This window comes from Arvicola amphibius, chromosome 4 (assembly GCF_903992535.2).
Source record: "Arvicola amphibius chromosome 4, mArvAmp1.2, whole genome shotgun sequence".
NCBI classification, from domain to species: Eukaryota; Metazoa; Chordata; class Mammalia; order Rodentia; family Cricetidae; genus Arvicola; species Arvicola amphibius.
In genome coordinates, this window is record NC_052050.1 from 19,855,620 (window position 1) to 19,912,179 (window position 56,560).

At 47.8% G+C, this 56,560-nt stretch overlaps 1 protein-coding gene and 4 non-coding genes across 6 annotated transcripts; 2 read left to right on the forward strand and 3 right to left on the reverse strand.

Moving 5' to 3' along the window:
* Positions 1–30,883: 30,883 nt before the first annotated feature.
* On the reverse strand, positions 30,884–49,049 carry Arl4d (ADP ribosylation factor like GTPase 4D). 2 transcript variants are annotated; one of them, XM_038325319.2, is made up of 2 exons: positions 48,902–49,049; positions 30,884–32,150 (listed from the first exon to the last, which is right to left on the reverse strand). In XM_038325319.2, exon 2 carries the CDS (start codon positions 32,046–32,048, stop codon positions 31,443–31,445), a length of 606 nt encoding a protein of 201 aa, XP_038181247.1. In that variant the 5' UTR covers positions 32,049–32,150; positions 48,902–49,049; the 3' UTR covers positions 30,884–31,442. The 2 variants fall into 2 exon arrangements, with proteins under 2 accessions (XP_038181247.1, XP_038181246.1); XM_038325318.2 differs by lacking the exon at positions 48,902–49,049 and adding an exon at positions 32,906–36,829.
* Positions 38,779–38,969, reverse strand: LOC119813898. Its single transcript, XR_005285331.1, has one exon. It is a non-coding gene; the product is annotated as a U2 spliceosomal RNA (small nuclear RNA).
* LOC119813904 lies at positions 44,305–44,495 on the forward strand. The gene has a single exon (XR_005285337.1). It is a non-coding gene; the product is annotated as a U2 spliceosomal RNA (small nuclear RNA).
* A 1,457-nt stretch (positions 49,050–50,506) lies between the features above and the next one.
* On the forward strand, positions 50,507–50,697 carry LOC119813900. The gene has a single exon (XR_005285333.1). It is a non-coding gene; the product is annotated as a U2 spliceosomal RNA (small nuclear RNA).
* Positions 50,698–54,566: 3,869 nt separating this feature from the next.
* LOC119813899 lies at positions 54,567–54,757 on the reverse strand. Its single transcript, XR_005285332.1, has one exon. It is a non-coding gene; the product is annotated as a U2 spliceosomal RNA (small nuclear RNA).
* Between the last annotated feature and the right edge of the window lie 1,803 nt (positions 54,758–56,560).

Sequence of the window (56,560 nt, forward strand, 5' to 3'; positions counted from 1 at the left end):
TGTGCATACGTGGATATATACCATGGTGGTGAGAGAGGAAGGGCACCTGTGCCACAGAGCTCAGAAGAGAACTCCGTGGAACTGGTTCTTTCTTTCCACCTTTACATGAGTCCTATAGCTGGGCTTCCCCTACCTTTACCTACTGAGCCACTGCTTCAGGTCAAGATCACTTTTTAAGCCTATCAAATGAATGAAGCTGGGGCATTGGTTCCATGGGTTAAGTGTTTGCAGAGCCTCAGTATCCTGGGATGCCCATACTGAGCAAGTGTGACAGCCTGCCTATCATCCCAGCACTCCAGAAGAAGGAACGAGGGAACCACGGGCCAATTTAGCTAGCTAGAATACACAAATCAGCAAGCTCTAGGTCAGTGATAGATACTGCCTCTGTACATAAAGTGGAGGGCTGGAGAGACGGCTCAGGGGTTAAGGACACTGACTGCTCTCTCACCAGGGTTCAATTCCTAGCACCTATATAGTGGCTCACAACTGTCTGTGACTCCAGTTCTAGGGAATCTAATGCCCAGATGAACATACACACGTATGTAAAGTATTCATATAAATAAACTTAATATATGTTACAAGGAGAGAGGGCCTGCTTTTTGTCCCGGCCGCCCAGCTAGCTTACACCCAAAATTGTATTAATTAAATCACTGCCTGGCCCATTATCTCTAGCCTCTTATTGGCTAACTCTCACATCTTGATTTAACCCATTTTTATTAATCTGTATATCACCATGAGGTTGTGGATTACCAAGAAAGATTCTGCATGTCTGATTCTGGCAGCTCCATGGCGGTTTTGACTCTTGCTTTCTTCCTCCCAGAATTCAGTTCCATCTTCTTCGCCTACCTAAGTTTTGCCCTATCAACTAGGCCAAGGCAGTTTCTTTATTCATTATCCAATGAAAGCAACACAGGAACAAAGAACCTCCTACACCATTTCCCCTTTTCTGTTTAAACAAAAAGGAAGGCTTTAACTTTAACATAGTAAAATTACATATAACAAAACAGGTATCAAGCAAGAATTACAGTTACAATATTTATATCTACTTTATCTTTTATCATAACTAAGGAAAACTATAACTATAACTCTCTATTCTTCAGCTCCATTAAAGACTCCAGAAGGATATAATATTACCTATTAAACAGGAAGTATATTGTAAGCAACTTCCAAAACTCTAGAATTGACAAAGACATCTCGCTGCTTGTACAGTCACCCAAAGTTCTTCTATACTTCCTGTCAAGTTATCCTTGGCTACACAGTGAATTTGAGGCCAGCCTGCACTTCATGAGACTCTGTCTCAAAATACATACCTACAAAGAAAACTAAATGGTTATGACCTCCTTATTGTTGAGGCAGGCTTTTACTACACAGCCCAAACCGGCCTCAAAGCCTTGATCCTCAGTATTCCAGGTGCTAGGGCTGCAGGTGTGCGCACAGCCATGCTCCACCGGCGATGGCATTTTCTGAAACTCTGGTTTATCTCAACAAGCAGTCGAGGTTAAGACCCACTGAACTGAAGGAATTCAGGGGTGATAGATAAGAGGGTAGACCAGAAAGGCCGTGGAGAGTTCCAGCAGGAGCTGGGATCTGAGCCACGTCTTGGAGAATAAGCAGAGAGCAAGAAAGGAATTCGAGCGAGGAAAACAGCAGCATATGCACACACTCGGCCTGGCCAAAGACTCATCAAATGAGAAACGTGCTGGAAGTGGTCCCTAACACCAAATAAGGGGTTCTCGTAGACTCGAGTCACAGGGGAATCTGAGATTTGCAGGGAGATAAGAGAAGACAAATAAATGCTTATAGAAATGTTGGTGCGAAGGCCAGGTCACGCAGATTAGTAAACATTTTCTAAACAGGCATGGTGTGGTACATGCCTGTAATCTCAGCACTTGGGAAGAGAAGGCAGGAAGGTCAGTTTAAGGTCATTCTTGCCACCAAGCCTGAGGACTCGAGTTGGATCCCTATGCCCACATGATGGAAGGAGAGAACCAATTCCCACCAGCTGTCTTAACTTCTTACCTATGTTTGTAGCCATGTGCACGCCTTTAATCCCAGCACTTGGGAGGCAGGAGCAAGTGGGTCTCTGAGTTTGAAGCCAGCCTAGGCTACAGAGCGAGTTCCAGGATAGTTAGAGCTATACAGAGAAACCCTGTCTCAAAAAAAATAAAAACAAGAGCATTATGGGATGTTTAAGCAAACTGTGTAAAGTTTTACCTCACTTGCCTAAGGCACCTGATTGGTTTAATAAAGAGTTGAACGGCCAATAGCTAGGCAGGAGAGGATAGGGGGGACTTCTGGGCAGAGCTAGAACTCTGGGAACAAGAGAGACAGGATTAAGCCAGCCAGACACAGAGGGAGTCAGATGTACTGTATGGAGGAGCGGTAAGGAGCCCTGCATCCCTCCCCATGACCAAGTATTACCACTTGGGTAATATAGATTATAGGGCAGAATATAGATTAATAGAAACGACATTAATTTAAGTTATAAGAGCTAGTTGGTAGTAAGAATAAACTAAGGCCAAGATTTCATAATTACTAATAAGTCTCCATGTCATTATCTGGGGGCTGGGAGTCCAAAGAAAGTCCAACAAGATTCACTACACAAAGCAAAAAGCCACCTTTGTGTGCTGGCACAAGTTTACATACACACACATACACAGATACATGCACAGTAAATAAATCAAAACATTTTAGTATTATTTTATGTGTATGTGTTTTTCCTGTATGTCTATGTATCATGTGTATGTCTGGTGCCCTTGGAGATCAGAAGAGAGCATCAGATCCCCTGGAACTGAAGTTACAGACAATTAGAAACTGCCGTGTTGGTCTTTGCTCTTAAGTACTGAGCCATCTCTCTACTCCAACAAATATAATATTGTATTTACATATATATATAACATATATATATAACATATTCAGGGGACCATGAGATGCTCAGAGAGTGAACTGCTTGCTTCAAAAAGCTAAAGACATGAGTTCAACCTCCAGAGCACCCAAGCATGGAGAGAGAACCAACCCAATAAAGTTTTCCTCTGACCATACACCCACACATACAATCATACGTACACACAGTAATGATAAACACAAGTAAGAGGTGTTGGAGAGGTGGCTCATCAGTCAAAAGCATTGCTGTTCTTGCAGAGAACCCAGGTTTGGTTCCCAGCACCTACATGGCAGCTCACAACTGCCTATAACTCTAGTTCCTGGGATCTGACACCGTCTTCTGACCCTCGCAGACACCAGGCACACACGTGGTACATTTATGCACATATAATAAAACATTCATACACATAAAATATTTTTAAGTTAAAAAAACTCTTAAAAAGGAGATTGAAAGATTTTTCTAAAGTGGTAACAGTTGGTCATGGGGAGGGATGCAGGGTAATTCCCATGTGGTACTGCTGGGAGTGTAAGTGGGTCGTGGGTCATGCTTAACCGGAGTAGTTTTGGAAACACTGAAGATGCTTCTATGTCCAAAGAGACACAAGCTTGGGCCACAGGACCCAACTTGGTGAGTTGAGCTAAACCTGAGTTCAGCTCCATCCTGCTCTGCCCACATGGAGCCCATGTGCAGAGAACACCCCTCCTGAGGGTGTGAAGAGGCCAGGCTAGAGGTCAGGTTTGCAGAGTAACTGAGTTGCAGACTATCAGCCTCAGCTACAGGTCACCATGGTGATCTGAATGAGCCCTCTCCCTATATTCAGGCTCTTAAATCCTTGGTCCCCAGTTGGTAAGGCTATTAGGAGGTATGGCTTTGCTGGAGGAAGTGTGTCACTGGGGGGTGGGCTTTGAGGTTTCAAAAGCCTCCTGACATCCTTAGTTCTCCCCCACCCCCCAAGATATGAGCTCTCAGCTATTCCTGCTGCCCTGCCTGCTTGCTGTCATACTTCCTGGGTGTGGTGGTGATAAGCTTTTACAGTTCTGGAACCGGAATCCCAAAACAAGCTCGCCCTTCAGTAAGCTGCCTTGGTCCGGTGTTTTACCATACTCGAAGCACGTCATTAAATGTGGAGTCTTTTAGGGACCGTACCAGCATGGAGCACTTTACCACAGAGCTACGTGAAGTTGCTCGGAAGTACTCAAGAAAACAGTTCTGAAAGAGCAGAGACCCAGGACAGAGTCCATCAGTAGAAATGCCATCAACCACCCTTGTAGTGGCCACCCGTTCTGCTGTCATTCAAGACCCTGCTTTTGTACAGTGTGAAGGTTCACACCTGTCTGGTTCACACCTTCTAGTCCTCTAGAGGCTGAGGTGGGGGACGGGAGGGGGGACACAACGACGACGACGACGACTCTCAGGTGTGGTAGTGCATGCCTGTTATCCCATCACTTGAAAGATGGATACATGGGGCTGGAGAGATGGCTCAGAGGTTAAGAGCATTGCCTGCTCTTCCAAAGGTACTGAGTTCGATTCCCAGCAACCACATGGTGGCTCACAACCATCTCTAATGGGGTCTGGTGCCCTCTTCTGGCCTGCAGGCATACACACAGACAGAATATTGTATACATAATAAATAAATAAATATTTATTAAAAAAAAAAAGAAAAATGGATACAGAAGGGTCATCCCTGGTCACATGATGAGTTTGATGCCAGCCTGGGGTACAGGAACACAGTCTCAAAACAACCAAACCTACCCTACCCCGCAAAAGACACCAAGAGACAGCTCAGTAGTTAAAATTCATCCTTCTTGTTCAGAGAACAGAGTTCAGTTCCCAGAACCCTTACTAGACAGCTCATAACCACCTGGATCTACAGCTCCGGGGGGATCCAAAACCTCCAGCCAGCAGAGATCTGCCTGCCTCTGCTTCCCAAGTGCTGGGGTTAAACATATGCACCATTATGCCCTGCCCAAAATAAATCTTTTTTTAAAGTGGGGTGGGGAGATCCAAAACAATCCAAAGAGCACTGCTTTTATTGGATGGTCCCCAGAGCCATGGATGAATCAGAACTGGTCTTTTCCTGTCTTGGTAACTACTATTCCTTTGGCCAGAAATTGATCTGTGTTAGTCACTTTCTGCCACCAAGAAAATCAATTTAAAAGGGGAAATATTTATTACGTATTACGGCTCAGAAGTTTCGATCGGTGGTCAGCTATTCTACTGTCTTTAGGCCTATGACGAAACAGAAACATCATAGCACCATGGTGAAAGGGTATGGCAGAGGACAATACCTCATGGAACCAGAATGGGGCAGAGAGGGGGGGGGGGCAGTCTTTAGTCCTAGTAATCAGGAGGCAGACGCAGGTTTGGAAGTTTGAGGACAGCCAGAGCAGCAGAGTGAGACCCTGTCTCCAAAATAAAAGTGGTGGTGGTGGAGGCGGGGAGGAATGAGTTTCATGTAGCCAAGGTTGGCCCTCAACTCAATCTATAGCCAAGATCAATCTTAAACTCTTGGTTCTCACACCTTCTGAGTGTGGTGATTACAGGCATATGCCACCACATGTGGTTTAAAAACAAAAGTTGCCTTGGTCCGAGGTTGGTAGTTTTTGGCCATAGCAGTGAGGTTTTTTTTTTTTTTTTTTTTTTTTTTTGCTGTTGTTTTGTTTTGTTTTGAGACAGGGTCTCTCTATTTTATATCTCTGGCTAGCCTGGAACTCACTATGTACATCAGGCTAGCCTTGAACTCAGAGATCCACTTGCCTCTGCCTCCTAAGTGTTGGGATTTCAGGCATTACCACCCCTCACAGGAATACACGGGATTTTGTTTTAGGCTCTAGACATTCAGGTGAAGGTGTCTGTGAAGCTACAGGACAAGGAGTCAAATTAAACACTTACTCTCGAGAGATAACAGGGCAGAGCTAGGAGCTGAAGTCACTGGAGACATCAAAATTTCCCCAAGCCTGTCAGGAATGCTGCCAGATGTTGGTAGTAGAAATGCTAACTTTATAGCATCCTAAAACTGAGACCTGACAGTTCAGTCTAGGATCCTCTGCTCATGGTCTTAACTGTATCAAAGTTCTGGGGCAGCATTCATGAGGTAGCTTCTGTTGGATAACTCTCTGGCTCTCAGAGGGTCCCTGTAGCTTCAACAGTACATCCTTAGATCTTTTTCAAAGTATGAAAAGCAGCTTCTCCTTACATATTTTTGCCTGAAATCCCCCTGGCTTACATGTTCACCATGGTCAAGCACTAGGCTAGCTGTCCACCTTCAAATAAAACCTAGACAGAGATAAATGGTTACCATGACTGCTTGCACCAATTGTTACTCAGTTACTGGCACCAAGGAGAGACTGCCTTCCCTGAGCAGGAAGAGAAAATGAGCCTGGCATGGTGGCACAAGTCCTTAAACCCAGCACTCAGGAGGCAGAAACAGATGGATCTCTGAGTTTGAGGTGTACAGAGCAAGTTCCAAGCGACCAGAGCTACACATAGTGAGACACACTGTGAGTCTCACAAAAATCAAAAATCGAAAGAAAAAGGAGAAGGAGTGTTGAATTGGCAGCCACCTGCGTGTGCTGCTTCCTGAGAGGACGTGGGAAAGGAAAGGAGCGGCACAGGGAGAGATAAGGACAGGGAAAGAAAGGACAGAATCGCAGACGCACTCCAGAAAGGGGCCAAGCAAAGAACTTCCGGACTGGAGAAATAGACATCACAGCTTCAAATCTTACAGGAATACCTACAAAGAGAGAGAGAGAGAGAGAGAGAGAGAGAGAGAGAGAGAGAGAGAGAGAGAGAGAGAGAGAGAGAGAGAGAGAGAGAGAAATAATGCAACCAGGAAGGGGTCAGCTAGTAAAAGTCATTTCCATTCTGCCTTCCTCTAGGAAGGGATTTTAGTTGCTCATCTGGTGGCAAAATAAAAATATACAGAAACAAATCTCACAAGGACTTCAGACAGCTGAGGTCAATCCTGGAGAATAGTAGCTTGGCAAATGTTAGCAAGTACGTGAAAACATTTAAGCCGGGTGAGCAGGGTGAGTAGGAGGTGTAGGGGTGTGTGTGTGTGTGTGTGTGTGTGTGTGTGTGTGTGCGTGTGCGTGTGTGCGTGTGCGTGTGCATGTGTGTGCATGTGTGCATGTATGTGTGTGTTTATGTGTGTGTACGTGTATGTGTATGTGTTTATATGTGTGTTTGTGTGTGTGTGTGTGAGAGAGAGAGAAGAGGACATAAAGAGAGAAGCTGAGCACAGAGCCTTCCAGAATCAAACTATAGCTAGAATGAAGCTAAATTGGAAGTGTCCTCTTCTGAATATTCATTGGGAAGTTTCTTGCCAGCCAGAGAGGGAGCCATGAGACAGAAGAGCCCCTCCCACCGGGCTCCATGATTAATTTTCAACTCCCTTGGGGTTTGATATAAAAAAAGAGACTAACCACCCTCTCTCACCATCTGGACAATTATGGTCTCCCATCAGCTGGCACAAAATAAGGGGTTTGTGACACTTTGGTGGTAGCCCTGCCCCCATCACATCTGGGCCTTAATCTCTTGAATTAGCCAAATCAAGGCAAGTTTGGAAGTGTATTGTGAGCTGAGTGATGGAATAAATAGCCCACCGCCAGGCTGCACTCCAAGTCTCCACACCTCCGCCAAAGCGGCCAGACGGGCTCTACACATGACTGGTAGGGAGACAGAAGGGTGGCCACATACAGTAAGGCTACAGCAAGATATCTGTCTGCTGTCTACCCTGGGCCCATGGGAGCAAAGGGATAGCTCAGGTTGCACTGAGGGAGGCTGGACACGGGGAGGAACAATACCAGGACTCTGAAATGTTAGGGCCACTCTGTGTCCCTCCTTCCTGGGCACTGACTGCACAGGTCTGGAACCCTCTGGAACTCTGCTCTATGGATTGTGCATAGCTTGAGGACAAGGACCAGATGTGGCTTTCCAACATCCTTCCAGGTTCAGTACTCAAAAAAAGTCACAAGCAAGGACTTGGGGAATGTTAGCCACGGGAGTGAAGGAAGGAAGGAATGAGAGACAGCGGAGTGCCAAGAACACGTTCCAGCTGGGCTGGGGTGGCGCACGCCTTTAATCCCAGCACTTGGGAGGCAGAGACAGGCGGATCTCTGAGTTCGAGGCCAGCCTGGTCTACGGAGTTAGTTCCAGGACAGCCAGGGCTACACAGAGAAACTCTGTCTCAGAATAAATAAATAGAGGGCTGGAGAGATGGCTTAGTGGTTAAGGGCATTGCCTGCTCTTCCAAAGGTCCTGAGTTCAATTCCCAGCAACCACATGGTGGCTCACAACCATCTGTTATGAGGTCTTGTCAGAAAGAATATTGTATACATAATAAATTAATAAATATTTAAAAAAAGAATAAATAAATAGATAAAAATCTCATTGTATGTAAATAGGCATTTTGCCTACATGAATATCTGTGCGCCACATGCCTGGAACCTGGTGTCTGATGCCTGTGGAGGCCAGAAGAGGGTATCCAGATAACCTGGAACTGGAGTTACAGCTGGTTATGAGCTACCTGTGGATGTCGGGAATGGAACCTCAGTCCTTTGGAAGAACAGTCAGTGTTCTTCACCATTGAGCCATCTTTCCAGCCCCCTATGGTAGTTCTCCAGGAACATCATATGCTCACCCTGGGCAGACACTGAGTTGCTTCAGACAGAAGATTAGATCTTTCCTGGCCTCTTTCGGTGTGTTTGCTTTTTCCAGATAGGGTTTCCCTATGCCCCTTGGCTGACCTGCAACTCACTATGTAGACCAGGTTGACCTCAAACTCACAGAGAGGTCTGCCTGCCTCTACTGCGATAAAAGGTGTGCACTGTTCACCAACCCCATCCCTGAAATACTGTCTAAGAAGCAGAGCTCATGAGGTGTCCAGGGCCTGCTGAGACAGACTGGTAAGAAAGTCGTTCTGAGTCTCTTGCCTTCCCCACGAGCCCAGGGCCAGTTTCTGGGCTAGCACGTGGAAGGGAGAGGATTGGTCCGTGGCATGCTCTCTATGGGTACCTGGAAGTGGGTACCACAGTGACTCAGCCCCATCCGTGGTGGCTAGGGTCTCCCAGAGACACAGCTTGGCACAGCAAGTCGTGTTTTCCTTTGAGCTTCATCTTGATGAGCAGAGAATCCCTGTAGGCAGGTGGTGACTAAGGCTGGTGTGTCACGAATACGGCTGGCCTCCTCTGTGCACCAGGGTCCCCGGAGAAACCAAGCGAATGTGTCCCTTCCTTCCTGCACCTGCAGATGAGGACCGGGGGCTGAAGAAGCCAGGACTTTCCTGCACAGGACCAGATGGCTGCTCACCCACATGTAGAGTCATGTGCCCAGCCAGGCTCCTGCCACAGAAAGGATATGTCAGTCACTGCTTGAAGCCAGGTAATACCAGTACTCAGAACGCTGATGCAGGGGGATAGCCTAACTAATTAACACTAACCCGCCTTCCCCATCTCTGCTCACCAAGGCTCCAGAGGATTCAGCCCCCAGAGTGTATCCCAGCTACCCCTCCCGACGTGACTCTAAAATAGCTCAATTTTCTTTCTCCCTCAAAAGGTTCCCCATAGCAGCGCTGCCACCCACATCTTGGCTCCCCCGCACCCCATTTCTGCCTCCCTGTAGACAGCCCACTGCTGCCTCCCCTCCCACTCAGCCCGCTGCTCTCAGAGCTCTGAACACCCAAAAAGGAAAAAGGATTTGTGCTGAGGGAAGACGGAGCCGGGGAGGAAGGGAAGGGCTGCGTGCCAGTTGACACTCCGCAGGATAAGCTGCCTGCGTCTATGCCAAGGGTGTGGCTCATGTGAATTCTGGGAGACGGAGGAAAAGGAGAGAAAAAAAGTGTTCCGGTTTGCATAGCACATCCCAAGTCCTATCATTAACATTATTGAATAGGCTTTCGCTAAAGGGAGAATAGGCCAAAGGACAATAAAGAACTCAGACTAGATAGTCATTTAAGGAACATGTAACCCAGCACCCTATGTGCCAGGCACCGCACAAAGTAAAGATTGCAGGCAAGAGGAAACCGGCATGCTTGCCCTGGAACTCTCACATTTGGGTGGGAGAGACGCAAGCAGAAGTGTAATGGGACACAGAGATGAGCACTGGATACAGCGGGAGCATAAGGACGGAGTCGGGGCAGAGAGCTGGTCAGACAGGCCTGCTTGGGAGGAACTAAGCTGGTGAGGATGGGGAAGCCATTCCTAGGCTGTAACAGCATCTGAGCAGAGGCCTGGGGCTGAGATGTCAGACCACAAGGACCAGGATGGGTTTGGAAGAACTCAGGATGTTTTTATGTTCATTTTTTTAGAATTTTCAATGTATTTTATTAGTTGGGGTTTTTTGTTTTGTTTGTTTCCAGAGTTTCACCATGCAGCCCTCACTTGGAACTCCTCATGCTGACAAGGCTGGCCTCACACTCACCTAGACTTGCCTGCCTTTGCCTCCACAGTGCTGGGGTCACAGGGAGGTGTCACTACCCACAGGAGTGGTTTGGTTTTGTTTTGTTAGGCAAAGTCTTGCTACATAGCCCAGACTGGTCTGGAATTTGGGATAATTTCCCTGCCTCATTTTCTCAAGTGCTGAGATACAAGTGTGTATCGCCACACTGGCCCACTGTTTTTTGGGTGTTTTTTTTTTTAATTTTTAATTAAAATGTACTTATGTTGGGCAGTTGTGGCAAACAACTTTAATTCCAGAGGCAGGCAGAAATCTCTGCATTTGAGGCCAGTCTGGTCTATAGAAGTGAAATCCAGGACAGGTTCCAAAGCTACACAGAAAAATCCTATCTTGAAAAAAAAAATCAATTAATTGATCAATTAATTAAAACGTAATTACATCATTTTGCCCCTTTCCTCTTCTCCCTCCAACCCCTCTTATGTCCCCCTCTCACTCCCTCTCAAGCTGATGGCCTTTCTTTGACTATTATGTGGTCATCCCTAGAATCATGTACACAGAAACACAGAAAACCAGATATGTGTATGTGCATATATGTCTGTCTTAAAAAACAACAATAAAAGCAGAAAACTTCTGAGCTAGAGATATTGAATCATCAGTTAAGGAAGCTGGCTGTTGATAAAGTTGAAGAAGCATGCATACAGCAAATGGACAAACAGACACACACAGCAAGGCTTTAATGGAAGTGGGGAAGGACGGGGAAATCAAGCTGAAGCCTAGTCTCTCCTAGAGGAATGGGTTGGTTTTTCATTTGTTTTTGTTTGTCAGAGTTTTTGTTTTGTTTTTGTTTGTGTCTTTAGAGACAGGGTTTCTCTGTGTAACAGCCCTGGCTGTCCTGGAACTCACTCTGTAGACCAGAGATCAGCCAGCCTGCCTCTGCCTCTCCAGTGCTGGGATTAAAGGAGTGCACCACCACCATGGCCCAGTTTGGGTTGTTTTTCTGTTTTTGTGGGATTTTTTTGTTTGTTTGATTTTAAGGGTCTTCCGAGTGCCTCTGTCTCAAGCCGTCTGGCAACTGTCTCCGGAGGATGAGGACGAAGTGGGAAGTTTGTCATCTTCATCATCTATTGGTGGCCCCTTTCCCTGTCTGCCTGCCTATCAGGGACCTAACTGCTAGTCTCCTCGATTCTTAGGTGGCTTACCACCACTTGTAACTCTATTCCAGGGCATCCCATGCCTCCTTCTGTCCTTTGAGGGTTCTTGCACTCATGGGTGCTATGGGATGCTTTCGCACACTGTAAATCTGTATTGTTCCCACTGATTAATAATAAAAGCTGTTTGACCAATAGCCAAGCAGGATAGGTTAGGTGGAACAATAAAACTGAGGAGGGGTGGAGTCAAGAGAGCAGCCACCTAAGAAACAAGATGTAAGCAGTTAAAGCCATGGCCACGTGGCAATGCATAGTAGAAATGGGTTAATTTCGATATAAGAGCTAGTTAGTAGTAAGCCTGAACTATAGGCCAAACAGTTTGTAATTAATATAAGTTTCTGTGTGATTATTTGGAACCATGAGGTAGGGAAACAAAAGCTCCACCCCTGTTTACACATAGGCACAGACACACATAAACAGATAACCTAAGACCCTGGAGACTGACATTTCATGAGCTGAAGGCCAGCTGGGTTGGTTACACAGTGAATGTGATGCCTCCCTGGAGTGCAACAGTCAGGGAAAAACCAAAAACAACAACAAAAAAGCCATAACCAAGAGTGGTGGTGCATGCCTATAAGCCCAACTCCTTCTGAGGCAGGAAGGTTGTGAGTTCAAGGCCAGCCTGGGTCACAGAGAATTTGATGCCAGCCCAAGCTTCAGAGTGAGGTCTTCCACAACCACAAAAACAAAACAAAACGTGCAGCTGGGGCTTCAGCAAAAGGTTTCAGGATATATATGTCTGGCCATACTTTTACTTTGGAAAATTCTGCCTGGAAAGCAAGCCAGGAACAAGATGGAAGAATAACAGGTGACAGAACTTGGGATGGTACCCCAGAGAGAAGCAGGGAGAACCTGAATTCAATTTTACCAACATGGAGCCGAGGTAGGCCTTCAGGTCATTAACAAGATGGTTTACTAGTCATGGTCACAAGAATGGGGAATGGGGGCTGAGAAAAGAGGGTACCCAGGTTCCAACAGGGATGTTGGGAGGACAAGGGGGCTGTAAGTGGAGATAAGGAAGCTGTAGCAGCTTAAAGAAGACCCAGGCAAGACCCCACTAGTGGTTTCCTGAGTTCAAGGAACCCAGGGGCAGGCGGAGCTGCAAATTAGCAAGGAGGTAAGGTGGGGCATGTCTGGGAGGACAGGAGACTCAGGACACAGGCTGTAGTTAAAACCATGGGTGTAGTGAGATCACCCAGGAGGAAGAGAGAAAAAGAAAAAACACTTCCTGCCTGGGCTTCCTGCCCTCGGGCCTGATGGGCAGAGGTAACTATCATTAGTGAAAGTGCTTAGCCTGACCCTCAGCAGAGTAGAGGCTCAAAACACTGTTGCTAAAGGAAAAGTAGGAGCAGGAAAAGAAAAAAGAAAAGTAGGTGCAGGCCGGGAAGATGGCTCTGTGCAAAAATCCTTACTACACAAGCTGGACAGCCTGAATTTTATCTCTGGAAGCTTTGATGGAAGGAGCTGCCCTCTGCCCTCTACATACTCACTGTGCTATGTATGTGCCCTCCTACAGGCGCACACAGACACATTATGAATAAGGGCCATGTTTAATCCCAACACTCAGGAGGCAGAAGCAGGTGGAGCTCTGTGAGTCTGAGCCCATCTTGGACTACATAGCAAGTTCTAGGCCAGCCAGGACCACACAGTAAGACCCTACATCAAAAAAAAAGAAAAAAAGCCAGGCGGTGGTGGCGCACGCCTTTAATCCCAGCACTCAGGAGGCAGAGGCAGGCGGATCTCTGAGTTCGAGGCCAGCCTGGTCTACAAGAGCTAGTTCCAGGACAGGCTCTAGAAACTACAGGGAAACTCTGTCTCGAAAAACCAAAAAAAGAAAAAAGTAAAAAGAAGCCAGATGGTGGTGGCACATGCCTTTAATCCCAGCACTTGGGAGGCAGAGGCAGGCGGATCTTTCTTTGTGAGTTTGAGACCAGCCTGGTCTACAAGAGCTAGTTCCAGGACAGGATCCAAATCTACAGAGAAACCATTTCTCAAAAAAAAAAGAAAAAGAGAGAGAGAGGAAAAAAAGAAAAAGAAAGAAAGGGAGGAAGAAAATAGAAAGAAAAAAGAAAGGAAGGAAAAAGATAATAGTCATAAAGAGTCATGAATATTAGAGATGTACAGTTCAGCGTGCACACACACACACACACAGAGGTGGAGATCAGAGGACAGCTTACAGGCATCAATTTTCTGCTTCTGCCATGTGGTTTCCAACAGTCCAACTCAGGTCATCAGGCTTGGCCACAAGCATCTTTTCCTACTAGAACTCACCAACCTCCTATCTTCTTTGGAAACTTTCTACCCCATGGTTCTTTATCTCTGGTCCCTGGGAAGTCCTAAAATGCCTCCCATCTTAACTCCTGCCCTTCTGGTCCTGGCACTTTGATAATCTTACCAGCTGCAAGACACGGAACACTCACTCTCTCTCCGTGCCTCCTACTCTCTCCTTGTCTGATATTTTTAAACAGTTTTATTTGCAGACAGTCTTCGTCACTGCCATCAGCTGTCTGTTTGAAGTATTTTCATCAAACATTGTGTTTGTGTAGCTAAACCATAACTTTCTGCGGAGGGAAGCAAAGGCATAAATTATTCCGGGATCACTTTTAACTAACTTCTATTTTTTATTTTATTTTATTTTATTTTTTTTTTGGTTTTTCGAGACAGGGTTTCTCTGTGGCTTTGGAGCCTGTCCTGGAACTAGCTCTTGTAGACCAGGCTGGTCTCAAACTCACAGAGATCTGTCTGCCTCTGCCTCCCGAGTGCTGGGATTAAAGGCGTGCGCCACCACCGCCCGGCTTAACTAACTTCTAATTGGCTCTGGAAGTTGATTCACTTTTTTGAATATAAATGTAGGTGTGTCCGTTACTCCCAAAGGCAAACAAAAAGCAGTAGTGGGGGATGGGGAGGCAGAAGTAACATACACAAAGACATCCCTGCCTAACTCGGCCCTCTCTGCTCATCTTCCTTTCTGCCCATCCATCCATCTGTTCATCCACCAACTCCATCCATCTATCTAAAAACATCAATCAAGCCGGGCAGTGGTGGTGCAGGCCTTTAATTCTAGCACTCAGGAGGCAGAGGCAGGTAGATCTCTGAGTTCAAGGCCAGTCTAGTCTCCAGGGTGTTTCAGAATAGTCAGGAATACACAGAGAAACCCTGTCTCGAAAATAAATAAATAAAGCTGGGCGGTGGTGGCGCACACCTTTAATCCCAGCACTTGGGAGGCAGAGGCAGGCAGATCTCTGTGAGTTCGAGACCAGCCTGGTCTACAAGAGCTAGTTCCAGGACAGGCTCCAAAGCCACAGAGAAACCCTGTCTCGAAAAACAAAAAAAAAAAAAAAAAAAAAAAGCAATAGAAAATAAATAAATAAATAATTCGAAACATTGTTCTGTGTTTTCCAGACACTACCAAAGGATATGAATATAAGCGGGAGTCGGCACCAATCTTCCAGGGTGAATGACAAAATTTTAAAAGGACTGAGAAGGCCAAGTGTAGATTGGAGAGATACTCTGTCTTTAAAATTATCAAGCAAACGGGGGCTGGAGAGATGGCTCAGCACCCTACTCGTCCAAAGGACCCGAGGTCAATTCCCAGCAACCACATGGTGGCTCACAACCATCTGTAATGGGGTCTGGTGCCCTCTTCTGGCCTGCGGGCATACATGGAGGCAGAATGGTGCAGAAATAAATAAGCATATAAATATATAAATAAAGTAAACCACAGATAATCCTACGGAAAAAAAGAAAGGAGGAAATGAGAGTGCAAAGGAAAGAAGGATGGACCAGACTTTAAAAAAAAATCAAGCAAAGAAAACAAATCGAGGGGCCGGTTTTTTTTTTTTAAAGATTTATTTATTATGTATACAACATTCTGTCTGTGTGTATGCCTGCAGGCCAGAAGAAGGCACCAGACCTCATTACAGATGGTTGTGAGCCACCATGTGGTTGCTGGGAATTGAACTCAGGACCTCTGGAAGAGCAGCCAGTGCTCTTAACCTCTGAGCCACCTCTCCAGCCCAAGGGGCTGGTTTTGTGGCTCCGTTGATATGGTGCTTGCCTAGATCCCCTAGGTTCAGTCCCGAGCTCATCCTTAGCTACACCTGTCAAAACAACAAATACGCAGCCGGGCAGTGGTGGCGCACGCCTTTAATCCCAGCATTCGGAAGGCAGAGGCAGGCGGATATCTGTGAGTTCGAGGCCAGCCTGGTCTGTAAGAGCTAGTTCCATATTCCAGGATAGGCTCCAAAGCCACAGAAAAACCCTGTCTCGAAAAACCAGAAAGAAAGAAAAAAAAAAAAAAAGAACAAATACACAGTCAACAACAACAAGCCAGGTATAGTGGCTCATGCCTGCAATTCCAGCCCTTGGGAGGAAGGGTAGGAGAATCACCACCTACTTCTATATTGAGAGTTCCAGGCCAGCCAGGGCTGCAATAAGAGACCCTGGACCAAATCAAATAAATAAATTCATGCACCATTTTATGCTTTTTTTTTCTTTCTCTCCGCTACCATTTCTTCTAAAATTCAATCTCCAGGTGTAAGTTGTACGTGGATGTTCACCTAACTAAACAGAACCCTTTTGTTTGGGGCTGGGGAGACCAGGAAAGGAAACAGAAACAACATTCAGTCCCCAGATCCCTCCACAGCCCTAATTGAGGCCTGTCACAGGGAGAACCGAGGGTAAACTGCATTCATCAATGAATTACAGCAATTACAGTCCCAGCCCCTGCCTAATGGGGTGAAGACACTTCCAGTCAGCCGGTCCCTGATGGCAAATATTTTGGGCTACCAGTCTCATTTTGTTCAGCCAAGGCCCCAGGTTTTACCCTGGGCCATGCCCAGCCTTCAGACAACTCATCAGGGAGGATGGGACTCCTCCCATCCTCAAGAGATCTCTGGGGTATTTCTCTCAGTCACCCCTCCATCCCCAGGCTTTCCCAGCCATCTAGAACAAACACTGTTACTGGGCCAGGTGACTTTCATTCAGATTTAGCCCTTGGGAGAGTAGGTTTGCTGGCACATCCAGTCCAGGGGCAGCTAAGACCACGCTCCTTACTAGCACTAGGCCAACTCAGTCCTTCCATCCCTGCTACCCACCCTGGCAGCACTAGGCCAAAGCTAGGGTGAGGCTCACATGAAACCTGTGGAGGTGTAGTGGAAGTGTCACCTCCCAGGAGGACAGGTATGTGACCACCCACATGAGACAGGAGCTTTCTCCTCACTCCCCTCCCAGGAGGCAGCAGCTCTCGTTTCAACAGTGTGTGTGTGTGTGTGTGTGTGTGTGTGTGTGTGTGTACATGTATGTGAATGCATGTGAGGCACATCCACCACAGGACATCCACATGCTAGGGACCAAAGGACAGGGAGGTTATGAGGACATGACACCAGGGGCCCTCAGTTTGATCTTGGATATAAAACAGCAGCCAAATGCCCAGGAAGAATGTTCTTTTCTTCTCCTCTGCCTTTGCCTGGGGATTCTGGTTCCTTTAGATAGGGCTGTGCCAAAAGAAAAGAAAGGTTCAGAAGTCAGTCCACCCCACTCACCCCTATGCCCCCCTCCCAGTAAGCACCATCTCCTCCACTCTCCCACCAACTTTTGGACGGTGACAGGGAGAGGACCAGTAAAGGAGGCATCTTTCAAAGGAAACCAGGCCAGGCCCGCCCTTCCTGGTCAAGGGAATGTATCTAAGTAAGAGCTGAGCCTCAGGGTAGTGTGAGGTAGTGTGAGGTAGTGGGATGCGTGTGTGTGTGTGTGTGTGTGTGTGTGTGTGTGTGTGTGTGTGTGAGAGAGGGGGGGGGGGGAGGGAGGGAGGAGTATGTGAATTGCTCCTGAGTCCTGAGCAGTCCTTTCTCTGTGACAGGAAGTGAGGCTGGATATAACCAGTAAAAAGAAAATCTGAGAGAAGGAGTTCATGTCTGGTGTTCCCTGGGACCCCCAGAGGAACGAGGGAACCAGGCACAGAAACCCCTGAGTGTCAGCCCCATGGTGGCTCTCAAAGAAGGCTCTCCCGGGGTTTCAACCTGACTTCTAGGTAAACGTCAAGGGCAAAGGCAGGAGCCCAAGGCTAGGAGTGGAGGGCGGATCAGGTGGGATGAGGACAGGGGAGGGAGAGCCTTGAGAGGGTTGGATTGCAACATCTGAGCAGCGATCAAGACAGTGGCTTGCTCGGGTCAACCTGCATTTTCCAGCTACACCCTGCGTTGGTGCCCTTGAGGCTCCACCTAGATCCCCTATACTGGCTGGGGGTGTTGGCTTCCCAAAGCGTCCCTTGGTTGGACACTTGCCCTTGGCCTAGAGGGTGCTCAGAGTTACCAGTAGGTAGTCATCTGATGATGCAGGCATAAAAGACCAGCCTTCCTCTCTACGGAGTGTTTGTTTATGTGTGTGTGTGTGTGTGTGTGTGTGTGTGTGTATAGGTGGGTGGGTGTGTGTGGGTGTGCGCGCATGCACGCAAGCTTATAGATCTGGCTGAGATCAGGTCTTGTGGAGCCCAAGACTAGCCTCACACTTGGTATACACTAAGGACCTTGAACTCCTGACCTTTCTGCCACCGCCCCCAAGCACTATGCTCGTCGGCCTGCTCCCCTATGTTCAGCTTTATTTTGTTTCATTGGGGTTTAGTTTGGTTGGGTTTGATTTTTTGAGACAGAGTCTCTTGACCTAGCTGGCTGTCCTGGAACTCATGTGTAGACTAGGCTGACCTCAGACTCACAGAGATCTGCGTGCTCTGCCACCATGCCCAACTTATTTAATTTTTTCTTTTCTTTTTTTTCCAAACAAGGTTCAAGGTTTCACTGCTTAGCTCTGGCTGTTCTAGAACCTGCTTTGTAGACCAGACTGGCTTCGAACTCACAGAGATCCATCTGCCACTGCCTCACCAGTGGCTGGGATTAGAGGCATGGGCCACCACTACCTAGCCTTATTATAAAATATTTCTATAAAATAGTATATATTATATAATATTAATAATATAATATATTATATTATAAAATTTTATATATTTTTTATTTCAAGTCAAGTTCTCTTGTAGCCCAAGTTCACCTCAAACACACTATATAGCCAAGGCTGGCTAAACTCCTGGTGCTCCTAACCCCAAGTTCCCAGTGCTGGGGTTGAAGGCATGGGTCACCTTGTGCAGGTTGTTTTTGGTTTTCCCTTTCTTTCTTTTAGGAGTAATGTTCTTTCACCAGGACTTCCATCACTTCGAGAAGGCAATGACCACAAGGTATGTGTATGGGGGTGGGGATGTAGTCTCTGTGTGTGAGCGGTACCATCGTGTATTCAAGTCCTTCTGCCCAGTATTGTGGGTCTCATCCTGGGAAGACTGCAGAGCAGAAGGGAGCTTCCTGGGAAGATCTGACCTGGTTCCACCCTGTTTTCTGTCCTCTCCAGACAGTAAAGGGGCCCCTGGGTATATGATGGTCCCTATCCTGGACCCTGAGCTATGATGCAACTACTAATAAAATTCACTTGAGCTGGGTGGTGCACGCCTTTAATCCCAGCACTTGGGAGGCAGAGGACAGGGAATCTCTGTGAGTTTGAGGTCATCCTGGTCTATAGAGTGAGTTACAGGAAGAAGAGGGGGGGGGAGAAGGGGAGGGGAAGGGGAGGAGGAGGAGAAGAAGAAAGGTTCGGAGCTGGAGAGATGGCTCAGAGGTTAAGAGCATTGCCTGCTCTTCCAAAGGTCCTGAGTTCAATTCCCAGCAACCACATGGTGGTTCACAGCCATCTGTAATGGGGTCTGGTGTCGTCTTCTGGCCTGCAGGCAGACACACAGACAGAATATTGTATACATAATAAAAAGAAAGAAAGGTTTGTTTTGGTTTTGTCTGAGCACACTCACTAGTTACCCAGCCTGGTCCTGAACACCTAGCCATCCTCTGGTCTCTGCCTCCTGAACACTGGGATCGCTACCAGGCAGGATTCTTTTTGGAATGCATCTCCAAAGCTTCCTGTAGGGTTGAGTCAGAGCCACTCTGAGCTGGGAAGGTCAGTCTTGCTTGACTCCTGGGACCCATTTTGCTTCCCTCCCTTTCTCTTGAGAGTCCACTCCACTGTAAACCAGGAACCCTTGTTTGTCTCTCCATGGAGCCAACCAGATTGAAGACAGTTTTCTCCTTTATGCTGATGGGACGGAACCTACAGCCTCTGTGTAGGGAGCGTGCACTCGGCTACTGAGCTAAACTCCCAGCTCCCCAATCCACTTCTTTTTATCTTTTTTTTGTTTTTTTGTTTTTTTGCTTTTTTTTTGTTTTGTTTTGTTTTTTTTGTTTTTGTTTTTTCGAGACAGGGTTTCTCTGCGGCTTTAGAGCCTGTCCTGGAGCTAGCTCTTGTAGACCAGGCTGGTCTCGAACTCACAGAGATCCGCCTGCCTCTGCCTCCCGAGTGCTGGGATTAAAGGCGTGCGCCACCACCGCCCGGCTCACTTCTTTTTATCTTATTGGATTTATTTTATATGCATATGAGAATGCCTATTGGTGCCCACTGGATCCCTTGTAACTGGAATTATGTATGGCTATGAGCTACCACCACGTGGAAGCTGGGAACAACCCAGGTCCTCTGCAAGAGCAACAAGTGCAGACATATCTTTGTATAAAAATTATTCCAGCCGGGCGGTGGTGGCGCACGCCTTTAATCCCAGCACTCGGGAGGCAGAGGCAGGTGGATCTCTGTGAGTTCGAGGCCAGCCTGGTCTACAAGAGCTAGTTCCAGGACAGGCTCTAAAAAAGCTGCAGAGAAACCCTGTCTCGAAAAACAAAACAAAACAAAAATTATTCCATATCTCCAGTGACTAGAATGTGTCAGATCCCCAGCCCTAAATACCACTCAGACTGCATGTGACTGACGAACAGTGTGACTGGATTCATGCTCTGTATGACAGACAAATGGGCTGGGGGAGGGGGTTATCACGCACACACACGTTAACAGCCACCTTGCATATAAACTACCTGCTTATGTTTGTACAATCAGAGGCAGATAATCCAGTCTCTGGATATCCAGACACCCAGCTGGCATCATCCCCCGCCCTCCCACTGCTCCAGCACCTTTCAGGGTGGGGGTGAAAGGGCAGGATAATGCAACCTCAGGTGGCCAATGCTGCAGCTGCTGCTCCAGCCGGCTGATGAAAGATCCGGCACTATTGGGTGAAATCACATTAGGAGTCTTCTGTGGCTGTCACGTGTCTTGCTTGTCACCGGGTGGAGTTAAGAAGTGCTTGTAGAATAAAAACACCCTGAAAGAGGTAAAGAAGAATCCAGAAGCCAGGTGTGGTGTCAGCACTCAGGGAACAGGGAAAGACAATCTCTTGAGAGTTCAAAGCCAGCTTTAACAAGTTCCAGGACTTCCAGGGCTAAGGCCCTATCTAAAAACAAGAAGAGAGAGAGAGAGGGAGGGAGGGAGGGAGGGAGGAAGGGAGGGAGGGAGGGAGGGAGGGAGGGAGGGAGGGAGGGAGGGAAAAAGAAAAGAAAGAAAGCTTAGGAGATCACTGCCTAACTAGGTTTGAGTCATGGGTGGTGGAAGACCATAGTTTGAAGATATCTTAAAATCATTCAAGATATGCAAAACTTGCAGCTTCCCTGAGAACTTTCCAGGAAGGGGAGCAGACCGATCTTTCGAGTTTTTCTGTTCTCCCTGCCAAGGCCTCTGCGCGGTCTCTTCTGGATGCCTAAGGTCTAGGCCTTTTCTCCAGGCGAGAGCTGGAAGGAAGAACACTCCATCTTTCACTCCGGTCTCCCTCCCCAAAATCTAGACTCACAGACACGTGGCGCGACCTACAGGTGTGACCTCCACATTTCTGGAAGCCACATTCTTTTTTGTTTAAGGTCCTGAGGCTTGAACCTGCAGCTTTGAACTTGCTGGACAACCTATCACTCAGCCACGCCCCCGGCTCTGGCGGTCACAATTCTTTAAAGGTTAAAAGGAAAGTGCTGTGGGCTGGGAATTGTCCTTCAGTGGCACAAGGCTTGCCACGTGCACAGCCACGGCTGAATTCCAGCACCGCAAATGAAAGAGAAAGATGGATGGGGCGGGGGAGGTGTGGACCTGCCTGTGAGCATAGCACCTGAGAGACAGAGGCAGGAGGATTAGTCCACTTCAGCAGCACAGTGAACTAGAAGCTGGGCTACAGAAGACTGCTCCAAAAGAAGCCAAAACAAACAAACAAACAAACAAACAAAACCAGATAAGGACAGGACTGGGACCTCAGGACTTTAACCCCAGCACCCTGGAGGCAGAGGCAGAAGAATCTCCATGAGTTTTATAGGCTAGCCTGGTCTACAAGAGCAGCAGGTCTCAACGTGTGGGTCACGATCCCTTTGGGGGTCCAACAACCCTTTCACAAGGGTCACCTAAGAACATTGGAAAACATAATCAAAACGCATACGGTTCATAACAGTAGTAAGGTTACAGTTGAGAAGTAGCAACAAAAATAATTTTATGGTTGGGGATCGTAACATGAAGAACTGTATTAATGGGTCGCAGCGTCAGGAAGGCTGAGAACCACTGATAGAGTTCCAGGCCAGCTACACAGGGAGACCTTATCTAAAAACAACCAAGTGTGCACCACCAACAGGTGAAACTGACTTAAACAACATTTTAATCTTTAAATTATATTTCATTTACTGTGTGTGTGTTGGGACGCCTGTGGCGATCAGAAAACGAGCTGAGAGCGTCAGTTTTCTCCTCCTTTGTCAGCCACCACCTCTGTGTGTGCGACCTCTTCTCGGCCCAATAATGGGGAATCTCAAGAATCTCATAGAACTTGAAAGTCCTCCCATGACAAAGGGGAGAGCTGGGGGAGGTGAGTGGTGGACAGTCTCTGAGGCGTGTCCTGGGCTAGTATTAATTACAGGGAGGGAAGAACGAAACTGTGTTTACTACTCTCCAGACCAGGTCTTTCTTCCTGAGCGACTGGCACATCCAGGACTGTTCTAGGCCAGTGCTCAGAGCCCCTCCCTAATGGAGATGCTTTGTGCTCAGAGTCTCTCCTTAATTGGGATGCTTTGTGCTCAGAGTCTCTCTCTTTAATCAGGAAGCCTTGTGATCTGAGTCTCTCCTTAATCGGGATACTTCCTTCCAGCTCAGAGTTCTTGTCCTTGCCTCTCCTCCTCCTCCTCCTGGAAGCCTTCCAGGATAAGCTCTCCAATCTTACTTGCTGACTGGTTTTCCTGGGGACTTATCAACATTTATAAATTAAAACCACTTCCTACCCCACCCTCCAGCCTTTGGGGACACCCAGTGTCCCAGAGATAGTAGTGCTAGGGGACAGAGCAGTGAACAACGGGACTAGGTGTCAGAAGGTAAACAAACTTAACCCCAAATAAGGTCATTTCACAGGGCCATCGAAGAGGAGGGAGGAAGGGAGGGAGGGAGGGAGGGGGAGAGAAAGAGAGAGAGAGAGAGAGAGAGAGAGGAGAGAGAGAGAGAGAGAGAGAGAGAGAGAGAGAGATACTTCTACTTCTTATTTATAATTCTAAACTGAACCAGGAGCTGGACAGAGTGGGCTGCTGTTGTGAGTGTTCAGCAAGCATCCATGAGGCCCTGTAGCACAAGAACAATCAACAAAAGCCCCTGCAAGTTTCAGGTCAGTCAGAGTTATACTGGGAGACACTGTCCCAAAAAGTAGCTACACCCACCTATACCCGGTGTAAGCTGAGTTTGGCAGTGCACACCTGTAGAGCCAGGACTTGAGAGACTGGAGAAGGGTCAGGAATGCAAGGCCCTGTCAGAACACCGTAACCAAAATCAGCTTTGGGGCTGGGAACGAAAGGGTTCACTTGGCTTACACCTCCACGTCACTGTTCATCCTTGGAGGAAGTCAGAACGGTAACACAAGCAGGGCAGGAGCCTGGAGCCTGGAGGTAGGAGCTGCTGTAGACCAGGCTGGTCTCGAACTCACAGAGATCAGAAATCTGCCTGTCTCTGACTCCAGAGTGCTGGGATTAAAGACATCCTCCACCACCACCCAGCTGAGTGTAGTTGTTTTTGTTTGTTTGTTGGCTTGCTCCACATAGCTTGCTCAGTCTACTTTTTCCTTTTCCCTTTTTTTTTTGTTTTATTTTGTTTTTTTGTTTGTTTGTTTGTTTTTGGAGACAGGATTTTCTGTGACGCAGCAGCAGAGTTTGGAGAGAGATAGGGGAGAGGGACTGGGGTAGGCTTCCACCTGAACATTCCAGACTCTTTGGGCATACGGATGCCAGAGGCTGGGATGAAATTTCCGCCAGAACATCTCTTTTTTTTTTTTTTTTTTTTTTTTTGTTTTTTGTTTTTTGTTTTTTTTTTTCAAGACATGGTTTCTGTGTGTCACAGTCCTGGCTGTCCTGGAACTCGTTTTGTAGACCAGTCTGGCCTCAAGCTCACTGAGATTCCCCTGCCTCTGCCTCCTAAATGCTGGGATTAAAGACTCATGACTCATGCCACCACGGCCAGGCTTCCTGCTTGCTTTTTTATAGAACCCAGGCCCACCACATCAATCACTAATTAAGAAAATGCTCCAGAGGCTTGTGGACAGCCCATTTTCTCAATCCAGTTCCCCTCCTCTCAGGTGAATGCAGCTGTGTCAAGCTGACAGCCCACTGACCAGCATAGCACCTGGGCCCTCATTTAGTAGATTTAGATGTAGGATGGGTAAACCTAGGAGCGAGGAATAACATGGTTGTGATCGATTGGTCCAAGGTCATTTTACCCTTCAGCCACCCTGTGGGTTGCTCTCTGGGATGTAGGCTGGTCAGATTAAGGGGCTCTGTTCTCCCACCACTAGGCTCAGGGAACTCAGGAAGGCACAAAGTGGTTCTGTCCTAGAGTGGAACGCAGTGGGTGGCTTTATAAAAACAACACAAACTGCAGTGTTGAACCAGAGGCAGCTGTGGTGGTGCCAACACGCCTGTCACCCCAGCACTCAAGAGCTGAGGCTAGAGGACCAAAAGTTTTCGCCAGTTTCAGCTGCATGGGAGACCCCGTCTCCAAATACAAGGCAAAAACAAACAATAAAACCCTAAACATTAAAAAATGCTGAAAATGGAGTTGAAGAGATGACTTTGGGGTTAAGAGCCAGTATTGCTCTTCCAGAGGACAGGAGTTCAGGTCCCAGCACCCCCACATCAGGAGGCTCATGACGACCTCTAAGGGAACCCCAGAGACTCTGACACCCCCTTCTGGCCTTGGTGGGCACCTTCACTCATGTGTATATAAATACTTACACATAAGCACAGAGAGGCACACACATAATTACAAATAATAAAATACATCTTTTCTTGTTTCTTCTAGAATTCTGTCTCAACAGTAGAATGCTGAGCCTGTGTTTAATCCCACACAAGCAGCGTGAGGGAGACAAGACTCCCATTTTCCACACACTTTAAAAAACAGTTGCAACCTCTCCTGCTCGCTAAGGACCTTTCCAGGGGATTAACCAGGAAGGGCATGCAGGATACTAGGGAGATTAGCCTCCTGCCCTCCCACCTCACCCTACCCCACACCACTCGGTCGGGAGTTGGGGGGCTACACCAGATTAACAGAGAGATCTGAGTGAACCAGAGTGACCAGGCCCCAAACAGCCCAAAGTGACCTGGGAATCAAACCCATCAGAGTCCTTGACCTATGATCTCTGGTGGGAATCCCCACTAAAAGGGTCAAGCAGGGGTCACAAGCAGGCAGGGAGGCAAGTTCCAGAACCTTATCTGTCCTCTTCAGGACCGGAGACCATTCCTCCTTGTTCAGCTCTGAGCAAGCATTTCTGGTCTCAGCCTCCCTCCCCTGAGCTAAGTCCCCTACACCCTAGGATTTATTTCAGGGCTTGCTTCGCCTACTTTGCCTGACGTTTGCAACAAGCTGGGTGCCAGGGAGTCCTCACCATCTGCCAGCCTCTGCCACCAGCCAGGCAGCCGGCAGTGGTGCTGAGCCTGAGCTCACTCTCCACCCGAGCGAAGCCTCTGCCCAGTTACTGATTTTATTTCTTCCCTCTCTAAAGCAAAGACACTTTGTACAACTCAACATGGAGAGGCCTGGAGATCAGCGTTGGAGGGTGAGATTCGATACTTTAAACTTCTCTCTTCCTCAAACTTTGGCAAAGCCTAAAATATGTATTATCCTCAATGCATCTTTAAAAAAAAAAAAAAGCTATGTAGACCAGGCTAGCCTTGTACTTCTGCCTCTGCTTCCCAAATGCTGGAATTAAAAGGCATGTACCACCATGCCTGGCCACATATACCCCTTTTTAAAAATCTGTTTTGTTTTTTGAGACAGGATCTCATTGTGCAGCCTTAGCTGGCCTGGAACTCACTCCATAGACCAGGCTGGGCTCGAACTCATAGAGATGTACACATTAAGATTAAGGGCATATGCCACCATGCTGACAACAACAAAACTTATTTTGTGTGCACGTGTGTGTCTGTAGGTGTGAGTGGGCAAGTGTGGAAGTCAGAAAACAACTTTCAGGTGTCAAAGTCAGAGGACAAGTTTCAGGGGTCAGTTCTCTCCTCCCATCGTGTGGGGTCAAACCCAGGTTGTTAGACTTGGCAGCAGGGGACTTTTCCTGCTGAGCCATCTTACCCGTCCACACAAGGAGTTTTCCTCAAGTGTACAAGAAATACGCAAAGAGGCTCATGGTTCATTCACCCACTGAACTCAACAATAAATTTGTTAATAAAATGATGATAGATTCACATAACGACATTGCATGTAGTCATCAAAAAAAGAATGAGAAAAAAAACATAGGTGCCAGCAATGAATCATATCCAAGATATAAATGAGAAAAGCAGAACTGAACAGAACACCTTACATAACCCTGTGTGTGGTTGGAGACACATATCTTTTTATCCGCACGCAAAGAAAAACACATGGAAGATTATGTTCAAAACTTGTTCAGAACAGTTACCTCAAAAGTTTAATTAAGTTGTTTCTCGATCCCCCCCCCTCTTTGTTTTTTGGTTTTTTGATTTTTGTTTTTCAAGACAGGGTTTCTCTGTAGACCAGGCTGGCCTCGAACTCACAAAGATCCACCTGCCTCTGCTTCCCGAGTGCTGGAATTAAAGGCGTGCGCCACCACCGCCCGGCTCTCCTTTTTCTCTTTTTGGTTTTTCCAGACAGGTTTTATCTGTATAGTCCTAGCTGTCCTGGAACTCGCTCTATAGATCACGCTGGTCTCAAACTCAGAGATCCACCTGCCTCTCAAGTCCTACAATTAAAGGAATGTGCCACCATGCCCAGCATGTTCTAAGTCTAGATTTCCTTCACAGTAAAGATCTATTGTCTTTGTCATGGGGGATGGTCAGTAAAAAATTTTACATATATTTAAATTTTTTTCTTCCTTTATTCCTGTGTGTATGTCTGTACTGCATGGGTTCCCTGGTGCTAGGGTGCTGGAGTTAAGGACACATGTGAGCTACCATGTGTCTGCTGGGAATTGAACCCAGGATCTCTGAAAGAGCAGCCAGTTTGCCTAATGATTGAGCTGTCTTTCCAACTCCCCTGTCCCAGAATGGTTTTTGTTTGTTGAGACAAAGTTTCATTATGCAGCCCTGGATGGCCTAGAACTCTCTATGTAGAACTGTTTGGCCACAATCTTACCAAGGTCTTCCTGCTTCTGTCTTCCAAGATCTGAGATCAGAAGTGTGCACCACCACACCCTACTAGCAAGCAGTTTTGAACAGTTTTTAGAAGAAACATAACTAAGTAGCAGAATGTGTGCTTAGCCTTAGGAGAGTCCCAATCTCAAACCCAGCACTAAAAAAAGTATTTCTTTGTTTTGAGGTGGGTTCCAGTGTAGTTTGGCATGGAACTCTATACAATATTCCTGCCTCAACTTCCTGAGCACAGGCTTGAACTACCCACACCAGGCTTTTTTTTTTTTTTTTTTTTTTTTTTAAGAGAAAAAGTATTTTTCCTTCTGGCTCAACCAAGGGAGGAGGTCCCATGATTCGATCCAGACTGTCAGTAATGTGGACTGTTCCTTCCGAGGAACTGTAGGGCAGGGTGGGGGTGTGTAGGTGTGTGGAGAGTGAGGCTTCGAAGTTTCCTCCCTCCTAGTACCCACTGGCCCCAATTCAAAAGAGGCCCCTGGTGGAAACTAGGCCATGCTTTAAAAGGAGGTCTGTCCTTTTTTTAAAGACAAGGCGTCACTAGCCCTGGCTGGCCTCAAACTTACAGTGATCTGCCTGACTCTGACTCCCAAGTGCCAGTATGAGGCCTGCACTACCAAGTCCAGTCTTCCTCAACCTTCCTCTCTCTCTCTCTCTCTCTCTCTCTCTCTCTCTCTCTCTCTCTCACACACACACACACACACACAGCGATACAATGTTGTCATCTACAAATTCCAAAGCTGGAGAACCATGCAACTGAATTTCCAAAAGTTGCACAAACAGCTAGCTCAGTTTATGATTTTGTGTCGGGCTGGGTTGGACCCACTGGGAGATATCTGCCTTAAGGAAGACTGATGAGCCAGGCAGAAGCGGCGGCAAAAAGCAATTAATCCCAGCACTCAGGAGATAGAGGTAGAGGCAGGCGAATCTCTGTGGGTTTGAGGCCAGCCTGGTCTACAGACAGAGCTCCAGGACAGCCAGGGCTATGCAGAGAAACCCTATCTCCAAAACCAAACAAAAACCAAACAAACAAAAAACAACAACACAAACAAACCAACCCAAGAAGAAGAAAATAAAAAGAAAGACTCATGGTGCATAGTGTGAGGGGAGGGTGTGGGCTTTCTGGTTTCAAGTTTGAAGCCAGAGCTCTGTTAGGCTAGGAGATAAGACCTTTCACTCCCCAGGAAGGGACCGAGAGAAGCAGTGGAAACCTAGGCCTTAATCTTATCAAGGAAAAGCTACCCAGAGAGATGGAGGGAGGGGTAGAAGTCAAAAGCTCAGTTTGTTTGCCTGGGAGCAAGGATCTGCGTGTAGATGTGCGCTTTCTCCGTTCTCCTCTTTTCCTCGAGTATGTGTGCAGTACTGAAGGACTGAAGACGGCAGTGGAATGGAGTCCACCACCCTCTCTGCTCCCAGAAGGAGCGGCTTCAAAGGGGTGCAGAGAAATGGCCCTCCCTACTGGGTGGTGGTGTCACACGCTTTTAATCCCAGCACTTGGGAGGCATAGGCAGGCGGATCTCTGTGAGTTCGAGGCCAGCCTGGTCCAGCGAGAGTTCTAGAACAGACTCCAAAGCTACAGAGAAACCCTGTCTCGAAAAACCGAAAAGAGAGGAAGGAAAGAAGGAAGGAAGGAAGGAAAGAAGGAAGGAAGGAAGGAAGGAAAGAAGGAAAAGAAAGGTCTTCCCTTTGGATTGTATATTCAGACTTGTGCAAGAAAAGAGGGTGGCCAGTGGGCGGAAGGGTGAGTCAGAAGGGAACCCGGACTCTCAGCCTACAGGTCTCCTCCACCTTCCCTGTACAGTTCCAGCTGCCACTCCTGCTCCAGGGGCCCTTTCCCCAGAGAGAAAACATTATACTTAGGGGGACAAAGGAAATACAACCTGCCTCCAGTCCTTGCCCATGCCACTGACCCAGTGTTCAAATTTCAGAAGCTCCAAGGGAATCCTGTCTCTCTGTCTAGAAGACATAAAGGCAACTTGCAGCTCTCTGGTCCCATTGACGGGTCACAGTAGGATTATTCCAAAACTCCCAAAGTCCTCCACACCCCAGCTATGCAGTGTGGCTTTTTACTAGGAATTCCCCAGGGCTCCCTTCGCTCCACCACACTGTCAAAGCAACTGGCTTTTTCATCTCTCATCGGCCACCCTTCCCCTCCTTCCTCTGCCTCTGCCAGCTGAACAGTCAAGGTCAAGGGGTCTGGGACAGCTGCAGGCCTCCTGTGGACACGATCCCTGACCTGCCCCACGGACATAAGAAGGTTCTAGTTCTAAGTACCTAAGAAGGAATGGTGTTTAGCAGAGTCCAAGTCAATAGCTGGTTGGCACCCCAGGTGCCCCTCGGAGAGATAAAGAGTAGGGAACACGTCTGTACACCTTTCCCCAAGTCTAAAGACCTTAACCCTAGAGGTGACTAGATGTAAAAACCAAAACAACAAAACCAAAACTGTGTCATTGACGATGTTAAGACAAAAGCAGAATCTGTGTGGGGAAGAAAGATCTCCCAGGACAAGGTTCCTCTGGCCATGCATGCCCTTCCCAGCCAGGGACTGTCCCTAAACTGCAGGACTCTGTCCAAGGGACTGAAAGCCATCAATCAGGTGTGTTGGAGAGGTCAGGTAGCACACGTTCCCGGCAGAACCAGCCCAGCGGCTCTGTCAGGCAGTCCGGAGCACTGACGCACACTAGGGCACCCTTCCGGATCAGTGCGCACTCACCCCACCCCCACCCCGCCAGAGCTTCAGGGAGCTGGAGGACAAATCTAGGCGGCCTAATCTCTGCAGCAAGCTTCAGCTTTTGGAAGAGCCTTCCCCAGAGAAAGACGCTGAGAGTCCCCCACCCCCACCCTGTTATCAGATCCCCGGGCAGGACAGTCAGGCCTCTCTCCGCAGGGCAGCCCGCAGCCCGTGTTTGCAGCAAGGCTGTGGGTGGGACTGGGGGCTGGAAGAGACTGTCCTTGTCTTCCCTCAGGACTCCCACCCAGCAAGATTAGGAGAATCTCATTGTTCTGCTCAGACACAGCTGGTCTTCCTGCAGGGGGCAGGGCCCCTGGAAGCCTAAGCAGGAACTCCCAACCTGGCAGTGTGTTATCCTAGCATGCATTGTGTGCGGGCGGCCGGGTCTCCCATCAGCCAGACTAGCCTTGGATTCCTGACCCTCTGGCCTCTACTCCCCAAATGCTGTTGGGGACTGCAGGTGTGCACAGCACCCTCAGCCTGTTCTAGTCACTTCTGTAGATGGTGTTTTCCCCATCTAGTCTCACAGGTTGGGAGTGGGGTAGATTATGACTGTTGTCCCCTCCGGGGAGAAGAGTTCCCACAGCTGAAGACTCAGGCTTAGTCACCAGGCTAATGCCAGTCTCCCCAGCACCAGCTGCTGCCAGAGCACTTCAGTCAGCAGGATTGAGCTCTTGGAGGTGGCTTAAGGCCCGGAGTTACTTTCCATTCTTACCACATCCTCCGACGGGGGACAGAAGTCAGACTAACATGAGGACTAGGGCAGCAGAGACGGTCAGGATGACTCAAGGGCTAGGTAGGGTACTGAGACCTAAGAGCAGCCTGACCGCCGCAGGTAGATGGAGGAGCAGCTGGTCTGAGAGGCAAGGGTTGGAGAAGGCGAGAAGTCAAAAAACTAGATCAGGCAACCACAGCTTTAAGGGTTTGCAATTACCTCCACAATTTGTACCGGCCATCCCATAAGTACACAATCTAATTTGTCAGTGTTTGTTTTGTTAACTCAGGAGCATCCCCCCCTTCCCCCCACTCAAATCCCAAACTCTCCACAGGGCTAGATAAGGCAGAGAAGAAACTACCAGATCAAAACAAGAGCCAGAATCATCCAACTTTAATAACTTACAGGCAAATGCTTACAAAAAAAAGTAATACGGAAGACACGCAAGGCTTATAAAAAAAGGTTTGGGGACCCTACAAACGTGGGAAGGACTCGTGGCACTTTCATAGACACAAAGATTGTGCCCAGAAGAGCAGCTGAGGCGCCCCCGCCCCCAACTGTGGGGAGAGGGAACACGTTCTCCATTCATCCCGAATGCATTCTCTGGGCAACTGTCTGCACACCCTCCCCCTGCAAAAATAAAAATGCACATCCAAATAAAACGCTAGGGAAGGACTTGGAGAACCAGGGTCGAGGTAGAGTCAGCATTTACATTTCCGTTTCCGGTCTTCCAGCCCCTACCGTCTAGAGGTGAAGGGCAAAGACGCTTCATCTCCCCTCCCCCATGTGGCACCGAAACAGGACCAGGAACCCCCCACGCTCCTTCAGTCCTTTGAGGTGGCCAGGTCCGGCACCCATGCTGGCTGAGAGGTCACAGGCCCTGCCTGCCTATCATTAGGTACTGACCCCTAGTATGTGGGGTAGGGGCAGCCTCGGGTCACCGTCTCTTCTTGCTTGCCCGAGGTGCCTTCTTCCTCTTCAGGATCATCTCGTACAGGCGCTCGAGTCCTGGCTGCAGGCCCAGCCCGTCCACAGCGCTGCAGCCTTGCACATGGGTGAGCGTGGCGGCTGCCAGCTCCCGGACCGCCAATCTCTTCTCCACCTCAGCGGCACTCAGTGCCCCCGGTTGGTCCTGCTTGTTGGCCAGCACCAGCACCGGCACCCCCTGATTGTCGGAGGCTTTGCTGATTCGGTGGAGCTCCACCTTGGCCTCCTCTAACCTCTCAGTCTCTGCGGAGTCCACCACAAACACCAGTCCATCTGTCCGGCGGGTGTAGGAGCGCCATAGTGGCCGCAGCTTCTCCTGACCCCCAACATCCCACACTTGGAAAGTAATTCCACGGGACCCCCCCAAGGGCACGCGGATCTTCTCAGTGTTGAAGCCCTTGGTGGGGACACTCTGCACAAACTCCTTGAACTTGAGGCGGTAGAGAAGGGACGTTTTCCCTGCCGAGTCCAGCCCAATGACCACAACATGCAGGGCCTGGAAGTGGGGCAAAAAGGATGAGGCTGTGGGTGCCATGTCAGTCAAGTGGTTCCCCATGGTGTGCTAGGGTGCAGGGTGGACCTGAAGAGAAGGCCTGGGGCTCCAGCAGAGGCCCGGAGGAGGAAGCCTTGAAATGGCAGGTAGCACAAACTGGGTTATCTAAACAAGGAAAAGTCAAGAGAGGAAAGAAAAAGGGTTAGAATAAACACAACTTTACCACTTCTGGACCCTTTCCTAAATCAACATCCCACTATTCTAAAAATCCTTTTTAATTAAAACGGATTTTTACGTTTCTCTTTTTTCACACTAAAAACTATTTTGTGCATGTGTAAACCACATACAGCTTGAGTGTGGGATTCAGGACAACTTGCTCGTGTATGTGGGTCTCAGGGACCTAACAGGGTCCTCAGGCTTCAGGGCAGGCGCTTTTAACCACTAAACCACCTCACGTGCCTGCCTCCTTACCCCTTAAAACGAAAAAAGAGGCTACAGGTGTAACACGGACATTCTCATGCCCAGGGGCCCTAGAAGAGGCTCCCTGGCCGGAGATAACCTCAGGTACTAGGAACCTTGAGGGTGCGGTTTCCTGCGGGATAGATCCCATGGAAGGTCGTTTTGCTGCAACCTTCTTCCAGCTTGAGGAGTGGAAGCAGACGCTATGACCTCCATTCCCCAAGGAGAATCCTCACTGGAAGGAGGTGGCCGGGTAGTGTGCCCCAAGTAGGAGTCCCGATCCGGGTCCGGCTCCCACACACCCTCCGCAAACCCACACCGCTGACACGCCCTCGGGGACCGTGACCACCATCCCCACGATCCTGCGGTTGCCCTGCCTGCCTTCCTCCCGTTGCGGCCACCGCTTTCCCCACACCCCAGAAGCCGGCGGCTCTGCACCGCCCGGGCACCCCCCTCCTTACCTTCGGTTACCCGCACTCCCCGCCGGCTCCGACTACCCGACACCAGCACGCCGCGTTTCAGCCACAGCGGACTTTGCAGCGCTGCTGGTCAGGTTGAGCATTAAAAACCCTCTGGTGACGCCAAATGACGCTGACCAATCAGCATCCCGCAGGCGGAGCATGAAAGGGAGCCAGCGGGTTCTGCAGCCCCATCCTAGGGAGGGACGCTCGCTCTATCCGGAACCTCCTTATTTAATCTTTTTCTACCTTATTCCAGTATTTGGAATAGAGCCTGGAATTCATCAGGGCTGACAGGTGGGAAGGATCGAAGGAACAGGCGTCGCCGCGTCTGACGACAGCAGGGAAAGAAAAGTCTTAACACTAACACCACCCCATCCCTTTCCCGCAGACGGAGCTGCTGGCCCCACCAGCCGTCTCCCTTTACCTAACGCTCCAAGAGATGCTGGCAAGTTTTATATCTTTCCTCATTCAGCCGTCTTCTAGCATTCTTCAGTGTTTACCTAGAACCCGCATACAGACGATTCACGATACTAAACCCGTTACTGAGGCAGGGTCTCATGCAGCCCACTGGCTTTGAACTTATTTTGTAACAACTGAACTCCTGAGTCTCTTACCTCCACCTCCCAAGGGCTGGGATTGCAGACTCACACCTGAGCACTGGGATTAAAGGCGTAGGCCACCACCGCCCGGCAATATAGGGTCTTTCTATACATCCTGGAACTTACTAATGTAGACCAGGCTGGCCTCAAACTCAACCGTCCACCTGCCTCTACCTTGGAATGCTGAGATGAAAAACACTGGCCGTCATACCCAACTACTCTGTCGTGTTTACTGTTTTGTTTTTTGAGATGGAATCTCACGACGTCGTCTAGGTTGGTCTGGACCCAACCTGTGTGCCTCAGTTTCTCAAGTGCTGCGACCACTGGCCCCATTGCCCCTACTGATTCTCACGGATAGCATGTTAGGCACTGTTGTGTGTCTCTTAAAGGTACAGAGCGCTCCAGAGGGTTAAAGGTCTTGTCTACAATCACATGCAGGCAGTATGTGGCTGAGCGAGGTGTGTCTGAATCTAGGACACACACCACTTGGCTGCCACCTTCTCCTGGGCCAGCCTTAGGGCTAGGCAGCCTTAGTGGGAATTCCTCCACCAAGGCTGCTCAGACCAACCGCAGAACTCCAAGGGCCTACCTTATTAAAATAGACTTTAAAAGGCTGGGCATAGTGTTTATCTCTGAGTTCAAGCCAGTCTGGTCTACAAAGCTAGTTGCAGGACAGCCAAGGCTGCACAGAGAAACCTTGCTTCAAAAAAAAAAAGTAAAAAAAAAAAAAAAAAGAAGACAAAGTTCAACTGGGAATCACCACTACAGTGTGTAATTCCAGGCACTCTGGAGGCTGAGGCAGGAGGGTGGCAAGTTCAGAACCTCACTAAGCCATAGAATAAGTTCAAGTCCATCATAACCTGAACCTATTTCAAATATACAGATGGCCCAGGCATGCTGGGGCAGTGGTAAAGCCTTTGCCTAGCGTGCACAGATGTGGGATTCTAGCCCCAGGACTTCGGTGAGTTAGGAACGAGATAAAACTCTGGTTGACTTCACACTGAGCTGCTGCATGAGTTCGAGGGTTACAGAGGTCTCAAAAGTCTTACTCTGAAATGAGTGACAGGTAGTGACAGTTCAGGAAAACCCATATACTGAGTGTTTACAGATCATCAAACAGGGACCTGTAGGACTGATTTCAGAGGCAGTAAAGAATGTGGCTCCTCAGAAGTTTTCCAGAGATTCAGGACTTGGGTGGGAGCATCGTCCTTAACAGCTGCAAGTTCTGGTTGCCCTGAAAGGGAGGAGATGTCACAAAGGGCAATGTGACCAAAAGGACAACAGGATTACCCTTATTAAATGCTGCAGTGGAAAGAGGATTAGAAAGGGAGGAGGGGAAGGTATTGCCAGACGGCCAGAGTCCAGCCCTTTCCTGCCTGGCCACCTCCAGCCAAGTGCTGATAAGAAAGCTTCCACATGTTCACTGACAGCATGCCTTGCCACCTCTTTGTCCCGCCCGCCCCCCCCCCCCCCACACACCGCTAAACCAGCCACCTAGCTTGTCTGGCAGTTCAGGAAGCCTCCAAATCCTTAGAGAGCTTCAGAAATTAGTCTAGGACCAAGACCTTAGAAAAATAACTTTCTTACCTCTCCCAAATGGGGGTGATAGGACAGATTACAACGGTAGCTGAGACCCAGAGGCAGAAATGAGCATGGTGGAGCCAGGAGAGGAGGACCATGGGATACGCTGAGGACCTGGGGGACACCACCCTACACGGTGGCACTGCATGTCTGAGAGCTTAACACAATCATCTTTTTGAAAATTCATAACTGAATCAAGCACAGTGGTACAGCCCTGAGATTGCAAGAAGTTCCGAGCAAGCCCAGGCCACCTGACCACTTCCAGGACAGCCAGTGCTAGAGAACCAAGATTCTTTCAAAACACAGAAAGAAGGAGTTGGGTGTGGTGGTTCACACCTCTAATCTCTGCACCTGAGACACGGAAGCAGGAGGATCAGTTGTGTAAGGCCATCCTCTGTGATGGAGCAAGGTTGAGATCAACCTGAGCTACAGAAGACAGACCCTGTCTCAAAAACAAACAAAAAACACCAATAACATAACGAGAGGGAGGGAAGAAGGGAGGAAAAAAAAAAAACACAAACTCTGAAGCATAAAAGGGCTACATGAGTTTTCCAAGGTCATCCATCTCCCCAGGAATTGTGCAAACAATTCTAGCTTTGAAGGAAGGCTCTAATGACTGCGAAACTGAAAATACACAAGCCGTCAGGTGTCCACCATCTATTTAACAGCCCCCCCACATGGGATTCACAGCCAAGATGGAAACTGTCACTTATCTGATACAGAAAATGACACTGACACCCTCACGCCACCCCCTATCTTTCATGTCTGCAGGGAAGGCGTGGATGGACAAATGGGACAGAGGAGGTGAGACCTGGGAGGGATACAGGAAGGAGGTTTTTCCATTTTTGATGGGTTGTTTGTTTTTGTTGGAGGGTGACGGTATTGCTCAGTGAGACCTTTTAAAGAAGGGGCTTTTGAAACAGTATATAAGCGAAGGGAGTTAGAGAAGTGTCCCAGGCTGTAGGACCAAGGAGCTGAGAGCCACCACTTCCTTTTTCGGTTTCCCACCTAGACCAGAGTCCAGCTGTTTGGTCAGCACTTTGAACCCTGGAGGGTGGAAGCTTGCTCTTCTTATCTGCAGCTACACTGAGCACACACTGTGTGTGGCATCCACTAAGCCAGCAATTCTGCATGGTGTAATGATTAAACACACACCAAGGAGAGTCCCTGAACACAGAGGCACCCCTGCACCTTTAGTGCAGGAGATTACCAGTCCAGGGTCCTTGAGCCTGCAGGGTTTCTGTTAGTCATGGCTGACTCACACTGGAGCTGAAACTCTACATTTCAAAGATCAGAAGTTCAAAATCATCTTTAGCTACAAACTAGGTTTGAGGACAGCCTGGGCTACAAGAGATCCTTCCTAAAATATTGGGGAGGGGCCAGCACCATGGCTTAGCCCACAGGCCTGACAACCTGAGTTTAAATCTCCAACCCACATAAAGACAGAAGGAGAGAACAGACTCCACAAAGTTATCTTTTGGCCTCCACAGGCACACTGTTGAACATATATTCACACATACACACATACACACACACACACACACACACACACACACACACACACCATAAACTATAAACTAAAGTAAGTAGGCCTGGACAGCTCACTCAGCAGTTAAGAGCACCTGATGCTCCTACAAAGGACCATATCCAGGCCGGGCGGTGGTGGCGCACGCCTTTAATCCCAGCACTTGGGAGGCAGAGGCAGGCAGATCTCTGTGAGTTCGAGACCAGCCTGGTCTACAAGAGCTAGCTCCAGGACAGGCTCTAAAGCTGCAGAGAAACCCTGTCTCGAAAAACAAAAAAAAAGGACCATATCCAGTACCCAGCACCCACATGGTGGCTCAAAGCCATCTGTAACTCCAGCTTCAGAGAATCTGATGCCCTGTTCTGATCTCCTTGAGAACCAGGCACACACGAGGTGCACAGACGTACATTCAGACGAAACATTCAGATGCATAAAAATAAACAGATATGTACTTATTTATTTAGGGTTTTCGAGACAGGGTTTCTCTGTAGCTTTGGAGCCTGTCCTGGAACTCACTCTGTAGACCAGGCTGGTCTTGAACTCACAGACAGAGTTCCACCTGCCTCTGCCTCCCAAGCCCCTATCAACATTTTTTAAAAAGTGAATATGGCCAAGCGGTGGTAGCACACACCCAGCACTTGGGAGGCAGAGGCAGGTAGTACTACAAAGTGAGTTCCTGGACAGCCAGAGCTAAACAGTGAAACCCTTTCTCAACCCTCCCCCCGCCCACACACACATACACACAGAAAAGGAAAAATGTGTAAGTTCCAGTCCCTCAGCTGAGTGGTGTCTTTTGAGACAGGGTCTCATTCTGCAGCCCAGCTGACCTAGAACCTGAGGTCCTCCTGCCTCTGCCCCAAGTATATGACTACAAAACATGGCACTACTCCTGCCCTGTCAGCATCTTTGTCACATATGTGTTTGGTAAACAGAGGGAGGAAGGGGTCTGCAGGAGCTGCAGGGAGTAGTGAGGCCTAGGAGCAGCTAGCAGCTAGGGACTCACAGAGATCCATCCCACCATACCTCTGCCTCCTCCGAAGACTTACTTTTCAAATCCCAGTTCTTTATATTCTATAAATAAAACGGAGAAAAAGCCGTGTGTGGATGTCCATGACCAATATTTGGGAAGCCCAAGCAAGATTGTCTTAATTTTGAGACCAGCCTCACCCTGCACTAGGCTGGGATACACACAAGTAAGACCAGTTCAGAGAGACAGAAAGGGAAAGAGGGAGAAAAAGCAATCATGCACAAATACACACAACTTGTCTCTCATAATGGGTGCTGGAGCAAGGTGTTGAAAGGGCTGTTTTTCCCAAACAGGAGCCTTCAATGCCTAAACTAGTTTTAGCGCCTAGGGCTGAAAATTAGCAGATGCTGCCTCCTAGTGGAAAAATTTGTCACTGCTTAACTTTTCTAAGAAGTGGAGATAACTTGGGTCACTTTGATTCCTAAATTAACTTTGACAGTATTTGTACGTATGTTTCGGACTGGGGCTAGAAAATGTACTCACTTTTCTTTTTTGTTTTTTTTGGTGAGAAAAATGAACAGAACCGAGCACAGTGATGCCTTTAATCCCCAGCACTTGGGAGGCAGAAGCAGAAAGTACAGTTAGAGGAAACCCTGTCTTGAAAAAAAAAAAAGAAAAGAAAAAATTAAACCAGCATTATGAGAGCACAAATTCCAATTTCTGTATTGTGGAGGGTTGTTTGTTGGTTGGTTTGTAGGCTGGCCTCGAACTCAGAGATCCACTTCCACCTGCTGGGAGCGTCCACCACACCGGGCTTGCAAGGTTCAAGTACCTAGTGGTAAAGCTTACAGTGCTGTAGGTTTGAAAAACCAAATAATGAGGACTCTACCAAAAAAATAAATTTGAAACGAAGAGCCCGACGTGATACAAGAGGTAAGTTATTAAGGTCCCTACCTAAACGGCCAAATGAAAAGAAACCTCAGCATAAGCTTCACTTAACCCATAACGGTTAACTGAGTAGCTTCTACAACATTAGACTAATGAAAGAAAAACCACACAGAAAAGAAAAAAGAAATAGTGTACGTTAATGTACACTTTGCTATATAGCTTAGAACAAACTTATATACGCAAAGCAAATACAAAGCAGCCTCCCTACAGAAAAATCTTTATAGCCTTATTTTGAACCACTTAAATGTCCCCGAGGGGGTGCACCGTTCCTGGAGGTACTGCAATACCAGGTCGATGCGTGGAGTGGACGGAGCAAGCTCCTATTCCAACTCCTAGTTCCAAAAATCCATTTAATATATTGTCCTCGGATAGAGGACGTATCAGATATTAAACTGATAAGAACAGATACTACACTTGATCTTAGCCAAAAGGCCGAGAAGCGATAACTCCTCACTCAGCCGCACCCGCTACACTCACCTGCGCGCACACATTCACATCACGGTCTCCCACGCTCACGCGCCCCCGGACACGCGCCCGACACCGACTCTCCTGATCTACCCTGGCCACCGCCTCGTCTCCGGGGAAATCCTGTGGGATCAGCGTGGGTGAAGGAGTTTTTGAAGCTCTTTTTGCTCCCAGAATTCCTGGGAGCCGCGGCCACGTCCTCATTTGTATGCCCCGCCCAGCGCAAGCAGCCATTGGTTTTGCACGTAGCCGAAAGCAAGTAGGACGGCTCCTTCAGCCAGTCCGCTGCATCAGATCCACAGATCCAAAGCGCTGCCAGGCTCTTCACAATGCTTCAGTTACAGGATTGAGGGCCACAGGAGGTCTTTACTCTCTCCCACTTCCTTCCCTTTTTTCTTTCACTACCTTTATATCTGGGCCCAGGAGCCTTTTTTATAAAAAGATGCAATCATCAATCAGTTGAGGAGGGTGCCAGTGGTCACAATCCAGTCCCCCAGTTATTGCAAGTTGCTCAGACCAGGCCAAGGGGGGCACGGACCCTTGGGGAAAGAGACCCTTAGAATTCCATCCTTTCTATTTATTTGTTGTTACGTATTTCTTTGACTGTTAGATTTTGTTGTTTTGAAACGTTTCTCACTAGACTGAACTACTGCAACCTTCCTGTCTCAGCCTCCTTAGTGGTATTATTGCAGATGAGAGTCACTACATGCAGCTTCGAGCTCCCGTGCCTCAGAGTGAAATCCTAGGAGGAGCCTGAAAAAGCAGGAAGCTGCAGCTGACATGCTCAAGGGACGGCACCAACAGAGTCAACAGAGTGGGCTACAGGAAGAAAGGACCTAAAAGGCCAAGATAAGGCTGAAGAGATGGCTTGGAGTTAAAAGCGGCACTGGCTGCTCTTCCACAGGTCCCGAGTTCAATCCCCGGCAACCACCTATAATGAGCTCTGGTGCCCTCTTCTGGCGTGCAGGTAGAACACTATACATTAGATCAGTAAGGGCTAGCCTCCTTGAAGAGGCTGTGGAAAAAGGCAAGTTAAAAAAGGGCTGGGGGCTGGTTGCCCAAACAAGACCTCAATAGTACAAACACCCAGACTAGCCTAAGGAGAAAACCAGGTGTTGGGGGGGAGGAGAAGGTGCTTGATTGCTTCTTCCTAAGATTGATCTCAAACTCCAACGTGCTGAGGTACCCATGAAACACACTGGCAGAGCGGACTGACTGCCGGTCTCTCTCAGCATTACTAGTACCCGTTAGAGAATCCTGGTTCCTCTCAGGACCTCCCACCAGCCCCCTCCATCACCTACCCTAACCCTCTCTAACCCATTGGTTTTGCTTCTCTCCCCCCAGTTTCTCTCCCTGTGTAGCTCAGCCATTTTGGCTGCCTTGCCCTCTGGGTTCTCTTGGTCCTCCTCCTCTAGTCTCTGTTACTAGATCTCTCCTGGTCCTCCTGGCTCCTCTCCCTCTCCCATTCTCTCTCTCAGCCCGGTCTGTTCTGCTGGCCATGTTCAGCCCACCCTTCTGCTGTGCTCGCCCTCATAGCTACAATAAAACCACCTCAACCATACCCAGGGGCGGTCATGTCCTTGTTGTCATGCAATGGCCAGGCTTGGGTCCCAGTGGTGACAGTGTAGGGGACAGGAGTAGCTTGATTCGGGGGACATTTGGAAAGAAGGAAGTCAACTCTCCAGACTCCAGATTTCATTTAAAATTACCTTTTATTCACGTAGCCAGCAGACTCCCCATCCGCTATTAGATGCTATGAACTACACTTGGTTGTGGGAATCAGAAAATGCAGGCACTGGTGCCTTGGTTACTTAGGTGCTCTTGCACAGCTGGCGTGGGAAGACGGATAAACAGTCTCATAAATAACTCATCATATGTTGACTTTATTTGTATTGCTCAAGTTTATGAGTCAACAACACTTTCTAATGGTGAAGGAGACTTCTAAAAAGGAATTAGTAACGTAAGGTAAAGGGCTCTCTAACAGGCCTGAATGTCGCAAACAAGGCAACCTTCTCCCCTGCTAAACCATCAGATCACATTCCTGAAGCTAGCCCCCAAGGTCCATTCCCTTATTAGGCCACTGACTCATTCCTGAGACCGAACTCCAAGGTCCAGCAATCAAAATTCATTATCTGGCTATGCTGGCTAACGTGTGTAGTCGGGACTTAGCGACTCTTCACCCCAGCACAGGCCTCCCCTTCTTCCCCTTAAAAACCAACTCCTGAAAACAAACAAAAAGCCTTGCTTGCTGCTGCTGCTGCCGTCTACATTTGCAGCCTCCAAACCCCTCCAGCATCATTACTGCTTCCCTTTGGGGTATAACATTCCATGTGTGTTCTGTGCCAATTCCAAGACCCCCCCCCCTTACATCCACAGTAACGTGTAAAGTATGTAATCTTCAGACGTTGTATTTGAAATGTTGACGTTGTTAATTGGCTATGAGCTTCTAATTATTTAGTTCTTTTTAAATTCATTGAGCAAGCTGGGAGGTGGTGGCACACGCACGCCTTTAATCCCAGCACTCGGGAGGCAGAGGCAGGCGGATCTCTGTGAGTTCGAGGCCAGCCTGGTCTACAAGAGCTAGTTCTTGAGTTCCAGGACAGGCTCCAAAGCTACAGAGAAACCCTGTCACAAAAAAACGAAGAAAAAAGATCCTCCTCTCCACAGCTTCCTCATGAGCTCTACCTCCTCCTCTTTTGCTCTCTACACAGCCGTTGCTGCTCTGCTGCCTTCACTCCTCCTGCACAAACTCTGAACAATTGTAGGTTACATTTTCAGGGCCCAGCCCATACTCACAAGACATGATAAGCCACGTAGTTTTTTCAGGCTAGGAATGTCACACTGACCATGCGCGTAGCTCTTTCCTGGACAGAAATTAACACTGGAAATCAAGACTTAACAATAACAATTAATTAGCTTGACATCGAGTGGTACAGAGAACGTGTAGACTAAAGCTGGCCGGGCGGTGGTGGCGCACGCCTTTAATCCCAGCACTCGGGAGGCAGAGGCAGGCGGATCTCTGTGAGTTCGAGACCAGCCTGGTCTACAAGAGCTAGCTCCAGGACAGGCTCCAAAGCCACAGAGAAACCCTGTCTCGAAAAACAAAAAAACAAAAAAACAAAAAAACAAAAAAAAAAAGACTAAAGCTGCTTCAAGCTCCGACCTTGAATCAGTAAAACACCTGGGAAAATGACCTTGTGGATTCTCTAGGGGCAACCAGCCTGCTTGGAATCTGTCAAGTCCAAAATTAGCCGTCTGTGTAAAAGGCTGTCTTTGTCACTGAGAATCCTATGTCCATCTTCTTGTTTATCCTATGGTCACTCTCCTGACCATCCGCAGCTACATGTGTGCCCAATAGATGGAATATTTACACGAGATACACACAAGCAGCGGGGATACACCCAAAGCTGTTCTTAGGGAAGAAATGAAGTTCTCAGGGGAAAACATGAAGGGGTTAATGAAGGAAATTACAGACAGACAGAGTTATCTGCAGCCAGTGACCCCCCAGCCTTGCCAGGTGGGGCTCTCCCATCAGGAATCATACATCTGGTGGGTCGACTGTTAAACACTAATTGTCTCTGCTGTACATACCCACGGCCTCTTGCGACAGTACCTCTCAGCATTTGCCCAACATGGACTTGTTGGTTTACTGACTGACCGTTGAATCTAGGCTCTTTTCCTTGTTGAATCGCTCAATTAGGGATCTACAGCCCTGCCTCCTTCTCTTTTTTGCTTGCTTGTGTATGCCAGGACTTCAAACTCACTATACAGCCAAAAATTACCTTGGCATTTCTCTGTTTTCTTCTCTTTCTTTCTTTCTTTCTTTTTCTTTTCTTTCTTTCTTTTCTTTCTTTCTTTCTTTCTTCTTTCTTCTTTCTTTCTTTTCTTTCTTTCTTTCTTTCTTTCTTTCTTTCTTTTTTCTTTCTTTCTTTCTTTTTTTCTCCTTCATTTTTGGTTTTTCCAGACAGGGTTTCTCTGTTTAACAGCCCTAGCTCTACTGAAACTCACGCTGTAGACTGGGCTGGCCTCGAACTCACAGAGATCTGCCTGCCACTGCCTCCCCACTGTGCCACCACCGCCCAGCTTGACTTTGGCATTTCTGACACCCCCACACACACTTATACTCCCCAGAGTACTTCTATTTCAGGTATGCGACACGAGGCTGGATTTTGTGGTGCTGGGTATCAATGCACGTCTTTGTGCATGCCGGGCAACCAGCTCCTCTACCGACTGAGCTACACACATGCACGGACACATATACACACAGGTTTTTTTTCCCATCAAGTATCTGACTGCCTCAGTCGGCCAGAACTAGGATTACACTTAGATACACCGGTGCTTTCGTTCTCACTCACTAAAGTACCAGGTTTCTGAAGTAGGGATTAGGAAGAGACTCCAAGTATAGACGCTGGTCCTAAAGGTATTCCTGCCACAAAGCGTTCCTTTAGATGCGTTCGGCCATTCATTGCACAGCCTGGAACAATGGGTCCGATTATGTAGCAGCCTGTGGCGTTGTATACAGGTCTGCACCATAAAGCTCAATCCAAAGTGGGTTTTAGTTCGCTATTTTAAAAGGAACTATGCCTGGTATGGTAGCCCACACCTCTAGGGAGGTAGGGCCAAGCAGGTCTCTGTGAGTTTGGGGTCAGTTTGGTCGCCAGATAATGGGGCTGTTGGGCCAGTCTGAGGCAAGAAGATCACCGAAAATTTCAAGTCTGAGTTTCCACGGGAAAACAAGACAAAAGAAAGGAGGAACAAAGAGCGGCAGGACAGGGCACCCCCAACCCCCAGAGCAATGTTTACAGCAAAAGGAGCTGAAATCCCAAGGGCCCCCACGTCCCAAGGCTCCGCCCACCCTTTGAGCGGATCAGCACGTGCCTTCCCCCAGGAGGCCCCCTCCCCTCAGCCGCGGAGCTCATCTCGGGGCCAAACGAGTAGACTAGATATGGGGCGGGGAGTGTGTGGTGGGGACGGACCCTTTCGTGGGTACCGTCAACTCTGAATTACTAAGAATCGGCAGAAGGGCGGGCATTCGGGCAACGCTGTGGTGCACAGCAGAGATGGCATGCGCGCTGGGCGGGGCATGCAGATGAGGACGTGGCCGCGGCTCCCAGGAACTCTGGGAGCGAAAAGGGCATCGAAAACCCCTCGGCCCCACGCTGATCCCACAGGGTTTCCCCGAGACGAGGCGGTGATCAGGATAGAGGCGGAGAGGCGGTGTCGGGCGCGTGTCCGGGGGCGCGCGAGCGCGGGCGACCGTGATGTGAATGTGTGCGCGCAGGAGAGTGTAGCGGGAGCGGGTGAGTGAGGAGTTATCGCTTCTCGGCCTTTTGGCTAAGATCAAGTGTAGTATCTGTTCTTATCAGTTTAATATCTGATACGTCCTCTATCCGAGGACAATATATTAAATGGGTTTTTGGAACTAGGAGTTGGAATAGGAGCTTGCTCCGTCCACTCCACGCATCGACCTGGTATTGCAGTGCCTCCAGGAGCGGTGCATCCCCTCGGGGACATCTGCTCTGGTTCTAAAGAAAGACTCTCCTTTCTCTACATTTCCTCTGTGTCATAGAGTGTCTTAGATATTTCTGGCTCTTACTATCCTGTTGTATTCCTCAGTCTGGGGCAGTGGGTTGCTGTTTGTGCTTCAACTTGTAGTTTTTGTTGTTACTGCCTCATCTAGCATCCATTGTTTCTCAAAATTTTATACGTAGTTCTTATTCTGAGTTTTTCCTCTATATCCAAATCCACTGCATAACAGAGGTTTACCTCCCCAAGACTATCTTTTTCTGTCTCTGGAGACACAAGACAGAAACAAAGACTGTTACCACCCCAGCGCCGCTCGCTTGGATACCAAAACGTGTGTGTGTGTGTGTGTGTGTGTGTGCCTGGATTCTTCAGACACGGTGGCTTTGATGCTGGAGGAAGAACAACCTTTATTTTGTCCAGAACTAGACCCTTCTAGGCAGCTGGCCGGAGACCTGCTGGGCAGCCAGAGGTCAAGACAGGGCATGTGTACTGGGAATGCTAGCTGTCAGTCAGGGGGGGTGAGGGCAGCCAGAAATTGCAAAGCCTGATCATAAGTAGAAAGAACTAACATGACCCGGGACAGGGAATCTGCTGTAGCGTTTCTCTGGGGTCCTGGCAATTTGGGATGTCCTCTAATATGACTAACATATGGATTTTTCGCGGTGCCACAATAAGTGTTGTAAACATAACAAAAGATGATGCACAGTAGACGTGGGAGCTACATAAGGGGAAGTTTCTAAAGGCTTTAAAATTTGTGAACCATACACACTATCAGTATAAATGTTAAGTGACTCATCTTTACTGGCTGCCTCTCCATAACTTCCTGGGAGATGACCACGGCATAGTTGCCAGCAGAGGCATCGGCAAACACAGTTTGACCTCCTGGAATAGGCTGATCCTTAACAATCTTGGGAAAAACTACAGGGTGGCGGCAGAACACTTCAAGGAGCCGACTTTTTGGATAATGATTGACTAGAGGAGGTGGCTAAGAAGAGGGTCCATAATGATTCTGTAAATAACTGACCCTTATCATAAGGAACAACAATTATATCAGGCTCCCTCTGGCCCTTCCACAGGAGCTACAGTATTAACTCATAATATGGTGTCACTGTGCGACTGCGGGAGGTTGAGCCATGGACTCACAATAAGGGACCATCTTGCCAAAAAACTTGAGTAGGAGAAAATTGAGAGGAAAAGACTAGGAAGGAAAAAGGTTGATCATAAATTTACCTCTTGTACAGCCTGCGACACCAATTTTAAAGCATCTTTGGCTGCGGGAGTAAGTTCCTTAGGGGACAAAGGATTGGGTCCCCTTGTAAGATATCAAATAGGGGTTTGACAGTCAGCAGGGTGTAAAGGAATGGTGAAAAAACAGTCTTAAATCTATGACTGACAGTTCCCAATTCTGGGGGATGGCCACTGAATTAGGCAATCCAGGCTGCAAAGCCCCCATAGGCTGCATAGCGGCATTAACAGCCCTAAGGTCCTGCAGCGATTGCCACTTCCCAGATTTCTTCTTAATTACAAATGTAGGGGTATTCCAGGGCGAGGTGGATGGCACTATTAGCCCAGCAGGAAGCTGTTCCTGTACAAGAAGGTTAGCGGCCTGCAACATTTCTGAAGTAAGGGGCCATTGTTCCACCCATATCTTCTGAATGGAATACCAAGTGATGGGTTGCGGATGGCTACCCCAAACGCACAGGTCCTGTTAAGCCAAAGCCTCGATTTCCCCCATGCCCTTTAAGAAAGGGATTATTTGTCGAAAACTGGGGTGATAAGACAAGCTGAGCAATCCTGTCCCCTTGTGTAGTTATTAGCACTTCCCACTCCACCATGGTGAGAATTTTATTTTTTCTTTATACTCTGTATTTATTACCCCTGGAGGACCGTGGATCCTTCTAAGAAGTGTACCACTACGGCCTAAAACGAGTCCTATGGTAACTGCCCATAGACTCTTGTAGGCAAGGCTTGTACCCCCGTTTGTGGTGTTAAGACAGCTTGGGTGGAGGCACAGAGGTCCAATCCTGCGCTCTCTGGTGTTCCTCAAGCGAGGTCTGTCTGCAACAGAAAGGGATTGCTTTGCGGGACAAATTGAATCTGACTGCTGCCTGCTGTAGGCTTCATGGCTCTGTACACCTGGGTTTCGGGGCCCCGGAGTGAGGCCCGCTTCCAGTTTCCCTGCAGCAAAGGTCTCCCCTCCATGTCTGTCTTGGATCTGCAATCATTTCCCCAATGGCAGCCCTTTCTGCATCTTGGACATAGCCCTGGACTGGTGGCCCCTCCTTGATTGTTACAGGGACAAACCTTGCAGAAGTGTCCAGAGGCTGATCGCACCCAAAACAGTTCCTGTTTCTCCCCTCCATCTGTTTGGCCTTGGCCCTTCCCTTCTGTAGAGCAGCGGCCATAACCTGTCTAGAGTAATAAGCCCCATCAATGTCTCTGCAAATGTGAATATAGTCATTTAGGCTTCTATTTTTGTGGGGCCGTATGGCCTCCTTGTTTGTGTTTTTAAAGGCTAATTGTCTTACTATGGGCATTGCATGATTGGCATCTCCAAAGAGTTTACCAGCTACTTTGGTTTTTTTTTAGATTTATTTATTTATTATGTATACAATATTCTGCCTGCATGTATGCCTGAAGGCCAGAAGAGGGCACCAGACCTCATTACAGATGGTTGTGAGCCACCATGTGGTTGCTGGGAATTGAACTCAGGACCTTTGGAAGAGCAGGCAATGCTCTTAACCTCTGAGCCATCTCTCCAGCCCCTACCAGCTACTTTGTAATAGCTGAGAAGCAAAGTCCTGAAGGGCTCGGAGGGTCCCTGCAATACCTGGGATAACTGATCTCCTGCTGCCTTTTTAGGTAATGCCTTCCAGGCCTGGACATATGCCCAGTTGCAATCTGGGCATAAACCCCAGGATCATACCCGATTTGTGCCCCAAGGCCGGCATAAGCTCCAGCCCCAGTCAGCATATCCAGATTTCTTTGAGGGAAACCAGCCTGGGCTTTTAAGGCGTGCGGTCTGTATGCGTTTCTCTTGATGACGCCCCCCCCCCCCCATAGCAAGTAATCTCCACAGCACAACCGAGCTGTTGCCAGTCACTAGGTGTTAAATTGAGGGACCCATAGGATTCAAACATGGAGACAGTGAAAGGGGCTAATGGTACGTAAGAGCTAAGAGCCTCCTTCACCTGCTTTAGCTCCTTAAAAGTCAGGGTACGTGCTGCCGGACGACCTGCTGCCGGACGACCTGCCCTGGGTTATTGGGATCAGATGTCTCAATGACAGGGTAAGCCTGAACCCCAGTCAGCCCACATGGCCACTGAAAAATAACTCCTGGGGCTGGAGAGATGGCTCAGCGGTTAAGAGCATTGCCTGCTCTTCTAAAGGTCCTGAGTTCAATTCCCAGCAACCACATGGGGGCTCACAACCATCTGTCGTGAGGTCTGGTGCCCTCTTCTGGCCTGCAGGCATACACACAGACAGAATATTGTATACATAATAAATAAATATTTTTTTTAAAAAAATAACTCCTTTAGACTGATGTGTTTCTTCCCCATAAGATTTCTCATATCCTTCCTCATAGGTGCAGAGGGCCATCAGCGAAGCAATTTGCACTGCAGTTCCTTGTTCTTCTCTAATTGCTCCTCCTCAGATTGTTCTCCCCCTGAGAGCTCTCGCTTTCTGAACTCTCTTCACTAGGAATCTGGCTAACAGCAACCCATTTCATGTTCTTTTCTTTTAGGACCCAAGCATCTAGTTTCTTCTTCTTGCATCTCAGTAAAACCTTGCTTCCCTCCTCCATCTGTTCTTGTAATTTCACTGTCTCCATTAGCAGTGTGTCCTTCACCAATCTCCATAAGGAGAACGTCTCCTTAGGGAAGTGCTCTTGCCCGTTTCTGTAACTCTCTTTGTAAGTCTAATTTAACATGTTCCCAGTCGGGAACATCTAACCCTCCCCCGGCAAGGTACCAGGGGCTTGTGTCCGCTATGGTGTGAACAAAATCAAAGGCCGTCTTCCTCTTAACTTCCGTGCCCTGCTGTTTTAAAGAGTCTCAGTTAACAGGGCTGGGGAGATGGCTCAGAGGTTATGAGCACTGTCTGCTCTTCTAGAGGCCTTGGGTTCAATTCCCAGCAACCACATGTCATCCCACAACTGTCTGTATGTCCAGTTCTAGGCGATCTGACACCCTCATACAGACATACATGTAGGCAAAACGTCAATACACATAAAACAAACATAAATAATTTTTAAAAAGTTTCAGTTATCTTTTGAGGCCCTCAATTCACCCTCCACCTTCTCTTTAGACTGGCCAGTCTTCTGGAGGATGTCCCTCAGGGCATCTCTGGGGATGGAAAAAAGAAAACACATAAGCGTTTGTTACCTTCCCCAAAACGTGCCTCGATTTAGCCAGCAGATGAAGCGACCCTGTTTACGAATTCCCACTTTCCAGATCTCGGTTGGATGTCCACTTGCCGCGCCAGCACTGGTTGGATCCCGAAACTGGAGGGGGGGGTTGGGATGGGAGGTGTGCCAGGATTCAGACACAGAGGTTTCAATGCAGGAGGAAGAACAGCCTTTATTTGCCCCAAGCTTAAGCCTTTTATATCTAGGCAGCTGGACCTAGCCACGCTGAGCAGACAGAACCTGAGGTCAAGGCCAGGGCATCGTGAACGGAACACCACTTCTGCAAAACACCACACACCAGAAAGAACACAAACATCGTTGTCAAATACAGGGTACAAGGAAGTTCAGTTATGCATGGGGGAGTGAGGGCAGCCAAAACCATCTGGGTGCAGCCAGATCACAACGTTTTCCCCTTCTGATAGCATAGCGTTTCACTGCACAATGCAGGCCTGACCCACCAGCCTGTCTGTTGATTGCTCGCGATTAACGGGTGGGTGTGTGCGCGCGAGCGCGGGCCACCATGCCCTAAGTGAGGTTTTCCTGTTTTTCTTTTTTGAGAGCCTCACTGTGTCGTCTTTGGCTGACCTGGAATTTACATAAAGTAGTCTGACTTCCAACTCCATAAAAGATCTCTCCTGCCTCTGCCTTCCGAATGCTGGCATTACAGGAATGAACCTCTATCCTCCGCCCAGAGTGATGTTTATTCTGTTTTGCTCTTTTTTTTATTTTATTTTTTTTTAATTTTTTGGTTGTTTGGATGGTTCGGTTTTGTTTTTCGAAACAAACTTTCTGTGTTAGCCCTTGACTGTCCTGGAATGGAATTTGTAGCCCTGGTTGACCTGGAACTAAGAATTCCACCTGCCTTTGCCTCCCCAGTGCGGGATTAAAGGCACGCGAAACTACCACCCAATTTACTCTGTATTTTAAAGGAACACGACCAGATTGAGGCAGGAGAATCACCGAAAAATCCAGGTCTGGGTTTCCACGTGAAAACAAGACAAACAAAGGAAAGGAAGGAACGAAGAGCGGCAGGACAGGGCACCCCCCCCCCCCCCCAGAGCAATGTTTACAGCAAAAGGAGCTGAAATTCCAAGGGCCCCCACGTCCCAAGGCTCCGCCCACCCTTTGAGCGGATCAGCACGTGCCTTCCCCCAGGAGGCCCCCTCCCCTCAGCCGCGGAGCTCATCTCGGGGCCAAACGAGTAGACTAGATATGGGGCGGGGAGTGTGTGGTGGGGACGGACCCTTTCGTGGGTACCGTCAACTCTGAATTAGTAAGAATCGGCAGAAGGGTGGGCGTTCGGGCAACGCTGTGGTGCACAGCAGAGATGGCATGCGCGCTGGGCGGGGCATGCAGATGAGGACGTGGCCGCGGCTCCCAGGAACTCTGGGAGCGAAAAGGGCATCGAAAACCCCTCGGCCCCACGCTGATCCCACAGGGTTTCCCCGGAGACGAGGCGGTGATCAGGATAGAGGCGGAGAGGCGGTGTCGGGCGCGTGTCCGGGGGCGCGCGAGCGCGGGCGACCGTGATGTGAATGTGTGCGCGCAGGTGAGTGTAGCGGGAGCGGGTGAGTGAGGAGTTATCGCTTCTCGGCCTTTTGGCTAAGATCAAGTGTAGTATCTGTTCTTATCAGTTTAATATCTGATACGTCCTCTATCCGAGGACAATATATTAAATGGATTTTTGGAAGTAGGAGTTGGAATAGGAGCTTGCTCCGTCCACTCCACGCATCGACCTGGTATTGCAGTACCTCCAGGAACGGTGCACCCCCTCCGGGACATCTGCTCTGGTTCTAAAGAAAGACTTATTAGTTTTTCCATCTCTTTTTACTTTGAATTCTTTTGCCTTTTCCCTTTTACTTCTATTTCAGTATTGTGGTTCCTTACAGTCTAATGACGGGTGCCTGTTTTCTACTTTAATGTATTTTCTTTTTAATGATCTCTGCTCCCTCTCAGTGTGTCCTTGTACTTCCATCCCCTCCCATACCGCACACAGTAGATTGTCACAGAAGGATAACCCCTGGTGGCGAAGGTCTTTAATAAACCCTGCACTTGGGAGGCAGAAGCCTATCCTTCATAGGGTCCAAAGCCACATAGAAACTCTGTTTTCCTCTACCCCCCCAAAAATAAAAAAATACCGCTTCTGCCTCTCAAGTTGTTACATGCTTTACTATGCCTCATTTCTTGAGTTCTTTGTATATTTCTAGAGGATAATCCTGTTAGAATATACATGGTAAAGCTATGCTCTCATTTTGTCTCTTAGCTGACAGTTTTATTTTTCTATTGATATTGAGCTCTACATTTTTCTTTGCTCCCCTTTCTGCCTCTCTCCTCCCCCCCTTCAAACCTGCCCCAAGTCCCCATGCTCCCAATTCACTCAGGAAATCTTGTCTTTTTTTACTTTCTACTTCCCATGTAGATTAGATCTATGTAAGTCTTAGTGTTCATATTGTTGTCTAAATTCTCTGGGATTGAGGTTTGTAGGCTGGCTTGAACCCCCTATGAGTGAGAACATGTGATAATGGTCTTTCTGTGTCTGAATTACCTCACTCAAAATATTTTCTAGCTCCATCCATTTTCCTGCAAAATTCAAGCTGTCGTTATTTTTTTCTCTGCTGTGTAGTACTCCATTGTGTAAATGTACCACATTTTCTTTATCCATTCTTTGATCGAGGGCATTTAGGTTGTTTCCAGGTTCTGGCTATGGCAAACAAAGCCTCTATGAACATAGTTGAGCACATGTCCTTGTGGCACGATTGAGCATCCTTTGGATATATACCCAAATGTGGTATTACTGGGTCTTGAGGAACGTTGTTTCCTAATTTTCTGAGAAATCGCCACACTGACATCCAAAGGGGTTGTACCAGCTTGCATTCCCACCAGCAATGCGGAAGTGTTCCCTTTCCCCACAACCTCTCCAGCATAAGTTCTTCTCAGTGCTTTTAATCTTGGCCATTCTTACAGGTGTGAGATGGAATCTCAGAGTTGTTTTGATTTGCATTTCTCTGATGACTAAGGATGCTGAACATTTCCTTAAGTGTCTTTCAGCCATTTTAGATTGCTCTGTTGAGAGTTTTCTGTTTAGGTCTGTACTCCATTTTTTTTTTTTATTGGATTGTGTGATCTTTTGGAGTCCAATTTCTTGAGTTCTTTGTATATTTTGGAGATTAGACCTCTGTCTCATGTGGGGTTAGTGAAGATCTTTTCCCATTCTGTAGGCTGTCGTTTTGTCTTGTTGACCGTGTCCTTTGCTTTACGGAAGATTTTCAGTTTCAGGATGTCCCATTTATTAATTGTTTTTCTCAGTTTCTCTCATTGTCTGGGGTTTTATTTAGGAATTGGTCTCCTGTACCAATGTGTTCAAGTGTACTTCCCACTTTCTCTTCTAAAAGAAAAGGTATGGCTGGCTTTATGTTGAGGTCTTTGATCCATTTGGATTTGAGTTTTGGGCATGGTGATTGATACGGGTCTACTCTCATTCTTCTACATGTTGATATCCAGTTATTCTAGCACCACTTGTTAAATAGCTTTTTTCCATTTGATAATTTTTTTCTTTGTCAGACAATTCTCTTTTATGATAGAATTTTTTAGTTCCATGCAATTGTGCTTTTTGATCGTTGATTTTATTTCATGAACGTTTAGATGTCCATAATTATATTATTGATTTTATTTCATGAACTAGTAGAAGTCTAATTATTGATGCTTATATCTTGAAATGTGCTCCTTAATTTTTTCCTATGGCAGTTTTTATCTTATTTTTTATTTTTATTTTAGAATTTTAGGTATTTTTCTGAGGTCACTTGAAGTTCATTGTATGAAGTAAGAGATTAGGATCTACTATTTTTTTTTCTTTTTTCTTTTTTTGGTTTTTCGAGACAGGGTTTCTCTGTAGCTTTGGAGCCTGTCCTGGAACTAGCTCTTGTAGACCAGGCTGGTCTCGAACTCACAGAGATCCGCCTGCCTTTGCCTCCCGAGTGCTGGGATTAAAGGCATGCGCCACCACCCCCAGCCGAAATCTAAAACTTTTCTAAATAAGTTCTGCCTGGTTTTTATTTGATTGCTGGTTATTTATCTGTTGGTTGTTTAACATGAATTCTCTACTAATTTATATCTAAAACTAAATAAAAACAAACTAAAAGAAAAATATATCATTTTACATGTAGACATTTTTATTCTCCAATATGTATTTCTTTGTACCTTTGTCAAAATTCACAAGCAGCCTATTCTATTATTTTAAATTTATTCATTATGTATACAATCTTCTGTCTCCATGTGTCCCTGTAAACCAGAAGAGAGGGACCCAGATCTCATTATAGATGGTTGTGAGCAAACCTGTGGTTGCTGAGTTTTGAACTCAGAACATCTGGAAGAGCAGTCAGGGCCCTTAATCTGTTGGCCTGCGTCTCTATGTTTTTCCTGTACCGTACTGTTTGTATTTTATTGTTGTGCATGTAACTTGAAATCATGTATGGTGATAAATCCAGCAATATTCCTTTTGAAGCAGGATTGCTTTGGCTTTCTAGGATCTTTTATGCTTTTATATATACACTTTAAGACATCCCCCTTTATATCTCCGAAGAGAGTCACACTAGCTGTTTTATCCGGACTGCACTGACTCTCTAAATTGTTTTTGGTAGGATGGTCATTTTCTCAACATTGATTTTTTTTTTTTTTTTTTTTTTTTTTTTTTGAGTCAGGAGACAGGCAGTCTGTCCATTGGGAAACCAAATCAGAAACCACGGTGTTAATTAGTATGTACCTTTCAACAGTAATTTTTTTTTTTTGTAGTTTTAGCGCTTGTTCTAGAACTCACTCCGTAGACCACACTGGCCTCGATAGACCAGATCTCGTAGACCAGATCTGCCTGTCTCTGCTTTCCTAGTGTTGGGATTCAAGGCGTTCGCCGCCACCACCACCCGGCAAGTTTGTTTCCTAAGCCTAATGTATTCTACAAACCATAGTTTTCAGCTTACACCGAACTATGACAATATGTCCACCCTTTGCTAAACTCCTAAACCTGTGAGGTTATGATTGCCCTTTTGCTTTAGGAAAATGTCTTTCCAGATACCTTGATTCCTCCCTTTTCACATGATCAATTTTTTTTCTTCTGTTTTGTTTTGAGACGGGTTTCTCTTGACTTTTGGAGCCAGTCCAGGAACTCGCTCTTTGGACCAGGCCTTTAGAAGTCAGAGATCCAAGAGATTAAAGTGATGAGCCCACTAATCTGTTTTGTTGTTGTTGCATTTTTATTTTGGTTACATTCTTTTGTGTAGCCCGTGCTGGGAGAATCCACACCCACCTTACATGTTCAGAGGGGGGTTTAACGGTTTAACTTTAATGTGCTGTTTCAAGCAGCTAGTTCTAATAAAAGATTGTCTTGGCGAGATAAACCTCTGAACTTGGGATAACGAATAGGAAGAACCAGTATCACAATATACGTATATTTAAAACATCAAGGGTACAAATATATAGGAGACAAGAACTTGGCAAGGTGAGCAGTATCAAGTAAACTAACTGAAACTTACAAAAAGATGAAGAAGCAGCAACAGTGAAAAAACAGACCAATAGAGAACTAACTGAAGTATGAGAAAGGTGATGAAGAGAGAAGCAGTCTTACTTTAGAACCAGAGCAGATGTCCCGGAGGGGGTGCACCGTTCCTGGAGGTACTGCAATACCAGGTCGATGCGTGGAGTGGACGGAGCAAGCTCCTATTCCAACTCCTAGTTCCAAAAATCCATTTAATATATTGTCCTCGGATAGAGGACGTATCAGATATTAAACTGATAAGAACAGATACTACACTTGATCTTAGCCAAAAGGCCGAGAAGCGATAACTCCTCACGCACCCGCTCCCGCTACACTCACCTGCGCGCACACATTCACATCACGGTCGCCCGCGCTCGCGCGCCCCCGGACACGCGCCCGACACCGCCTCTCCGCCTCTATCCTGATCACCGCCTCGTCTCCGGGGAAACCCTGTGGGATCAGCGTGGGGCCGAGAGGATTTTCGATGCCCTTTTCGCTCCCAGAGTTCCTGGGAGCCGCGGCCACGTCCTCATCTGCATGCCCCGCCCAGCGCGCATGCCATCTCTGCTGTGCACCACAGCGTTGCCCGAACGCCCACCCTTCTGCCGATTCTTACTAATTCAGAGTTGACGGTACCCACGAAAGGGTCCGTCCCCACCACACACTCCCCGCCCCATATCTAGTCTACTCGTTTGGCCCCGAGATGAGCTCCGCGGCTGAGGGGAGGGGGCCTCCTGGGGGAAGGCACGTGCTGATCCGCTCAAAGGGTGGGCGGAGCCTTGGGACGTGGGGGCCCTTGGAATTTCAGCTCCTTTTGCTGTAAACATTGCTCTGGGGGGGAGGGGGGGTGCCCTGTCCTGCCGCTCTTCGTTCCTTCCTTTCCTTTGTTTGTCTTGTTTTCACGTGGAAACCCAGACCTGGATTTTTCGGTGATTCTCCTGCCTCAATCTGGTCGTGTTCCTTTAAAATACAGAGTAAATTGGGTGGTAGTTTCGCGTGCCTTTAATCCCGCACTGGGGAGGCAAAGGCAGGTGGAATTCTTAGTTCCAGGTCAACCAGGGCTACAAATTCCATTCCAGGACAGTCAAGGGCTAACACAGAAAGTTTGTTTCGAAAAACAAAACCGAACCATCCAAACAACCAAAAAATTAAAAAAAAAATAAAATAAAAAAAAAGAGCAAAACAGAATAAACATCACTCTGGGCGGAGGATAGAGGTTCATTCCTGTAATGCCAGCATTCGGAAGGCAGAGGCAGGAGAGATCTTTTATGGAGTTGGAAGTCAGACTACTTTATGTAAATTCCAGGTCAGCCAAAGACGACACAGTGAGGCTCTCAAAAAAGAAAAACAGGAAAACCTCACTTAGGGCATGGTGGCCCGCGCTCGCGCGCACACACCCACCCGTTAATCGCGAGCAATCAACAGACAGGCTGGTGGGTCAGGCCTGCATTGTGCAGTGAAACGCTATGCTATCAGAAGGGGAAAACGTTGTGATCTGGCTGCACCCAGATGGTTTTGGCTGCCCTCACTCCCCCATGCATAACTGAACTTCCTTGTACCCTGTATTTGACAACGATGTTTGTGTTCTTTCTGGTGTGTGGTGTTTTGCAGAAGTGGTGTTCCGTTCACGATGCCCTGGCCTTGACCTCAGGTTCTGTCTGCTCAGCGTGGCTAGGTCCAGCTGCCTAGATATAAAAGGCTTAAGCTTGGGGCAAATAAAGGCTGTTCTTCCTCCTGCATTGAAACCTCTGTGTCTGAATCCTGGCACACCTCCCATCCCAACCCCCCCCTCCAGTTTCGGGATCCAACCAGTGCTGGCGCGGCAAGTGGACATCCAACCGAGATCTGGAAAGTGGGAATTCGTAAACAGGGTCGCTTCATCTGCTGGCTAAATCGAGGCACGTTTTGGGGAAGGTAACAAACGCTTATGTGTTTTCTTTTTTCCATCCCCAGAGATGCCCTGAGGGACATCCTCCAGAAGACTGGCCAGTCTAAAGAGAAGGTGGGAGGGTGAATTGAGGGCCTCAAAAGATAACTGAAACTTTTTAAAAATTATTTATGTTTGTTTTATGTGTATTGACGTTTTGCCTACATGTATGTCTGTATGAG

Excerpts from the sequence above, each read along its gene's own strand:
- Arl4d (XM_038325319.2), bottom strand. The coding sequence starts at position 32,048 with ATGGGGAACCACTTGACTGACATGGCACCCACAGCCTCATCCTTTTTG.